We start from the raw sequence: 71,037 nt of genomic DNA on the forward strand, positions 1-71,037 counted from the left end.
TGAAACCAATTGAGTAACCTCTCACATTATACGATATTTTATCAATGAAACTTTTTGAATTTCAAAAAAACGTTGTGTTACCTGCAACAATTATCGCAAGCCTCTAAGCGTAAATGTATTCAAATATAGTGACGTTTCTAGCACGCCTCATTCTAATTCTGACGAAACCCCATCTGGCGGCAAACGTGCTAATCGGTCACTTGCCATTTCTCCGAGGGTGGCCGCTTACTAGGGATTGACTGACAAATATTAAAATGGACTATGCCTTGCCAAAATACAAAATAGGGAAGTACTAAATGGATGACATAGTCCGTAAGTGGAATGTGCCCTTAAGGTAGCAGCTAGCCGAGGGTATTAAGAATTCTACATCATAATACGAAAAAAATTACAAACATTTATCAGGGGTTTCACTTTTCGTTTATTAATAATGCGTACAAGCGATAACAGCTAGAGGTTGGCAAGTCTCCTGTTTCACTTGTTTGACTAACCTACTTTTACAGCTTAGTTTTAAAGCAAATCAGTACAGTTTATAAAATCACTCGTCAGTTTATTATAATTGCTTTAGCCCGTTAATGACCCCTTCAAAAGGCAAGACATCCTGTCACTTGGTGCACACAGCGCAAGTCAACTCTCGACCGCCGACATATGGACCACACGGAAGTGAACCACAACGCCCTTGCACAGGGTAGAGCAAGGCACCATCCTTATTAGCCCCACTTCCAGGTACATACTCCGGGTCTTCGTCAACACAGATGAAGTCTTGGGAGCTCCTATGGGCATAATATTCAGTCATCAGGTATCCATGATACTCCTCGGTCCAGCCAGATGGACAATCATTCCGTGCAGGCATCATCAGCATTGAACCACGTGACTTGGCGAAGCATACGACACAAAGTGCGTCATGGTCATGAAGACTCTTCTTGAGAGGGTTTCCATTGTACCAAGTCACTTGATACTCTGCTCCGTACACATATCCCGAGTGCTGGTAGCCGTTGCTATACTTGTCATACTTTGGATTGTGTGGAAGGCAAAGGTAGTTAACTCCACCACCATAGTGTTGATGGTCCTCGCCACCAATTATTCCTGAAAATCAATAGAAATAATTAGAAAATCATTGTAGGTTGACCTTACAAAAAAGATAAGATAGTCAGTTTCTAAAGAAACTTTGGTGCTGCATTTTTGGGAGAGTGGAAACATATGTTTGTTTTTGCCAATGGAGTTGATAAAGTAATTTCGCCACCATAAAGAGATTCGAGTGCTTCCGTTTCGAGCGTTAGTCCTTCCTCAATGACACGGGATAGCGCTTAAAACGTCAGTACTAAAATTTCTTTAACGGTGGCCAACTTACCTTATCAATTCTGTTTATAAAAACCAATCATTTGATTTGACAAAAAAGCCCGAAAAGCATTACTCCAGTGTGTTTATGTTTATTTCATTAGTTACAGCTATGAACGAACTTTGCGGTATTGTAAGAGCTACATTAAATCAGTAAATTCATTGTCAAAAGTGCCTTTAAAATGCTTCAAAATGCCACTGAGGTTACAAAGTTCAATGAATGTTAGTAAAAGCTTACTAAAAGATTAAAATCTTAGGGATGGATAACATAGACGCCCGCGTGTTTTTCCACGTACAGAATAACTAACGGCTCTGAGATTTGGACTTGGGTGACATGAAATACACGATCCTCACCTTGTGTCCGGCTATAGGATTTAAAAATCCTGTACACAGCTATAGGATTTGAAAATCCTGTACACCGACAACTACCTCTGCAATCACGTTTCCATTGATTTCCTCTATTAAGCTCTGCGGCTGGTTGAAATAAACTCGTGCCACTTTTTTTCAGCCAATCACAAGTAAACCTAAAACAAATTTCACCTCTCTCACGCATTTATTTTTGCGCTCGGTGTATTTCTTTCGAGTTCTGACCAGTTTACTTACATTTTTGTGTTTGATTAGGATGATGAGAGTGATAATTTCAGTTTTTACTTTTACGACACTCAATTTAAAGCCTCTCTGTTGCTCTGAAGTCCTTGATAGAAAGAATGATTCTACTTCTCCCGTCCTCTCCGCTATATTTATTACATGGTTGTTTTATTCATTAGACAGCTTCTAAACAACATATACATGTTGAAAACCTTATACCTTTGTAGACGATATCAGCTCCACTAGGACACGTGGTTCTTCCCCAGCGCACATACTTGACCCCAGATTTCCCTGCTTGGCCTTTTTCGCCTTGAGCTCCCTTTTCTCCATTCCTTCCGACAGCTCCTTGGTCTCCTTCAGGGACAGAAGGAAAAGTAAAATACACTTGGTTAGTGCAAATCCATTCTGAGTGACAGAAAACCTCTTAGATTTCCCTAGTCCTCAGATTAAGGAGTCTTGTTAACATTGAAATCTATCATTGCTATTGTTGATTCAAGGCTAACCTTTTTGTTAAGCTGATAACAGCCTTTTCATTAGTTATGGCCAAGTAATGGCCTTTGCTATACCTTTTAGTCCTGTTTTCCCTGGGGGTCCGGGTGGTCCCATCCGTCCCAGACCATGATATCGACCATCTCTCACTAAAATATAAGGAACAACAAATGACCACATTGACCCCACAGACACCTTTTTTAAGTCTTAAACTGGCTGCTCTCAATTACATCATCTTTAATCTCCCCTCATTTCTAAACATATTTTCAAGTAATTTTCATTGGGATCATGGGGCAACCTCAATTGTCCACAAACAAAATGCTTCAGAACAAAAATGTTGAGAGCTGATACATTTCAAACGGTTACCTCTCATGTAAACAGTTCCAATATATTTTCAGTATTTTCTTAAGCTGATGCAGGCACGTCACGAAGGAGTGACTAGGTAGACGTTTCGACGTTGGTGTTGTTTTGGCGCTAAGTTAAAACAAAAGCTATTTTTTGAGATACGTATTTTATTCCTTTTAAGTATACCAACCAAGAAGGTAGGCCAAAAGCGACGAGTCACTTGATCGAGATGGAACGTGCACCATGGCATCAAGTCTGCAGAAAGATCGTAAGTGGACTACTGTATTAGCCAATTAAAAACTTTTCACACTCAGATAAACAGACCAGCATTCAAAATCCCAATACTAAGCAGCTCATTTCTCTGATGCACGCTGCCAATCAGAATGTGTACAACTCCGTGAATATAGAACCGCTATTGTCCAGTGTGGCTGGACAATAGCCATTAACTAACAATTTACGAGGACACCGTCTTTTTTATGCTGCCAAGAATGTTTATAGCTTTAGGATGATATGCTAAATGTGACCATTCATGATCAAATGAAAGATAAGAACAAAATGTTTGCACTAGGATGCAACACGTCAGTTAAAATCCAACGAAAGATCAAACAAAAACTAGATATAATTAAAAGCTCACACAGGAGAAAATTATGATGTCCTTTCAGAGCTGTAAAGAATGAATATACCTTTTCATGAACTTTGTCTCCATTTCTTGAAATCGTTTTTCCATTGAGCTTGTAGTTTTGTTGCGTCTGTGACAAAAAGATACAACAGTTAAGGAATAGTCGAGCCTGCGAATACAGCCACCATTTGCAGAACTGGGGGTTATGTTTTACTTCTGATTCGTCACCTTGAGTCTTAACACAATATGGCAAGATATATATGGCTTAAGTCATTAAGTTTACGTAACAATTAGAGCTATCATGTAGGTATGATAAAGTATGTGTGAGCCCACATAACATGACTTAGCAAAGTTTAAAGTGACGCTTTTCATGTGTCAGAACAGACCGGCCAGACTGGTTATTCCGCACACTAAAGGCACCATTCTAAAGAACTGGATCCGGTGCTAGTCGTTCGAGCTCGTTTTCTTTATCACAAAAATAAGGAGACCTTAACAGGAACAAAGAAAGTGAGAAAGAAAAAGAAGAAGAAGAAGACAAAAAGTAGGAGAACTTAAGCAAGAGAAGACGAATGAGAAAGAAACGAAAGAAAGTAAGTAAAAAGGAAACGACCAAAAGGAGAAAAACTGAAGTAGAAGAGGAAGAGTGAGAAAGAAAAAGAAGAAGAAGAAGACAAAAAGTAGGAGAACTTAAGCAAGAGAAGACGAATGAGAAAGAAACGAAAGAAAGTAAGTAAAAAGGAAAAGACCAAAAGGTGAAAAACTGAAGTAGAAGAAAAAGAGTGAGAAAGAAAAAGAAGAAAAAAATTTCAAAATCAAGTCAAAATTTCGGAAGGTGGAACCTTAGGGCGCTTGCCATAAGTCCGAACAGGCCAGTCGGACCTGTCATTTTGAAAATGAAATAGGCTGCTTTCGAGAGTTTTCGCTCAACACCCATTATTGCTATGCATACTATACAGAAATAAACTGATCTGGCTGGACAGTGCTGATTAAAAGTGGAATTCTCTTTGCAAATGGACTGGTCTGGCCGGCCAGTTCTGACTAATGGTAAGCGCCCTTAGTTAAAGAAAAAAAGCGAAAAAAACGAAAGAAATCAAGAAAACAACAAGAAAAAGACAAGAAGAAGGAGAACTTAAGAAAACAAAGAAGAGAGAGAAGGAAAGGAAGAACAGGATGCTGGTCATAAAATAAACAAAAAGAAGGAGATCCCAAGAAGGAAAGGAGAAGGAAGAAAACAATTAACAAAGAAGAACTTAAGAAGAGGAAGATGACTGGGAAAGAAAAGAAGAAGAAGAAGAAGAAGAAGAAGAAGAAGAAGAAGAAGAAGAAGAAGAAGAAGAAGAAGAAGAAGAAGAAGAAGAAGAAGAAGAAGAAGAAGAAGAATAGGAAGAAGAAGAAGAAGAAAAAGAAGAAGAAGAAGAAGAAGAAGAAGAAGAAGAAGAAGAAGAAGAAGAAGAAGAAGAAGAAGAAGAAGAAAATAGTTAAAAAGAAGGCAAAAAGAAGTGGAAGAAGAAGGGTGAGAAATAAGGAAAAAATGAAGATGAATTTTAAGTATAACAAGACGAGTATACAATGGGAAAAAGAAGAAGAAGAAGAAGTTAAAGAAAAGGACAAAACTACCAAGAAAAAGACCAAGAGTTTAGACGAACAGGAAAAAGATAAAAGAACGGGAACTTAAGAGGCTATATAAAAGAAAAAGTACAAGTGAGAACAAATAAGGCAGAGGAGGAAAGAGAACAAGAAAAAGAGAAAATGAAGGACAACTTAAATAAAAGAAGACTTAGTGAGAAAGAAAGAAAAGAAAATAACGAAAAAGAAATTGAAGAAGAAGCCAAAACGGAGGACCTAAGAAGAAGGAAAAGATTGAGAAAGGAAAAAAAAAGAAGAAGAAAAAGGCAAAAAGAAAGGGAAGCTGAGTAGACAGAAAAAAATCGAGAAAGAAAAAAAGAAAAAGAAGAAAAAGGCAAAAAGGAGGAGAAGGTGAGAAGAAGGAAAGGATTGAGAAAGAAAAAAAGAAGAAGAAGAAAGCAAAAAAGGAAAAAAAGAAAGGAAGCTGAGTAGAAGGAAAAGATTGTGAAAGAAAAAAAAGAAGGAAAAAAAAGGCATTAACACGGGGAAGCTGACTAGGACGAAATGATTAAAAAAAAAAAAAACAAGAGAAAGGCAAAGAAGGAGGAAGCTGAGTAGAAATAAAAGAGTGAGACAGAAAAAAGTAGAAGAAAAAGGAAAAGGTAAAAAGGACGTCATGCTGAGAAGAAGGAAAAGATTGAGAAAAAATAAGAAACGGCTAAAAAGGAGGAGAAGCCGAGAAGAAGAAAAAGAGTAAGACAGAAAAACGAAGACGAAGAAAAAGACAAAAAGAAAAGGTTAACCTGAGAAGAAGGAAAAGATTGAGAAAGAAAAAAAGAAAAAAAAAAGGGCAAAAAGGAAGGGAAGCTGAGAATAACAAAAATATTGAAAAACAAAAAAAGGAAAATAATAAGAGGAAAAATGGAGGGGAAGCTGAGTAGAAATAAAAGAATGAGACAGAAAAAAAAGAAGACGAAAAAGAAAAAGGGAGAAAAGGACGTTAAGCTGAGAAGAAGGAAAAGATTGAAAAAGAAAAAAAATAAGAAAAAATAAGAAAAAAGGAAAAAAAGGAGTGGAAGCTAAGAAGATGGAAAAGGTTGAGACAGAAAAAAAGAAGAAGGAGAAAAAGGCAAAATGGAGAGAAAACTGAGAAGATAGAGAAGGTTGAAACAGAAAAAAAGAAGAAGAAGAAAAAGGTAAAAAGGAGGGGAAGCTGAAAAAAAGGAAAAGAGTGAGACAGAAAGAATGAAGTTGAACAGGGGAAGCTGAGTAACACGTAAAGATTGAGAGAGAAAAAAGAAGAAGAAGAAAAAGGCAAGTGCAAAATAGAGGGGAAGCTGAGAAGATGGAAAAGGTTGAGAAAGAAAAAAAGGAATTTGAAGGGGGGAAGGTGAGTAGAACAAAACGATTAAGAAAGATACAAAGAAAAAGAAGAAAAAGGCAAAAAAAATTGCAGCTGTGAAAAAGGAAAAGATTGAAAAAGAAAAAAAGGAAAATAAGAAAAAGGAAAAAAGGTTGAGAAGCAGATTAGAAGTAAAAGAGTAAGGCAAAAAAAAGAAGGGCAAGAAGGAAAAAATGAGGGAAAGCTGAGAGAAAGGGAAGGATTAAGAAAGAAAAAAAAAGAAGAAAAAAAAAAGAAAAAGGAGGCTAAGCAGAGAAGGAGGAAAATATTAAGAGAGAAAACAAGGAAAAGAAGAAAAAGGCAAAAAGGTGGAGAAACTGTGTAGAAAGAAAAGATTGAGAAAGAAATAATAATAAGAAGAAAAAGGTAAAAAGGAGGGAGGCTGAGAAGAAGAAAACCATTGACAAATCGAAAAACAAGAAGGAAAAAAAAGGCAGAAAGGAGGAGAGACTGAGAAAAAGGAAAAGTTCCAGAAAGAAAAAAAGAAAAACAAAAAAAAGAAAAAGGCAAAAAGGAAGGGAAGCTGAGAAGAAAGAAAAGATTGAGACAGAAAAAGTGAAAAATAAGAAAAAGGCAAAAAGTAGGGGAAGCAGACTGGAAGTAAAAGTATAAGACAGAAAAAAAAAGGAAGAAGAAAAAAGCAAAAAAGGAGGATAAGCTGAGTAGAAGGAAAAGATTATAAAAGAAGAAAAAAGCAAAAAGGAAGGGATGCTTAGTAGGAGGAAAAGAGTGAGACAGAAAAAAAGAAGAAGAATAAAAAGGCAAAAAAAGTTGGGGAAGCTGAGGATAAGGAAAAGAGAGAGGGAGAAAAAAAGAAGACGAAGAAAATGGTAAAAAGGAAGGGAAGCTAAGGAGACGGAAAAGATTGTGAAAAAAAAAAAGAAGAGGAAGAAAAAGGAAAAAAAGGAGGGGAAGCTATGAAGAAGGAAATGATTAAAAAGGAAAAAAAGGAGAAGAAGAAGAAAAAGGCAAAAAGGAGGATAAGCTGAGAAAGGGGGAAAAGACTGAGAAAGAAAAAAAGAAAAGGAAAAAAAAAAAAACAAAAAGGAGGGAACGCTGCGTAGAAGGAAAAAAATAAGACAAAAAAATAGAAGTTGAAAAGGGAAAGCTGAATACCACGAAAAGATTGAGAAAGAAAAAAGAAGAAGAGGGAAAAGGGAAAAACGAGAGGAAGCTGAGTAAAAGGAAAAGATTTAGAAGAAAAGAGAACAAGAAAAAGGCAAAAAGGAGGGGAACTGAGTAGAAGGGATAGAGTGAGACAGAATAAAAGAAGAGGAATAAGAAAAAAAAGCAAAATAGAGGGAAAGCTGAGGAGAAGGAAAAGTTTGAGAAAGAAAAAGAGGAGAAGAAGAAAAAGGCAAAAAGGAGGGGAAGCTGTTAAGAAGGAAAAGAGTGCGACAGAAAACAAGAAGAAGAAAAAGAGGAAGAAAGGAGGAGTAGCTGTCTAGAAGGCCAAGATAGAGAAAGAGGAAAAGAAGAAGAAGAAAAAGGCATAAAATAGGGGAAGCTGAGAAAAAGAAAAAGGGTGAGATAGAAAATAGGAAGAAGAAAAAAGAAGGGATAGCTGAGTAGAAGGGAAAAAGTGATAAAAAAAGAAGAAGAAGAAGAAGAAGAAGAAGAAGAAGAAAAAGAAGAAGAAGAAGAAGAAGAAGAAGAAGAAGAAGAAGAAGAAGAAAAAGGCAAAAATGAGAAAAAGTTTAGTAGAAGGAAAAGAGTGAGGAAGAAAAAAGAAGAAGAAAAAGAAAACTGCAAAAAGGAGGGGAAGCTGAGTAGAAGACAAAGAGCTAGAGAGAAAGAAGAAAAAGAAGAAGAAGAAGAAGAAGAAGAAGAAGAAGAAGAAGAAGAAGAAGAAGAAGAAGAAGAAGAAGAAGAAGAAGAAGAAGAAGACATATGGGAAGGGAAAGCTGAGAAGAAGGAAAAGATTGAGAAAGAAATAAAGAAGAAGAATGAAAAGGCAAAAAATAGGGGAAGCTAGAAAGAAGGAAAAGAGTGAGAAAGAAAAAAACAAAGAAGAAAGAAGAAAAAAACGAGGAAAAGCTGAGTAGAAGGAAAAGAGTGAGACAGAAAAAACCAAGTAGAAGGAGAAAAAGGCAAAAAGAAGGGAAACTGAGTGGAAGGAAAAGAGTGAGAAAGAAAAATAAAAACATGCATGACAAAAGGAATGGAAACCTAAGTAGAAGAAGAAAAAAAAAAAGAAAAAAAACAAAGAAGAATGCAAAAATGAGGAGAAGATAAGATGGTTTCCAAGGCTACGATGCCTAAGGTCCTTCTGCTTCTTCGCGCTACTAAGGAAACCTTGAAAGGATGATTGACTAAGTTGACATAGTAACATTCCCTCCTTCAAAAAGTCTAATTTGCTTATGACGTAGGTTTTTGATTTATTTTTGCGCATATTTTACGATTATTTGTAGCCAAACGTGTCTTGTAATGACCTGTTCAAATACCTGTATTTTTGAATATTTTAGGAAAAGAAAAAAGAAGGACAAATCGGGAAAACGCATTTCAGTCCGTTTCCAGAATTCAAATATTAAAAGCTAAAATATTTTTCATCTCTGGTGATATGATTTATGGAATTCACACTTTTGTAAGTTCAAAATGTTTCCTCATCAAAACGAGTCTTTCATCGTGGGAATAAAATGGTCACCAATTTCTTTTATACTCCAAATTGAATAGAAAAATATCGCTCACACGGTTAATAACAGGAAACTCTGATCTAAATTTTCTGTACATAATTAACTTCGCAACTATTAGTGATTCTCTTACACAGTGAAACGGTTTAATTATCCTGAACAACGGCAGACTGAGTTCATCGCAAATTCTTCTCTTCATTTGAAACTTTCTTTTTTTTTTTTAAACAAATATCAATATATTCTGCATTCTTATATCACTTTCAATTAATTTGAAATTGCAAGAGTATGGAACCAACTGAGAACATACCTTTCTTCCATGGCTTGCAGTCGTTTTTCCAACTCCGCAATATTTTTAACAGCTCTCCGTTCGCGATGCAGCAAGGACTCCTTTCCGGTTGCTTCAGCACCATCAGTAGAGACTCGCTCGGAGTTTTGGACTTCTCCTCGACGTAATCCTTCGGGAGTTTCATCCATGGCGGAGATGTAAGCGAGATTTGCACAACACATCAGTAACACGGCCACAAAACGCACGCCGTTGCGCGGAGTTACTGCTGGGGAAGATTTCATGGGCTTTCCGCACATCGTAGCGTTTCAAATTCAAAGACAAGAGAATAACAACCGTCGTTCTGTATACCGAGGTAGCGTTGTGATGTTAAGTCGATTTCGAGGGGCATAAGGCTGAGAGATGGGCGAGAATTTTTTCGTGTATAAGTGACGTAAGCATCCACTGGAACAAGAGACTGGTATGATAACTGTCAAAAATAACAAACGGAAGTAGCATTAAGCTATGGGTGAATTTTTTGCCCAGTTTGTTCGTTTAATATATATAAATAATATATAGTAGACTGTGTCCAACTCAGGTGACGTATTTGGGAAGATTCAAGTTGAATGCCTGCAATCAAATTGAATCAATTCATCGCAAGGCCAAGTTTTTTGACCACCATATCATTACAGATAGCGCGCAACTCTCTAGAATCGTTAGAATTCTGTTGGACCTGTATTGACAGTTCTATTTTTCCAAGGTTAGTGTCCATTGTGTTTTTGTTTGTTCTTTTTGTTCTCCGACCAATAAGGTGAGGCGTTGCAAATGGTGTAGTATCACTTAACTCTATTGTTTCTGTTGTTTGTTCACTAAAGTGTTTTCATCCAATCATGTAAGCCGTTCTAAGTGGCTGCCTGGTGGCCAATAGGTCGAGTGGCATTCTCTTCATTTACGTAACACCAAAATAATATTTCTTCTTTCTTTCACAGTGCTATTCTTGTTAATTTTCATTCCGGTTATTTCAGTTGAGTAACTTGAACTCGGCAACTGTTATAAAGGTTGCGTTCGTTTGATCGTATTCGAGAATAACAATAAGCAGAATAGCTGTTATATTTATCTTTTTAAGTAAATTTGGGAAGACGTTCTTGCAAACTTTCGCTGACACATTATAATTTAGGAGCCAATTTGGACCAATTTGTAAATCCAGTTACTCCAAAAGCCTCCCACGAGGGATTTCTTGTCATCATTGTACGCATTCTTCGAACGCACCCAAAATTCAATAATCTCGGTAAACACAACAGTGGCAGTTTTACTATTCTTAGCTGTTGATACACGTATTCAATCATCGCAGCATTAACCGCTTCGTTGTTCAATTATCAGACCCCAAGCAAACTCCGTTCTGTAGTCATTAGTGAGCTTAACTGTCGAGATCCACTGAAAGACGGATGGTCAACTGACTATTCTTAAAATTTTACTTATACATGCAGGTGTATAGTTATTACCACAATCGTCCACCAACCACTTCCGGCTTCGATACTATTAACGCGGCATAATTATTTAAGATGATGTTATGAATATGGTTCAATTTAATTGAACCACACGAGACTCACCAATAAATCGTATTTGCTGACATAATAACGGCCTGACCCTTATCATTATTTTGAGGACATTTTTCAAAATAACTGGACCTTAATGGTATCTAGACTCAATGACATTCATAAATAATCGTAGTCTTACTTATTGTAGTCGGTGAAGAATAATCCGTTGGCTATTTTTCGACAAAAGGTAACTTTCCTCTTCTGTAATGTTGACTTCTTTCTTTTCACCAGATATTCAGCGCGTTTGGTTTATTAGTTTATTCTGAATACTGAAATTTCACTAAAATTTCAATCTGAATTTATCTATCATATCACAAAGAATATACTTTGTGCGGTTGTGTTTACCTTTGACTGCGCATGTTAGGAAGCTTGTTTTTACTATTGGTTCGCTATATGTAAACAGACTACCGTAACTGAGAAAGTAAATGTTTGCTCATATACTGTATTTCTACTGAGGTAACTTGTTAATTTTGCCAAAATATTAAGGCGACAAGTGACTGGTGAGTTGCGCATGAGCAGTAAGAGTTCCATCTTAACTGACGTGTCCGGTTTTTAGCTTTTGCTTCTCTAAATTGTATAATAGGCTGTTGAAAATCAGGAAGCATTTTCCTTGTGTTCCTCTTTTGCGTCCCCCTTTTTTTTTTACCTAATACAATTCTACGGTCCTGACCGAAGGCAAAATTGTCATGAATTTTCTTGTTAATGAAATTCGGTGTTAGCAAAATATCAGCGATTGTACAGCAGACGTAACAGGGATCAGTTCAAAACGGCTATCTTTTCAGAATGCGTCAGATGCCATAGGAATTCCAATTAAATTGTGATAAAAAAAACTAGTATTTTAGTAACGGCATATACCCTAAAGCCTCGCAACGGCGAAGTGTTAAAGAAAACGAGTTGTTCTTTACTCTACAGCAAAGGTATTTGAATAATAATGAATGAAATAACATTTCCTACGATTCTAAGGTTTTAGCTAAAGAACCCGAACATATGAAATAGCCTTGGCTTTAACTTAGGCAAATTTATCAAACGATCGGAGAATGAGGAGGCAACGTTGTAAATTTTGTAATTTTGCTTAATGTTCCCGTTCATTGCCTGTGAACAGATAAACACGGCCATATCAAAAAAGTCGGTTGGATTTGTTGAGTCAACTCTGTAATGATTTTCAAAAAGAGTGGCTAATGTAACGAGGGAAACGAAGGAAAATTTACAGGCGAAGTTAAATGAGAGGTTTAATTCCGTCATAAATTAAGTTTGTATCATGCAGAATTACCAAAGAATTACCAAACGAAGATTAACTGACTTCGCCTAAGTAAGTTGGGATAAAGCACCATTCAGTTGAAAACAGTCGCGCACTCTCACCAATGTGACCAGTGTGTTCGGCTGATTCAGCTTCATAAGTGGAGTTAAGGTGATTTTTGTCGTTTTGAAAAGACGGCTTTGAGTGAAGTCATAGCGGGTTATGAAAGACTGTAATGTCAACGGCAGGGGCCCATGCAACTGATGATTGCAGTGGGGTGAGGAGGGGATGGTGATAATATGCGTGTATCACGGTTCTACAACAGAGGCTGATAAGATGGCTACCCAGCGTTTAAAAACAAACAGTAAAGGCTACCTACAACTGATTTAGTCTGATCCAGGTGTTCATATTTAATGTGGAGCAACAAAAATCGTCATGCGTACGAAAAATACCCTTGGCGAGAAAAAACGAGAAGGAGTCAGTCTCCTCGCCGTGATCTTTTTCTTTTTTTTCGCATCTCAGTTTACTTCGCGCTGCTCCCGACTAATTGAACTGACGCCTGGGACAGGCTAAAAACTGACTGAAAAATTGTAATCGGAAGATTTTTTATCTCTTCCTTTTTTGAAGCAACCGTCTAAAGGAAATTCATTTTGCCGGAAGGATTTATCCGAATGTACATTGCGAGGAGATACTAAATGTTCAAATGTCCGATGTTTCAAAGCTGGCATGGTTGTATTCTACTATTATCTCTTCTGCTAAACACACCACACTAAAAGTACTACTGTCACGACAATTTTTAGTTACTTTTCATTTCAGATATTCAAATTCTATTTTGCGAATCATATATGCAATGTTTCGGCCAAACAATTGTAAATTAGAACAAACGTGTCAAATATATTTACACACTCAATTCTCTTCATAAGCTTTCCTTGAGCTTAGGTACGAATTTTTTTGAAGTTTGAGAGAGAAAGGTTTCCCAAAGATACAATTTTCTCCCGAAAATCGAGCCACACAGTATGGCCATGAAAGAAATGTCTATTCATGCAGTTAAACGTAAATTACTGTAAATTGTACTTCCGCGGCACTAATTTTACTATTATTTGTGCCTTTGAACAGAAACAGAAACATTAACAGAAATATCACTCGCAAGAATTTCATTATTTTCAGTCCCTGCCCTTGAGAAATGTCGCCCTCCTCAGCGGATGCTAAAAAGTCTCCACGGTAATGGTTGTCATGCAAGAAAGGAAGATTCAGTTGTAAAATTTGCATAATACAAAGCCGTTTTAGCAATTTTGTTCTTATAATTTTGAACCATTTTAAAAGGTAAGAAGAGGAGCAAATCAGAGGTCCAAATTTCGATATAAAAGCTGAAACATAGCGTGCCAGTACCTTAGGAATTGATCAGGCACGGATTCAAAGCGCTCTTGACTAATCACATCCTCCTAGAATCAATGTTCGGTGTCTTAGTTTCAAAGGAATGTTCCAGCATTTGAAAGACAAGTATACGCATATACACAAAATCACAAAAAAGGAAAAAATGAAGAAACACAGCCGACAGCAAACTCTTACTGGACATTGCGAAAATGAATCAAGAAAATATCAATGAATGTTATCAATGAGTGACACGCCATACCGAGTAATCATGAGCCCTTAGCTAGTTTAAATATATCTGGTATTTTTACATTTCTATCACAGCTATTCGTCGTGATTCGGTATTATCGATGGCCGATGTTTGCCACTTTTTAACAAAAGATATGCCGGGTTCAAACTTTAGTGTACTGTACGAACATTTTTTGTGTCATATCATAGGCAACGTTATACTGAAATAATAAAAATAAATAAAGTAATCAAAACAAAATTACTTACCTTCAAGATCGTCCGCTTTCATCTTGCTTAGAAAATTTATAGCTGTTTCAAACCGGTGTTAAGTTGCTGCTTGCTCCGAACACAACTGAATATGGCCGAATCCCGGTAAGCGGTGCTGGGAAATTGTCACCGGGTCTCCTTGGAAAGACAATTTGTTCGCGCCTAAGATTTCTGTGTTTCATGTTTACTGAGAGAAATAAACCCGATCGCGAGGAGAAATCCCACGATAAAGAACTATTAAAAGCAATTAACGCTTCTAAAGCGCCACACACGATCAGAAAATTGTTTCTTTGATGGTACCCCTCCTCGGATTTCATTCATTCAGTTGATATTGAAAAACCATAAACCACGAGTGCATTAATTTTGTTGCGGTGTAAGAGTATTTATGCTAAATTTCCAACTTAGCTGTCAAATACGTGAATCCTTTTGTCGTTTGTCAGTTTACATTTTTCAGTCAGTGCAAACAGTCTTTCCCCATAGCTGTTGACATTTCTCTAGGCCATCGTCGATTGTGCTAGAATAATGTTTGGCATAATTTGGAAAAGCGAGCGTAATTTTCGCACTTTTTTTAAAAGTAGCACTGCTAGCATATGATCGGCATATTTTTATTTATTTATTTATTTATTTTTATTTTTTTAAGGGAACATTACCGGAGTCATGACAAACTTGTCTCTAAGATTGATTATTTTCAAATTCTGTCCATGGTTCAGTCTATTTTCATTCGTCTGGGGGAGGGCGAAGAAGGTTACCGCATTTGGAGGATTGCATGTGACGTCATGGCGGCCATGTTGGTGGATAGGAACAAAACGATTTTTGTCCTTTGAGAGTTAACTTCGATTTTTATTCAAACTATGTGGGCAAATCCACCTATACTACGTCATTCGTCGTCGAGAGGACTGTGCACACCGGAAGTAAAGATTACGTCGGCCATAGTAAGCCAGAACATGCTTAAATTGCTAGAGATCGGAACATGTTATATGTGATACTAACATCGTACACTCTGACAGAGGATAACCGATGATAGGTGCATTACCCAAATGAGCTGTTGGGTGCCCCTGAAAAGCATCAGGGATTCTAGAATAGCTAATAGAAGGAAAAGAAGACGAGTTAGAAAGAAAGAAAATAAAGTAAATAAGAACAAAAAGAAAAGAGACTGAGAACGAAAAGGAAGAAGAAGAGAAATAAAAGAAAAACACCTAAAGGGAAGAAGAAGAGTGAGAAAGAAAAGAAAAAAGAAAACGTAGACAAAAGGAAGGTAAACCTTAGTTAAAGAAGAAAAGCAAGAAGAACGAAAGAAATAAAGTGGGCAACAAGAGGAAGACAACAAGAAGGAGGACTTAAGTAAGAAAAGGCGAGTGAGAAGGAAAGGAAGAAGAACAAGAAGGAAAAGAAGATGATGAAAAAGAAGAAGAAAAGCGAGAAGGAGAAAGGAAGAAGAAGAGGAAGAAAACTAAAAAGAAGAAGTTAATCGGTGGAAGAAGACTGAAAAGAAAAAGATGGAAGAAGAAGAAGAAGACATAGATTAAAAATAAGGCAAAACTAAGTAGAGGAAGAAGAGTGAGAGAGAAAAGGAAAAAAAAAAACTAAGTATAACAAGACGAGTACACAAGGAAGAAAAAGCAGTTAAAGAAGACAAAACTAAGAAGAACTTAAGTAAAGAATGCAGAAAAAGGCGAAGAGTGGAGACGAAAAGGAAGAAGATAAAAAAGACAATAGAGAGGGGAAATTAAGTGGCTGTAAAGAAGAAGAAGGACGCGTAAGAATAACTGAGGCAGAGGAGAAAAAAAGAAGAAAAAGACAAAAAGAAGGAGAACCTAATTAGAAAAAGGATTAGTGAGAGGAACAAGAATTGAAAAAAAAAAGGAGAAGAAATCAAAGAAGAGAACAAAAAGGACAATCTAAAAAGAGTGAGAAAGAAAAATGAAGAAAAAAGAAACAAAAAGGAGGGGAAGCTGAGTACAAGGAAAAGATTGAGAAAGAGAAAAAAAAAAGAAGAAAAAGGCAAAAAGGAGGAGAAGCTTAGAAGAAAGAAAAGAGTGAGACAGAAAAAAAAAGAAGAAGAAAAAAGCTAAAAGAAGAGGAAGCTGAGTAGAATGAAAAGAGGAAGAAAGGTTAAAGAAGAAGAAAAAAAGAGGACAAGGAGGGAAAGCGTATTAGAAGATGAATATTGAGCAAGTAAAACTAATAATAAGAAAAACATAAAAAAAGGTAAGGTGAGAAAAGGAAAAGATTGAGACAGAAAAAAAAGAAGGAGAAAAAGGCAAAAAGGAGGGGAAGATGCGGTAGAAGGAAAAGAGTGAGAAAGAAAAAAAGAAGAAGAAGAAAAATAAAAAGAAGGGGAAGCTTAGTTGAAGGAAAAGATTGAGAAAGAAAAAAGGAAAAGAAGAAAAAGTCAAAAAGGAGCTGAAGCTGAGTAGAAGGAAAACAGGGAGAAAGGAAAAAAGAAGAAGAAGACAAAGACAAAAAGGAGGGGAAGACTTAAAAGATACAAAGGTAGGGAAACTGAGTAGAAAGAAAAGAGTGGAGAAGAAAAAGGAGAAGATGGAAAAGACAAAAGAGGAAGGGAAGCTAATTAGAAGGAAAAGATTAGGGAAGAAAGAAAAGAAGAAGAATAACGAGGCAAAAAGGAGGGGAAGATGTGTAGAAGGAAAAGAGGAAGAAAGTAAAAAAGAAGAAGAAGAAAAAGAGAAAAAGGAGCTTTGTAGAAGGAAAAGAGTGAGAAAGAAAAAAAAAAAAAAAGAAGAAGACAAATACAAAAGGTAAAATTTACATAAATATATGCTCCTGCTTGTCAAGTCTTTTGTTGTAAATTTTACCTTTTGCACGACTTCACGTTATGATAAAATTTCAAAGCACGTGAATAGCAGAAATAGACCGGAACAAACAAAATCGTCAGTTCTTTTTGGAGAAAGCGAATAAACGACTGAAACTTGACCAAGATTCAGCCTTCTTATCTCACACCAATTTCGGTTTCTGGGGCTAAAATTTACATGGATATCGAAAATGATTCTTACTTAAACCTCCTGTAATTTAATAGAAAAATCTGTAGGGGCATTTTATAGATATCTCGATTTATGTAAAGTAGGAACTTTTTCATTTATCTGCGCATTATTTCCACCGTTTTTAAACATAAATATCTTAAAATTGGAGACACCCATGAAGCTCAATATGAGGAAAGACCCTTTAACAGAAAAGACAAAGTGTCAAGTTTTATTTTGCAAGAGATATCGGCAAAAAATGGGGGAATAAACAAAATCACCCCGTAAAAATTAATTCATTATTTACTTGAAAACGCTCTTACAGATTTCTTTTTCTAATTTCGCCTACAAGTTGTCTAGATTTAGTAGTTTAAATCCCTAAAGTCTCGTCATAAAGTGTTTTACTAGATTTCGAGATAATCGACAATGTTTCAAATAAGAGGCTATGCACTTCCGTTGCTATGGTAATAGCTGTTGCCTGGCAACAGATGAGAAAATTAACTTTGATCATATGTTGAAATGATGATGTAGTATGAAGGAGATCGAAGTTTATCTTTTAAGCGAGATTGTAATTTCAAAGCTTCCACCGTAAGTCTAGAAAAACTGCCGCGAGCCTTCTTAACAGTATTAAATTTAGGAAAGGGAGAGCCAGCTTTGCGTAAATTGTCATTCTTACATTGTTTCATGCACAAATATTTCACAAAGTACACACGTACACTGTACTAGAGCTAATGAGTTTCTTACCCATACACTACAGTACTATGAGTGAATCTTGTAAATGCCTGGTTACTAAACTTGCTAGCATTGTTTGGGAAGCAGAAGTGTTTTTGGATGTCACTGGCCACAGTTTGAAGAAAGTGGCAGCTTTTGATTTCTTTTGTAAAATTACATGAGTTATGAAACAAACTGGGAGCATGATTTTCAATCGATAAGTACAACTGTTTATATTAGATATAACCATCTCCTAGCCATTCTACCCAGTGGTTTATGTTCTGCATCAGTGAAGTGTATTCCTTTATCCAGGTTTATGGGCCTTATGAGACCCGCATGATGTTACAGTGGTCAAAAGCCGCGAGTATAGCTTTTTTTAAAGTCAAATTCGTCCTCAGGGTGTCTCCTCTTTACGTCCCAGGGAAGTTTTCTTGCTCCCTGGGACGTGAAGAGGAGAGACCATGGAAACGAGATTGTTTTTACGTTTGCTTGTTTGTTTCATAGTAACTGATAAAAGGCAATGGTTATGAAGCCTGACAAACTTCTTTGTTATATGTTTTTGTTAGCATTGTTGGCCTTGAACGTGCACAAACCACAGTAGACTTTGAAATGTGTTAGAGCAACTGACCAATTGAAACGTTCCTGATAAGCTTTCAACTGTAGTGTGAACGTTTAAACAAGGATTTTGCACAGCCCTTCCAACATCAATTACAGCACCATTGTTGCCATGACAAGGTTTTATTACTATGTTTGTGTGTGTTTTGTTGATTACCCAAAATTAGCTTCAACATGTTTGTCACAACCCAAGGACAAAGTTTCAGTTAAAAACCATTGCCGGGAAACGATTATTCTCAAGACTTTCTTAATTGTCTTTTTTCTGTATTGATGTCACGTGCAAATCAACTTTGCGGGAAGATTCGGTTCATTGGTCACCAAATGAACATTTCAAAGATACGTTGCACTCGTTACAATATTTTCTTTTCAGTCGCTGGGGACTCAGACTTTAACTTTGTCCCATGCTCGATGATAAAATAAGATATTCATCTTTTCTTTGTCGTTTACCGGGCTTAAAGTTTACTGTATTTTCCTTTCTTTGCCACTTTTGTTGGTAAAAATGAGCGAAAATCTTGAAATTTGACATTTTGATGGCATCGCGCTATCAACTACAATAATTTATTCATCTTTCTCTCGGGAACTCTCTGAAGATCGCTTATCTGTCAAAGAGCCTTCTTGACTGAAAGATCATCATCACCATCGTCATCATCATTCCTTGTTTTTTTTTTATCCCGAAAAATATGACTAAAACTAATCTGGAACTTGTTTTTATTCGTTAATTTATTTGTTTTTCGTCGAAGGGTTACTTTGATGCAGGGTGCTGGGTGTGACAAAACAGAACCAGGCAAAGTGCCGAGGACAAAAGTGAACCTAAGAGGAGTAGACTGGTGGACGAAAGCTACTCGGACTCAAGCGACTCAGAGGATAACACGACATCTGTGGGGGACCCCCAAGGAAATGAGTTTGTACATGTGCCTGATGTCGATTTCTTAATGTTTCCTATAACACAGATGAGGTAGCTAAATGTGAGATACGCCAGGTTGACTTGCTCGAAGCTACGTCACAAAGATGCAATCGGAACTGTTAAGAAAACAGTTTAAAATCAAAGAGCGGACCTGAAGTGAGAGATACATGGGTCAGGGAGCTGCAAAACAAGGAAGAAGCGTCATTCCGGGTCATTTATACAATTTTTTAAACATTATTGTTGTTTGACTAGTTTGGCGCACGTTTATTAGTGTAATTCACTAACATTGTGTTACTGTTGGGAAGAAAAATAGCGATAACATTTAACTTGAACCACACGAGGTAAATCGATGGTGGAATTCTTGCATTTTAGGCTCAAAATACAGGCGCAAAGGCCCAAGCAAAGTGAAATTGTTTTTAATCCCCGGCCCGTTTAATAAGGAAAAAGCATGCAAGATAATATGAATTAAAGGGCATTTTGACTGTCTGTCGGGATATCAAATCATGTACCATCGTTAACAAAATCTGTTTTAAGTTAATTCTTCGGAAAATCTTTGATTTTAATGCTTTAACTTGCCACCGGGGCAAAAGCCATAAATGCAACTTAAGCTCACTGTTACTGAAACTTCAAACACCAAGAGACGAGACAGTTTCAGCTCAGTAATTACAAATGCAAAACCCATAATGTTTTGATAAGTTAAGTGATGGATGTAATGAGCCGTGAAATTATAAATGAAGGCGTCTTCTAAATAAAATATCAGAATTTTACTTTTTCTTTTCTTTTCATTTCACATAGAATTACGCTTGGCCTGCGTATTTACAGTACAACAAACTCAACCGAAGCCACCCAACATTGATCAGCCAATCACAGGTCACTTTTACAACAAAGGAGTCTGGCTTTGGTAGCTTGTAAACCAATCAAATTTCAAAGTGTCGGTTTTTTTCGGTGGCCCCGGTTGAGTTCGTTGCACTGTAATGATTTTTCCGTTTGCGAGTGGTCAGTTTAGAATTTTTGTGATTGTATTTCGTCAGAAGACGGTGTAAGAAATGGAAATTTACTCAGTCAATCGAGATTCTTTTCAGACGAGAGAACGCGAAATTTTGCGTTTGGTAACGTTTATTTTTATCCCGATCAAGCTAATTATTCAAACGTTTTAAACCAATAACAAACCTGTAAAGTGTTGACGTCTGTGAATACAGCTACAAAGTTTTGTTTTCCTTTCATCGGCGAAAACAGTTGTTTCTCCGACAGAGAGCTTTTAAAAAAATCTAAAAATGGACCCGCTTAAACTTGACGCACAAGGCAATAAGAAGTGTCTTCCGACTGTGCGTTCAACAAGCCGGTTTCCTTGTGTTTTGGTCAAGCGTTTGCAGTGAGCGCCGCCGTTTAGTTTGTGAGTGATTTCCAGACGAATCAACGCATTTCTGCGCTCGAAGATGCGATTGCAGGCGTGCGCCAAGAACCCAGCACACCCACCGCTCCAGCAGTTGGGCTGGGAACCAGAGAGAAAAGATCAACATCGACTAATGCTAGTCCAAGTCCAAGCGGATCGTTTATAAGGAGAAATTTGGAGCTGGGAAATTTTAAGCGTACAAAGTTTCCTCAACGCACAACACTCGAAATCAAATATGAATGTGGTGTTCAGGATAATCGAGTAAATATGATTCTTAGCCAATTTCGAACCACTAAAACCTTAGCTCGACAATATAGTTAAAAAGTAAATAAAGAAAAGGACTCAATTTCAGTGATTGCAAGTTACATTTATTGTTACTGCATTTTTCTACATCATTCCGCAAAGATGCAGTCGAGTTTCCTGACTGCTTTACGTGCTCACTAACCCAGTAAAAGTAGATGCACATCATCTAGTTTCTTTTTTGTTCTACTGAAAATCACGTTAGTTTGGTCAATCACTATTAATTTTTTTCTGCTTATTGAAATTCGCCGATAGACACTGTAAAAGGCGAGCTTTCTTGTTACTTGGTGCACACAGCGCATGTAAACTCACGTCCGGCGACATATGGACCACACGGGAGGGAGCCACATTGCCCTTGCACAGGATACAGCAAGGCACCATTCTTGTTGGCTCCGGTACCGGCAACGTACTCTGGATCACCGTCAACACAGATGAAGTCACGTGACTTCCTGTGGACAGCACGTTCAGTCATCAGGTACCCATGATACTCCTCGATCCAGCCAGATGGACAGTCATTCCGTGCAGGCATCATCAGCATTGAACCACGTGACTTGGCGAAGCACACAACGCAAGGTGCCTCATGATCATGGAGACTTCTCTTGAAAGGATCACCATTGTACTGACTGACTTCATACTCTGTACCGTACACATATCCCGAGTACTGCACGCCGTTTTTGTACTTGTCATACTTTGGATTGTTTGGAAGGCAGAGGTAATTTACTCCACCACCGTAGTGGTCATGATTCTCACCACCCATTATACCTAATAACAGCAAGTAGAAAATTAGCATGAGCTGTAAAGACTCCTGTTCTTGGGCCATCGTAGCCTGATCAGAAGTAAAATGCAAACAGCGGTATTAAACATGATAAACTTGCGCATTTTATATAACTTGAGGTTTCGTACACTAGTCAACATACATTTTCAAAAGTGACCGTTAAAATGTTTAAAACTATGTAATAGTAAAAGGGGGGTCTGGAACCAAGATTAAGAAAAACAATGAATCTATAAACAGCTAAAGCTAATTAATAAAAAAAAATCAGCTTCTCACTGGTGACGAAAAATTACTGCAAAAAGTGCTGCGTAACGAGATTATGGCCTGGTACATTTTCCAGTTCGTAGTTAACCATTTTTCTGATACTTTTTTCTCTGATATTTTGTATACATTAAAATGCTTTTGAATGAAATTAAAAAGACCGTTTTGTAATCCTTGTACCTTTGTAAACAATATCAGCTCCACTAGGACATGTGGTTCTTCCCCAGCGCACATACTTGACCCCAGACTGCCCTGCTTGCCCTTTTTCTCCTTGAGATCCCTTTTCTCCAGTCCTACCGACAGCTCCTTGGTCTCCTTTATGAACAGAAGGAAAAGTAAAAGACACTTGGATAGTTCAAATCCATCCTGAGTGACAGCAAACTTCATAGAGTTCTCTAGTCCTCAGGTTAAGTAGACTTGTTAACATTGAAATCTATCATTCCTGTTGCTGATTCAAGGCTAACTTTTTTGTTAAGCTGATTACAGCCTTTTCATTAATTATTACAAGCAACAGCCTTTGTTATACCTTTTGGTCCTGTTTTTCCTGGGGGTCCTGGTGGTCCCATCCGTCCCATACCATGATATCGACCATCCCTCACTGAAATAAAAAGAACAACAAGTGGCCACATTGACCACACAGACACCTTTTTAAATCTTAAACTACATCATCTCTAATCTCCACTCAGTTCTAAACATATTTTCATTAATTGTCATTGGGATCATGAGCCAACCTCATTTTTTCCACAAAAATGCATACAGCTGATACACTTCAAACGGTTACCTCTCGTGTAAGCAGTTCCAAATAATTATATTTTAAATATTTTCTCAAGCTGATGCAGGCGGGTAACGTCACTTAGAGGTGACTAAGTAAAGTTTTCGAGATTGGTGTTGTTTTGGCGCTTAGTTAAAACAAAAACTATATTGAGATATGTACTTTATTACTTTTAAGTATACCAACCAAGAAGGTAGGCCAAAAGCGACGAGTCACTTGATCGAGGTGGAACGTGCACCATGGAATCGAGTCTGCGGAAAAATCGTAAGTGGACAAATGTATTAGCCAATTAGAAACCTTTCACACTCAGATAAACAGAACAGCATTCAAAAGCCCAATACTAAGCAGCTCATTTCTCTGTTGCACGCTGCCAGTCAGAATGTGTACAACCCCGTGAATATAGAGCCGCTATTGTCCAGTGTGGCTGGACAATAGCCATTAACTAACAATTTATGAGGGCACCGTCTTTTTTATGCTGCGAAGCATGTTTATAGCTTCAGGATGATATGCTAAATGTGACCATTCATGATCAAATGGAAGATAAGAATAAAATGTTTACACTAGGATGCTGCACTATAAAATTTTGCTTTTGAGGATGCCATGACAACACGTCAGTTAAAACCGAACGAAAGATCTAACAAAAAAAAAGATATAATTAAAAGCTCACACAGCAGAAAATTATGATGTCCTTTCAGAGCTATAAAGATTGAATATACCTTTTCATGAACTTTGTCTCCATTTCTTGAAACCGTTTTTCCATTGAGCTTGTAGTTTTGTTGTGTCTGTGACAAAAAGATACAACAGTTAAGGTATGGTCTAGCCTGCGAATACAGCCACCATTTGCAGAACTGGGGGTTATGTTTTACTTCTGATTCGTCACCCAGTCTTAACACAATATGGCAAGATATATACGGCTTTAGTCATTAAGTTTACGTAACAATTAGAGTGTAGGTATGAAAAAGTATGTGTGAACTAACATAACATGACTTAGTAAAGTTTAATGTGGCGCTTTCCATGTATCAAAACAGGCTGGCCAGACTGGTTATTCCTCAGACTAAAGGCACCATTTTAAAGACCTGGGTCCGGTGCTAGTCTTTCGAGCTCGTTTTCTGTATCACAAAAATTAGAAGAACTTAAGAAGAACAAAGAAAGTGAGAAAGAAAAGAACAAAAACAAGACAAAAAGTGGGAGAACTTAAGTAGGAGAAGACTAGTGAGAAAGAAAAGAAAGGAAGTAAGTAGGAAAGAAAAGACCAAAAGGAGAAAAACTTAAATAGAAGAAGAAGAGTGAGAGAAGAAGAAAAAAAAAAAGAAGTCAAAAAGAATGTGGAACCACAGTTCAAAAAGAAAAGTGAGAAAAAAAACGAAAGAAATCAAGAAAACAACAATAAGAAGACAAGAAGAAGGAGAACTTAAGCAAAAGAAGAAGAGAGAGAAGGAAAGGAAGAAGATGATGGTGGTGATGAAGTACAGAAAAAGAATGAGAACCCAAGAAGGAGAGGACGAGAAGAAGAAGGAGACGAACAAGAAGAAGACGACAAACAATGGAAACCTTAAATAGAAAAAAATGAGAAGGAGAAAGGTAGAAGAAGAGGAAGAAAACAACAAAGAAAAACTTAAGAAGAGGACGATGACTGAGAAAGTCAAGAAAGAATAATAATAATAATAATAATAATAATAATAAGAAGAAGAAGAAGAAGAAGAAGAAGAAGAAGAAGAAGAAGAAGAAACTAGATAAAAAGGAGGCAAAAAGAAGTAGAAGAAAAAGAGTCAGAAAAAAGGAAAAACTTGAGATAAATTTTAAGTATAACACGACGTGTATACAAGGGAAAAAAGAAGAAGAAGTTAAAGAAGAAGACAAAACTACCAAGAAAACAAAGCAGAGTTTAGACGAACAAGAAAAAGATAAAGAAGATAAAAGAAAGGGAACTTAAGAGGATATATAGAAGAAGAAGGACGAGAAAGAACAAATGAGGCAAACGAGGAAAAAGAACAAGAAAAAGAGAAAATGAAGGAGAACGTAAACAAAAGAAAACTTAGTGAGAAAGAAAGAGAAAGAAAAAAATCGAAGAAGAAATTGAAGAAGAAGCCAAAAAAGGAGAACCTTAGAAGAAGGAAAAGATTCAGAAAGAAAAAAAGAAGGCGAAAAAGGCAAAAAAGGAGGGGAAGCTGAGTAGACAGGAAAATATTGAGAAAGAAAAGAAAAGAAGAAGAAGAAGAAGAAGAAGAAGAAGAAGAAGAAGAAGAAGAAGAAGAAGAGAAAAAAGAAGAAGAAGAAGAAGAAGAAGAAGAAGAAGAAGAAGAAGAAGAAGAAGAAGAAGAAAAAGAAAAAGAAGAAGAAGAAGGCAAAAAGGAGAGGAAGCTGAGCAGAAAGAAACGATTGAGAAATAAAAAAAAAAAAGAAGGAGAAAAGGAGAAAAGAGCGGAAACTGAGAAGAACGAAAAGAGCGGGAAGAAGGTTAAACTGTAAGGAAGGAAAAGATTTGGAAAGAAAAAGAAAAAAAAGGGAGGTTAAGCTGAGAATTAGGAAAGATTAAGAAAGAAAAAAATTAAAATGCAAAAACAAAGGGAAGCTGAGTAGAAGGAAAAGAGTGAGACAAAAAAAAAAGGAGCAAAAGGGCAAAAAGGAGAGGAAGCTGAGTAAAAGGAAAAGAGTTAGAAAAAAAGCAGAGGAAAGAAAAGCTAGAATGGAGGGGAAGCTGAGGAGAACGTTAAGAGTGAGACAGAAAAAAGATGAAGAAGACGAAGAAAAAGGCAAAAAGGAAGGAAAGCTGAGGAGAAGGAAAAGATTGAGGAGGAAAAAAATAATAAGAAGAAAAAGGTAAAAAGGTGAGGAAGCGGAGATGAAAAAAATTGAAAAGAAAAAAGAAGAAGAAAAAGGTAGAAAGGAGGGCAAGTTGAGTAGGGGTTAAAGAGCGTGAAAGAATAAAAGAAGAAGAAGAAGAAAAATACAGAAAGAAGTTTAAGCTGAAGAAGGAAAAGATTGAGAAAGAAAAAAATGAAAAAGAAGAATAAGGAAAAAAGGAAGGTAAAATGAGTATAACGAACAGATTAAGAACGAAAAATATTAGAAGAAAAAAAGGGAAAAAGAAGGGGATTATGAGAAAAAGGAAAAGATTGAGAAACAAAAAAGAAGAAGAATAAAGGCAGAAAGAAGGGGAAGCTTAGAAGAAGGAAAAGGGGTAGAAAGAAAAAAAAAAAGAAAAGGAAAAAGACAAAAAGGGGGAAAGCTGAATAGATCGAAAAGATTGAGAAAGAAAAAAATAAGAAAAAGGAGGGCAAGCTAAGAAGAAGGAAAAGGTTGAGAAAGGAAAAAGGAAGAAGAGGGGAAGGTGAATAAAAGGAAAAGATTGAAAAAGAAGAAATAGGCAAGAAGGAGGGCAAGCTGAGAAGAAGGAAAAGAGTGAGAGAGACAAACGAAAACAAGAGAGAAAGCTGAATAAAAGTAAAAGATTAAGAAAGAAAAAAAGAAGAAGAAAAATGCAAAAATGAGGGTAGGCGGAGAACAAGGAAAAGAGTCAGAAATAATAATAAAGAAGAAGAAGACAAAAAAAAAAAGGAGGGGAAGACGAGTAGAAGAAAAAAGAGTGAAAAAGAAGAATGGTGAAGAACAAAAAGGCAAAAATGAGTGGAAGCTGAGTAAAAGGAAAAGAGAGAAAAAGAAAAAAAGGAGGAAGAAAAAAGGCAAAAGGAGTGGATTCTGAGAAGATGGAAAAGTTTAAGAAAGAAAAAAGAAGAAGATAAAAAAAAAACCAAAAAAAAGGAGAGAAAGCTGACTAAAAGGTAAGGATAGAGAAAGAAAAAAAGGAGAAGAAGAAAGAGGCAAAAGAGGGGGGGGAGCGGAGTAGAAGGCAAAGAGAGAGATAGAAAAAGAAGAAGAAGAAGAAGACAAAAAAGAGGGGAAGCTGAGAAGAAGGAAAAGCTTCAGAAAGAAAAAAAAAAGAAAAGGCAAAAAGGAGCTAGGGTAGTTAAGAAGTAGGATAAGAGTGAGAAAGAAAATGAAAAAAACAAAAAAAAAAACAAAAAACGAGGGGGAGCAAAGTAGAAGGCAAAGAACGAGAAAGAAAAAGAAGAAGAAGAAGAAGAAGAAGAAGATAACAAAAAGGAGGGGAAGCTGAGAAGAAGGAAAAGCTTCAGAAAGAAAAAAAGAAGAAGAAGAAAAAGCAAAAAGGAGGGAAAGCTAAGAAGTAAAATAAGAGTGAAAAAAAAGGAAAATAGGAGGGGTAGCTGAGTGGAAGGCAAAGATAGGAAAAGAAGAAGAAGAAGACAAAAAGGAGGGGAACCTGAGAAGAAGGAAAAGATTGACAAAGAAAAAAAGAAATTAAAAAAAAGAAGAAGAGGAAGCTGAATAGAGGACAAAGATAGAGAACGAAGAAGAAGAAAGAGGCAAATAGGAGGTGAAGCTTAGTAGAAGACAAAGAGCGAGATAGAAAAGATGAACAAGAAGACAAAAAGGAGGGGAAAGATTAAAAACGAAAAAAGAAGAAGAAAAAGGCAAAAAAGAGGGGAAGCTGAGAAGGAAGAAAAGATTGATAAATAGAAAATAAGAAGAAAAAAAGGAAGGGAAGCTGAGAAGAAGGAAAATGTTGAGAAACAAAAAAAGGAAGGAAGGAAAAAGGCAAAAAGGAGGGAAAGCCGAGTAGAAGGGAAAGAGCGAGATCGGAATAAAGAAGAAAAAGTAGAAAAAGACAACAATGGAGGGAAAGCTGAGAAGAAGATAAGAATTGTGAAAGAAATAAAGAAGAAGAAGAAAAAGGCAAAAAGAAGGGAAAGGTTAGAAAAAGAAAAAGATTGAGAAAGAAAAATAAAAATAAAAAAGGAGGGGTAGCTGAGTAGAAGGAAAAGAGTGAGAAAGAAAAAAAGAAAGAGAAGAAAAAAAAGGGAAAAAGGAGGGGAGGCTGATTGGAAGGAAAAGAGTGAGAAAGAAAAATAAAAAGATGAAAAAAGGAATGGAAACCTAAGTAGAAGAAAGAGAATAAGAGAGAAAAGAAAAAAAAAAGAAGGAAAATATCATGAACAAGGAGGAAAATGAAGAAGCACTTAATAAGAACAAGAAAAGTGAAAAAAAGGAAAAAAAGAAGAATGCAAAAAGGTGCAGAAGATAGCACGGTTACAATGCCTAAGATCCTTCTGTTACTTCGCCCTACTAAGGAAACCTTGAAAGGATGATTGACTAAGTTGACATGGTAACATTCCCTCTAAAAAACTCTAATTTGCTTATGACGTTGGTTTTTGGTTTATTTTTGCGCATATTTTACGATAATTTGTAGCAAAATGTGTCTTGTAATGATCTGTTCGAATACCTGTATTTTTGCTTATTTTAGCCAAAGAAAAAAAAAAAAGAAAAAATCGAGAAAACGGATTTCAGTCCGTTTCCAGAATTCAAATATTGAAAGCTAAAATGTTCTTCATCTCTGGTGATCTGATTTATGGAATTCACACACTCATAACTTCAAAATGTTTCCTCGTCAAAACGAGTCTTTCATCTTGGGAATAAAATGGTGACCAATTTCTTTTATACTCCAAATTAAACAGACAAATATCGCTCACACTGCGGTTAATAACAGGAAACTCTGATCTAAATTTTCTGTACATTACCTCCGCAACTATTTTTGATTCTCTTACATAGTGAAAAGATTTAATTATGCTGAAGAACGGCAGATTGGGTTCATTGCAAATTCTTCAGTTCATTTCAAACTTCTGTTTTAAAAAAAATCAATATATTCTGCATTCTTATATCAGTTTCAATTAATTTGAAATTGCAAGACTATGGAACCAACTGAGAGCATACCTTTCTTCCATGGCTTGTAGTCGTTTTTCCAACTCCGCGATATTTTTAACAGCTCTTCGTTCGCGATGCAGCAAGGACTCCTTTCCGGTTGCTTCAGCGCCATCAGTAGAGACTCGCTCAGAGTTTTGGGTTTCTCGTCGACGTAATCCTTCTGGAGTTTCATCCATGGCGGATATGTGAACGAGAGTTGCACAACACATCCGTAACACGGCCACAAAACGCACGCCGCCGCGCGGAGTTACTGCTGGGGCAGTTTTGATGGGCTTCCCGTACATCGTCGCGTTTTAAATTCAAAGACAAGAGAATAACAACCTTCGTTCTGTATACCGAAGTAGAGTTGTGATGTAAAGTCGATATCGAGGGGCATAAGGCTGAGAGATGGACGAGAATTTTTTCGTGTATAAGTGACGTAAGCATCCAACGGAACAAGAGACTGGTATGATAACTGTCAAAAATAACAAACGGAAGTAGTAGTAAGCAATGGTTGAATTTTTTGCCCAGTTTGTTCTTTAAATATATAAAAATAATATCGAATAGACTGTGTCCAACTCAAATGACGTATTAGAAAAGATTCAAGTTGAATGCCCGCAATCAAATTGAATCAATCAATGCGAGGCCAAGTTTCAGTCCACCATATTTTTTCAGTTAGATAGCGCGCAGCTCTTTAGAATCAGTAGAATTTTGTTAGACCTCTATTGTCAGCTCTGTTGTTCCGAGGTTAGGGACCATTGTGTCTTTGTTTGTTCTTTTTGTTCTCCGACCAATAATGTGAGACGTAGCAAACAATGCAGTATCACGTAGCTCTATTGTTTCTGTTTTTTGTCCATTGCTCCACCAATGTTTTTTCAGCCAATCATGTGAGCCGTTCTAAGTAGCTGCCTGGCGGCCAATAAGTCGAGTGGCGATTCTTCATTTACGTTACACCAAAATAATGTTTCTTCTTTCTGTCACAGTGCTCTTCTAGTTAATTTTTATTCCGGTTATTTCAATGGTGTAATCTCGTAACCAGGTTATTTTAGTTAAGTAACTTGAACTCGGCAACTGTTATAAAATTCAGTAATTGTTAATCTCAGTAAACACAGCAATGGCAGTTTTACTATTCTTAGTCGGTGACAAACGCGTTCAATCATCACAGCATTAACCACGTCGTTGTTGAATTATCAGACCACTAGCAAACTCCGTTCTATAGTTATTAGTAAGCTTAACTGTCGAGAGCTTCTGAAAGACGGATGGCAAAGTGATTATTGTTAAAACTTTGTTTACTTCATATAGTTATTACCACAATCGTCCACAAACCACTTCGATACTAATACCAGCTGAAGGCATAATTATTAATAATGTTACAGAACTGTTTCAAATAAATTAAACCACACGACACTCACCAATAAACTGTTTTTGCTGACATAATAACCTGATTATTTTGAGGAAATTTTTCAAGATAATTGGATCTTTATCGTATCTAAATTCATTGACTCTCATAAATAATCGCAGTGTTAATCTTTATTACAGAAGGTAAAGAATAATCCGTTGGCTATTTTGGAGAAAAAAGGTTACTTTTCTCTTCCGTAATCTTGATTTCACCAAATATCCAGCGCGTTTGTTTGTTTGTTGTTTTTTTTTTCTGAATATTAAAATTTCACTAAAATTTCAATCTGAATTATTATATTATATCACAAAGAATCACCTTTTTGCCGCTGTGTTTACTTTTGACTGCGCATGACAGGAAGCTTGCTTTTTCTATAAGTGCTCTAAATGTAAACAGTCTAACTGAGAAAGTAAATGTTTATTCATTTACTGTATTTTTATTGAAGAGACTTGTAAATTTTGCCAAAATAGTAAGACAACAAATGACTGGTCGTTTGCGCATGAGCAGTAAGAACTCCATCTTAACTGACGTGTCCGTTTTGTGGCTTTGGCGTCTCTTCGATCGTTCAGCTCCAACTTTTAAAAAGACAACACGAATTATTGTACAACAGGCTGTGAGGCTGTTGACCTTAGGAATCCGAATTAAATAGTAAAAAAAACCAAGTGTTTCTTTAACGGCATATAGCCTAAAGCCTTGCAACAGCAAAGTGTGAAAGAAAGCGAGCTAGCCTTCACTCGATACCAATAGCTGCGTCTGAAGTGTATTTTAATAATAATAAATGAAATAAAATTTTTTTCTAGGATTTTAACCAAAGAATCCGAACATATGAAACAGCCTTGGCATAGGCAAATTTATGAAACGACCGAAGAATGAGGAGTTGCATTTAGCTAAAGGCAATCAAGGGTTACTAATTTTGCTCAATGAACTCGTTCATTGCTTCTGAACAAATAAACACGGCCATATCAAAAAAGTCGGCTGGATTTGTTGAGTCAACTCTGTAATGAATTTCAAAAAGAGTGGCTACAGTAACGAAACGGTTGCAGCTAAAATTCTACACTGAATTAAACACAGCTATGAAAATAGTCGGTACTCAGTTTATTAAAAATAATTGAGTGAAATGAAATGCGTATATCACAATTGAGTAAGATAAGGAAGTAGTTATATATTGAAAAAAGCAGAAACAACATAAAGATTTATTTCTCCGATTCAGGGAACAGAGTTTTCGCGAAATAATTAGTTATCTGCATTAGTCAAGAAAAATAATGAGGTACACTGATGGCACGGAACGAGGAAAAGTTTACAGGCGGAGTTTAACAAGAGGTTGAATTCAGTCTTAAACGGAAGTTTCAGTATCATGCACAATATCCGGAGAATTACCACATGAAGATTAACTGACTCCGGCTAAGGTAGTTGGGCTAACGTAAGTCAGTTGAGAACGGTAGCCCACTCTCACCAATGTGACCAGACTGAGTGAACTCGATTGATTCAATTCAGCTTCATACGCGGAGGTAGGGTGATTTTTCTTGTTTTGAAAACACGGTCTGAGTGCAGTTAAAGAAGGTTATTAGAGACTGCAATCTCAACTGGTGATCGCAGTGGGATGGGGAGAGAATTGTGATAATATGCGTGTTTATCACAGTTCAACCACAGAGGCTAATAAGATGGCTACCCGGCGTCCTAATGAAGACTAACTGCAACTGATTAGCGCGAATTCAAAGTAAAATACTGCGAGCTGCTGGAAAAAACGATAGTTAAAGGTGCCAGTCTCGTCACTTTATTAATTATTCACTTGCATCGCTATTTATTTCGCGCTGCTGTGAACTATATTTCAACGCCTTGATCTGGCTGAAAACTGACTGAAAAATTGTAATCGGAAATTTGCTACCTCTTCCTATTTTGAAACCGTCTAAACGAAATCTATCATGCCCGACCGATTAATTCGAATGTACATACTAACGAGGAGATACTGAATGTCCGAATGCCAAAACGTTTCAAAGCTAGCTGTATTCTACTATTATCTCTTCTGATAAACAGACAAAACTAAAACTACTATTAAAACTGAAAACTACTACTGGTCACGACCATTTTTAGTTGCTTTTTTTTTATCTCAGATATTCAAATTCTATTTTGCGGATCATATAAATGCAATTTTTCGGCCAAACAATTATAAATTAGAACAAACGTGTCAAAATATATTTACACTTTTATTCTCAATTCTCTCCATAAGCTTTCCTTGAACTAGGCAGGATTTTTTTAAGTTCGAGAGAGAAAGGTTTCCAAAACAGATACAATTTTCTCACGAAAATCAAGCCACACAGTATGACTATGAAAAATATGCTACTAAATTAACCGTAAATTGGTGTGACATGCATGATTGTAGTTCCGCGGCAATAATTTTATCAGTATATTACGTTATTTGTGGCGTTAAAACTGCAAAGAAATCCTTTTAGTAGTTTGTTGACGGTAATATCACGCGCAAGTATTTCATTATTTCAGCCCCTGCCCTGGGAAACTGTGGCCCTTCTCAGCATCGCAGATGCTAAAAAATATTCATGGTAATAGGCCATTTTACAGTTGTGTGCTTAGTGACCTGGCGTTGCATTGGAAGCGAGGCTGGGGGTGACCTTATTTTGATACAAACCTCACTGCTTTTCATATGTAGATCATGCTGTTCTTATGCTAACTAGTTTTCATTTACATATGAAAAGCAGTGAGGTCTGTATCAAAACAAGGTCACCCTCAGCCTCCCTTCCAATCCAAGGCCAGGTCACTAAACACACAACTGTAAAATGGCCTATTGTTGTCACGGAAGAAAGATTTAGTTGTAAAATTTGCATGATAAAAACCCGTTTTAGCAATTTTATTCTTATAATCATGAAACATTTTATAAGGTAAGAAAAGGAGCAAATCAGATGTCCAAATTTCGATATAAAAATTGAAAAATAGCACGGGCTATCAGGCACGGATTCAAAGCGTTCTAATTACATGCTGCTAGAATCAATGTTCGGTGTGTTAGTTTCAAAGGAATGTTCCAACATTTGAAAGGCAAATATACACATATACAAAATCACAAAAAAAATTCAAGCAACACAGCCGACAGCAAACTCTTACTGAGTCTTTCAAATTAAAATGAATCATGAAAATATAAGCGAAATATGTTATCAATCAGTGACATGCCATGCTGAACCCGTAGCTAGTTTAATTACTACTGGCATTTTTACATTTCTATCACGGCTATAATTTAATTCGTCCTAATTCGGCATTATTGATGGCCAATGTTTGCCAGGTTATAACGATATATCAGCCGGGTTCAAGCTTTAGTGTTCTGTACGAACATTTTGAGTGCCATGTCATAAGCAACGTTATACTGAAATATAATAAACATAAATAAAGTAATCACAACAAAATTGCTTACCTTCAAGATCGTCCGCTTTTATCTTGCTTGGAAAATTTATAGCTGTTTCAAACCGATGTTAAATTGCTGCTTGCTCTAAACACAACTGAATATGGCCGAATCCCTTGAAGCGGTACTGGGAAATTGTCACCGAAATAGTCTCCTTGGAGAGATAATTTGTTCGCGCCTAAGATTTCTGTGGTTCATGTTTACTGAGAGAATTAAACCCGATCGCGAGGAGAAATCCCACAATACAGGACTGTTAAAAGCAATTAACGCTTCTAAAGAACCACATACGATCAGAAAATTGTTTTCTTGATGGTACCCCTCCCTGGATTCCATTGATTCAGTTGTTGTCGAAAAACCATAAACCACGAGTGTATTAATTATGTTGCGGTGTAAAATAATTATGCTAAAATTCCAACCTAGCTGCCAAATACGTAAATCCTTTTGTCGTTTGTCATTTTCCTTTATTCAGTCAGTGCAAACAGTCTTTCCCCATAGCTGTTGACCTTTCTCTAGGCCATCGTCGATTGTGCAAGAATAAAACTTGGCCGCATAACTTAGAAAAACGAGCGTAATTTTCGCACTTTTTTTTTTAATTAACACTGCTAGCGCTAGCATAATCGGCATATTTTTATTTATTTATTTTTTTTTCGAAGGGAACATTACCAGAGGCATGACATACTTGGTCTCTAAGATTGATTATTATTATCTGTTCATGGTTCAGTCTATTTTCATTCGTCTGGGGGAGGGCGAGGAAGGTTACCGCATTTGGAGGATTGCATGTGATGTCATGGCGGCCATGTTGGTGGATAGGAACAATACGATTTTTCTCCTCTGGGAGTTAACTTCCATTTTTATTCAAACTATGTGGGCAAATCCACCTATACTGCGTCATTCGTCGTCGAGAGGACTGCGCGCAATGGAAGTAAGGATTGCGTCGGTCCCAGTAGGCTAGAACTCGCTCAAATTGCTAGAAATCAGAACGTGTGAAATGTGATGCTAACATCGTACATTATGACTTAAAAGTCATCGCTTCTAGAATGAGGTGCTGTAGTTAGTTGTGTTTTATCAGAGCAAGTATGCAACTCAAGATTAAGAAAATATCATGCATGTTTCATTAACAATAAAGATGAAATTTTTGACTTGTGTTTTTTTAAAAGTATACTTCAAGCAAAGTAGCATAATTTCCAAAAACGAGCATAATTTTGAGCCTAATTTCGAAAAAAAAAAAAAAAAAAAAATCGAGCACTGCTAGTGGCATAATATGCCACTTTTACTAAGCAGGGCCTATTGAATGGCCACCCCAACTATGGATAAGTTATTACTTCCCTCGCACAACGAACCCAATAAAATGTGTTATTTTAAATCGCCTGACAATTTCGATTCGCTTCAAGAACTAGAACAAAAGATTGAGATCCATTGTCTTTTTCCTTTTCTGGAGTGTTTTCCCAAGTTTGGATATACTTTGTAGAAAGTTACCTATGTTTTCATCGCGTTTTACTAAGAAAAAAAACACAAAATATTGCTAAATCTTGCTGATTTCAAAAATGTCATTTTTGCTAATAATCGGAACCTAAGCAGCTGCAAAAAGATAGCCAGAACCCCTGCGATGCTCTATCAACCCAAGAGGGTAACGACTGGAGTTTGCCGGAATTGATCAAGCTACTTTCCTGGGTTAGCTCCCCAGAGGATAACCGATATTATTATTAAAAACTGAATCATTGTATAATGCAATTCGAGGGATTTGATTGGCTTAGTGGCCATGGTATATCAGCCATTATACCATGGCCGAGAGATGGTGACCATTAAATTTTCAGCTGGTTATTCTTGCAAAGCGAAATCAGTAAGATCTAGCAATATTTCTTGATTGTTTTTTAATAAAACAATTATTCCACTTGCGCTTGTTGGATATGAGATGATTATAGCCAACTCGGCGCTACGCGCCTCGTTGGCTATCTATCATCTCATATCCAACGCGCGCTCGTGGAATAATTGTTAATAAGCTCATTACCCAAATGAGCTCAGTGTTGGGTGCCCCTGAAAAGCATCAGGGACTCCAGAGTAGCTAATGAATAAGTTAAGAAAGCAGCCGCTCATCAATGATTGTACGTTATATTTATTGTCACTACTTTTATAGACATCAATATGGAGCCGTAGTTTTGCTTGGTCACTCACCCACTCTAGCACTCTAGCGGTGCAAAACATCTAGTAGTTTCTTCTTTAGTGTACGGTTATTCCTCAGACTAAAGGCACCATTTTAAAGAACTGGATCCGGTGCTAGCCCTTGGAGCTCCTTTTCTTTATCACAAAAATAAGGAGAACGTATGAAGAACAAAGAAAGTGAGAAGGAAAAGGAAGAAAAAGGCAAAATATAGGAAAACTTAAGTAAAAGAAGACGAGTTAGAAAGAAAGAAAATAAAGTAAATAAGAAGAAAAAGACACAAGTGTGAGAAAGAAAAGAGTGAGAAAGAAAAGAAAAAAGAAACCGTAGACAAAATTAAGGTGAACCTTAGTTCAAGAAGAAAAGCAAGAAGGACGAAAGCAATAAAGTGAACAACAAGAAGAAGACAACGAGAAGGAGACCTTAAGTAGAAAAAGGTGAGTGAGAAGGAAAGGAAGAAGAAGAAGAAGAAGAAGAAGAAGAAGAAGAAGAAGAAGAAGAAGAAGAAGAAGAAGAAGAAGAAGATGATGAAAAAAAAAAGAAGAAAAGCGAGAAGGAGAAAGGAAAAAGAAGAGGAAGACAACAAAAAAGAAGAACTTAAGCAGGGGAAGAAAACGGAAATGAAAAAGATGGAAGAAGAAGACAGATAGATTAAAAATAAGGCAAAACTAGGTAGAGGAAGAAGAGTGAGAGAGAAAAGGAAAAAACGAAGAAGAATTCTAAGTATAACAATACGAGTACATAAGAAAAAAAGAAGCAGTTAAAGAAGACAAAACTAGGAAGAACTTTAGTAAAAAATGCACAAAAAGACGAAGAGTGGAGACGAAACGGAAGAAGATAAAGAAGACAAAAGAAAAGGAAATTAAGTGGCTGTAAAGAAGAAGAAGGACGAGTAAGAATAACTGAGGAAAAAGAGAAAAAAGAACAAGAAAAAGGCAAAACGAAGGAAAACTTAAGTAGTTAAACGAATGAGTGAGAGGGAAAGAAATTGAAAAAGAAAGAAGAAGAAATCGAAGAAGAGAACAAAAAGGAGAATCTAGAAAGAGTGAGAAAGAAAAAAGAAGAAAAAAAGACAAAAACCAGGGAAAGCAGAGTACAGGAAAAAGATTGAGAGATAGAAAAAAAAAGACGAAAAAGACAAAAAGGAGAAGAAGCTGAGTAGAAGGAAAAGAGGGAGACAGAAAAAAAGAAGAAAAAAACGAGGCAAAATCGAGGGGAAGCTGAGTAGACGAAAAAGAGGAAGAAAGGAAAAAAAAGAAGAAGAAAGAAAGACGAAGAGGAGGGGAAGCTTATTAGAAGATGAATATTGAGCAAGTAAAAACAATAAGAAGAAAAACACAAAAAAGAGGTAAGGGGAGAAAAAGGAAAAGATTAAAAAAGAAAAAAGAAGAAGGAGAAAAAAGTAAAAAGGAGGGGAGGCTGAGAAGAAGAAAAAGAGTGAGAAAGAAAAAAGAAGGAGAAAAAGAAAAAGAAAAAGGAGGGATTAGCTAAATAGGTGGAAACGAGTGACAAAGGAAAAAGGAAAAAAAGAAAAAGTCAAAAAGGAGCTGAAGCTAAGAACAAGGAAAGAGGGAGAAAGGAAAAAAGAAGAAGAAGAAAAAAAAAGACAAAAAGGAGGCGAAGCTTAGTTAAAGGAAAGGAGTGATGAAGAAAAAAGAAGACTTAAAAAATACAAAGGTAAGGAAGCTGAGTAGAAGGAAAAGAGTGAAAAAGAAAAAGGAGAAGATGAAAAAGACAAAAGAGGAAGGGAAGCTAATAAGAAGAAAAAATTAGGAAAGAAAAAAAGAAGAAGAACGAGGCAAAAAGGAGGGGAAGATGTGTAGAAGGAAAAGAGAGAAAAAAAAAAAAAGAAGAAGAAGAAGAAGAAGAAGAAGAAGAAGAAGAAGAAGAAGAAGAAGAAGAAGAAGAAGAAGAAAAATGCAAAAAGTGGAATTTACATAAATATATCCTCCTGCTTCTCAAGTATTCCGTTGTAAATTTTACCTTTTCCACGACTTCACGTTAGGATAAATATTCAAAGCACGTGAATAGCAGTGAAATAGACCGGGACAAACAATGATAAAATTCGTGTTCGTAGAAAGCGAAAAATGACTGGAACTTGACCAAGATTCAGCCTTCCTAACTAACACCAATTTCGGTTCCTGTTGCTAACATTTACGTGGATATCAAAAAGAATTCTTACTTTAACCGCTTGTAATTTAATTGAAAAATCTGTTAGGGCATTTTTAAGATATCTCGATTTATGTAAAGTAGGAACTTTTTCATTCATCTGCGCTATATTTCCACTGTTTTTAAACATAAATATCCTAAAATTGGAGACACCCATGAAGCGCAATATACATTTAGAATGATTGCTATGAGTTAAGACGCCTTAACAGAAAAGACACAGTGTCAAGTTTTATTTTGCGAAAAATGGGGGTTTAAAAAAAATCACCCCGTAAAAATTGATTCATTATTTACTTGAAAACGCTCTTACAGATTTTTTCTAATTTCTAATTTTTCTAATTTAAGTTGTCTAGATTTAGTAGTTTAAGCCATGAAGTATCTGACTAGATTTCGAGATAATCAACAATTTTTAAAATGAGAGTCTTTGCGCTTCCGTTGCTATGATAATAGGTGTTTCCTGGAAACCGATGAGCCGCAAAATTAACTTTCAACATATGTTGAAATGATGATGCAGTATGAAGGAGATCAAAGTTTATCTTGTAAGAGAGATTGTAATTTCAAAACTTCCACCCTAAGTCCAGAAAACTGCTGCGAGCCTCCTTAACAGTATTAAATTTAGGAAAGGGAGGGTCGGCTTTGCGTAAATTGTCATTCTTAGCGATTGTTTCACAAATATTTCACAAAGTACACACGTAGACTGTACTGGAGGTAATGAGTTCTAAACCCCATACACTACTATGAGTGTATTTTGTAAATGCCTGTTTTCGAAACTTGCTAGCGTTGTTTGGGAGGCAGATGTGTTTTTGGCTGTCACTGGCAACAGATTGAAAAAAAATGATAGCTTTTGATTTTTTTTGTAAAATTACATGAGAAATGAAATGGGAGCATGATTTTCAGTCGATAAGTACAATTGTTTACATTAGATATAACCATCTCCTAGCCATCTATTCAGCGGTTTATGTTCTACATCAGTGAAGCGTATTTCTTTTCCAGATTTATGGACCGTATGAGACCAACATGACTGTTACAGTGGTCAAAAGCTGTGAGTACAGCTCTTTCAGTCAAAGTCGTCCTCAGGGTCTCATGTTCACGTCCCTGGGGGCGAAAAGACTTCCCTGGGACGTGAAGAGGAGAGATCCTGCGAAGGAGATTGTTTTTATGTTTGCTTGTTTGTTTCATAGTTAATAAAAGGCGATAGTTATGAAGGGTACAAACTTCTTTGTTATGTGTGTTTGTTAGCGCTTTTGGCCTTGACCGTGCACAAACTACAATAGATTCTGAAATGTGTTAGAGCAACTGACCAATAGAAACGTTCCTGTTAAGCTTTTAACTGTAGTGTGAACGCTTAGACTAGGATTTTGCACTGCCCTTCCAACATAAATTACAGCACCATTGTTGCCATGACGAGGTTTCATTACCGGTCCCGCAATTAACTATCAGTTTGTGTATGTGTTTCGTTGATCACCCAAAATTAGCTTCAACGTGTTTGTTACAACCCAAAGAACAATAATAATTTCCTTTCCCCTTTTTTCCGCCTCTTTCCGCTCGTTCGCTCTAGTTTTTAGTCGCGCTCGGCTATTTCGCGCGACCTCTCGACTATCCAGAAAGGGACTGCTTGCAGTCTAGTGTATAACTAATGGAAAGAAAAAAGCGATAACATTTAACTGGAACCACACGAGATAAATCGACGGTGGGGTTCTTGCATTTTAGGCGCAAAGGCTCGGGCAAAGTATGCAAGATAATATAAAAGGGCATTTTGACTGTCTGTCGGCATGTCAAATCATGTACCATCGTTAACAAAATCTGTTTTAATTTAATTCTTCGGAAAGTCTGATTTTAATGCTTTAACTTGCCACTGGGGCAAAAGCCATAAGTGCAATTTAAGCTCACCGTTAAAACTTCAAACACCAAGAGACGAGACAGTTTCAGCTCTGTAATTACGAATGCAAAACACATAATGTTTTGATAAGTTAAGTGATGGATCTAATGAGCCGTGAAATTATAAATGAAGGCGTCTTCTAAATAAAATATCAGGATTTTACTTTTTGTTTTCTTTTCATTTCACATAGACTTACAATTGGCCTGAATATTTAATGATTTTTCCGTTTGCGAGTGGTCAGTTTAGAATTGTTGTGATTGTGTTTTGTCAGAAGACGGTGTAAGAAATGGAAATTTACTCAGTCAATCGAGATTCTTTTCAGACAAGAGAACGCAAAAATTTGCGTTTGGTAACTTTTATTTTTATCCCGATCAAGGTAATTAATTATTCAAACGTTTTTAACCAATTATAAACTTGTAATGTGTTGACGTCTGTTAATACAGCTATAAAGGTTTGTTTTGTTTTCATTGGCGGAAAGAGTTGTTTCTCCGAAGGAGAGCTTTTAAGAAAAATCTAAAAATGGACCCGCTTAAACTTGACGCACAAGGCAATAAGAAGTGTCTTCCGACTGTGCACTCAACAAGCTGGTTACCTTGTGTTTTGGGTTAGCGTTTGCGGTCAGCGCCGTCGTTTTGTTCGTGAGTGATCATGATTTCCAGACGAATCAACGCATTTCTGCGCTCGACGATGGGATAGCAGGCCTGCGCCAAGAATCCAACACACCCAACGGTCCAGCAGTTGGGCTGGGAACCAAAGAGAAAAGATCAACATCGACTAATGCTATTCCGAGTCCAAGTGGCTCGTTTATAAGGAGAAATTTGGAGCTGGGAAATTATAAGCGTACAAAGTTTCCTCAACGCACAACACTCGAAATCAAGGATGAATGCGGTGTTCATGATAATACCGTAAATATGATTCTTAGCCAATTTCGAACAACTAAACCCTTTGTCCGACAATAGTTAAAGGATAAATGAGGAAAAGAACTCAATTTCAGTGATTGCACGTTGCGTTTATTGTTACTGTTTATTGTTACTTGTTTATTGTTATTACGACTAATGCTATTCCGAGTCCAAGTGGCTCGTTTATAAGGAGAAATTTGGAGCTGGGAAATTTTCAGCGTACAAAGTTTCCTCAACGCACAACACTCGAAATCAAAGATGAATGCGGTGTTCATGATAATACCGTAAATATGATTCTTAGCCAATTTCGAACAACTAAACCCTTAGTCCGACAATAGTTAAAGGATAAATGAGGAAAAGAACTCAATTTCAGTGATTGCACGTTGCGTTTATTGTTACTGCATTTTTTCTACATCATGATGCAAAGATGCTGTCGAGTTCTCTGACTGCTTTACTTGCTCACTAACCCAGTAAAAGTAGATGCTCATCATCTAGTTTCTTTTATTTATTCTACTGTAAATCACGTTAGTTTAGTCAATCACTTTCATTTTTTCCTTGTTGTAGCTCAGTGGCAGCCACTGTAAAAGGCGAGCTTTCTTGCTACTTGGTGCACACAGCGCATGTAAACTCACGTTCGGCGACATAGGGACCACACGGGAGTGAGCCACATTGCCCTTCCACAGGGTACAGCAAGGCACCATCCTTGTTGGCTCGCTACCGGCAACGTACTCTGGATCACCGTCAACACAGATGAAGTCACGTGACTTCCTGTGGACAGCACGTTCAGTCATCAGGTACCCATGATACTCCTCGATCCAGCCAGATGGACAGTCATTCCGCGCGGGCATCATCAGCATTGAACCACGTGACTTGGTGAAGCACACAACGCAAGGTGCATCATGGTCATGGAGACTTTTCTTGAAAGGATCCCCATTGTACTGATTGACTTGGTACTCTGTACCGTACACATACGCCGAGCCCTGCACGCCGTTTTTATACTTGTCATACTTTGGATTGTTTGGAAGACAAAGGTAGTTTACTCCACCACCGTAGTGGTTATAAAACTCTCCACCCATTATACCTGATAACAGCAAGCAGAAAATTAGCATGAGACAATCCTGCCCAAATTACTCAGTATTCTAACTAGATTATCTAGATTATTTTGCTCCTTTTTTTCGCCAGAAATTAAATTTGCATTTTTGTAAATAAACTCAAACGTTTACGACCTTAATTATATTACTTTCACATTGAGTGAGTGTAATCCCTGCTACCGTTATTTGATATTGTGCCTAGCAAATGGGAAATTCACGACCAGCATGGATGCGGCGAATTCCAGGAGCACTTAACAGCTTGGGAATTCGCTAATTAGTTTATGTGACGCGGGATAAGTATAAAGATTTTGCTGGTTCTACTTATCTTGGGCAAAAATTAACAATGTATAATACCCCTTTACTGACTTGCTCCTTCTCTGACTCCGAATTCCATGTATGTGATTGTCCTCTTATTCAATTCTCACATTGGTTCATTATGATATACTTTTTTCCCACATTTATTGTATATAGATTGATATATGGATTTTACTATTGTAAATAGACACGAAATTTACTTTGACATTCTCAACTTAATTTTTCCATTCTCACGTACATTGCAGAATGTTTGCACTCCTTGAAACCTGGGCATTATATTTAGAATGTATAATCCATAATATTTTCATTTGCACCTTTTAAAACTAATTAGGGTTATCGAATGGCCTTGCGAGCACTGGCGAGCGTGCGAGCACTGTAGTTTTCTTCGCGAGCAGAAGCAGTGATCAAATTTGTCTTGCGAGTAGTGTGCACTTTAGAAAATACACCTGGGAAGCAGCAAGCACTTCGTAAATTTTCCGTTTCCAGCAAACTAGTTACCACTAATTTCATTGATACGTGACCCTCGAATAAAAACTCATGCGAGCATTTGGCGATTCGCTTTCGTCAATCATGCGCTCCTTATATGGTGTTATAGGAATGCCGCTCTTGTTTTCAAAAATATGGCGGCCACTGTGTAGCCTGGTCGGTCGACATGGTTGCTTCTTATTCTTCAAGTTTACGTTGGCGGGTGGTGTATTTGCTCGTGCAGGGGTTGAGCGCGAGCTATATAGCAAGACTTTTGAACATGGGTTTGACATTTGTTAAGAAAATTCGGAAAATAGACAGAAATACCTCCGCGGTTGATTACACAGCCCGGAAGGGAAAAGCAAGACAAATGGACGGTAAGTGAAAAAAGAATCGCATAAATCGGCATAAATAAGCGAGCATGCAGTAGATGACATTGATCGCCTTTTACCATTTACAGCACATGACGTACGTATTGTTTATAAGGAGAGGAATTGAACAATATCCAGGAATTTACGAAGATCATTGTTGACCGACCAGGCTAAACAGTGGCCGCTATATTTTTGAAAAAAAGAGCGTCATTCCTATAACACCATATAAGGAGCGCATGATTGACGGAAGCGAATCTCCGAATACTCGCGGGAGTTTTAATTCGAAGGTCGCGTATCAATGAAATCGGGGGTAAGGCGTTGTTTTTATTAGGATGCGAATGCGCCTATACTAATAGTATACGCGAATGGTCCCCCAGAATACGCAACACTGTAAGTTTTACGTCTTATCGTGATCCTGCAGGATATGGCATGTACGATTACCTTAACTTAATATGTTATTGTCATGTGCTTTCAAATGAACTTGACAGCCAGTTTAATTGAAATTCAGCACCATGCAGAGAAACACATATTTCTGTACCAAAAAACCCTACACAACACGATTTACGGAATTTCGAGCAATCCAGTAAACTTTAACGAGAATCCGAGCATGCGAGCAGTTGCGAAAATTTTGCGAGCACGAGCAAACGAGCACTCGTTTCATTTTTGCGAGCAAATCAAGCAAAGGCCAAATTCTGGAGGACCATTCGATACTCCTCTAATTCACGCCTTTATTGGTTTTGATTTGCGAAACTGTGTGATTGGTTAAAAACGAAATAGCGCCCATTTTGGCGCCAGTCACGTGTACATGCTTTGAGTTTTGATCCGTTTCTGGTTGGTTTATTGCTTATAAAGTTAAGTTTTGATTTTACAACACTCAAATGAAATCTGCTCTAAATTAAATAAAATGTTGTAATATTTTTCTCAATTGAAGTCCTTAAAAAAAGATTTTACAGTGGCCTGGTACATTTTCCCGTTTGTAGTAAACGTTTTCCCTGATACATTTACAATAAATTATTATTAATAAATTATAAATAATCATTACTAAGGCTTATTTTTTATACATTAAAATGCTTTTCAATGAAATTAAAGAAATCGTTTTGTAATCCTTGTACCTTTGTAGACAATATCAGCTCCACTAGGACATGTGGTTCTCCCCCAGCGCACATACTTGACCCCAGACTTCCCTGCTTGCCCTTTTTCGCCTTAAGATCCCTTTTCTCCAGTCCTCCCGACAGCTCCTTGGTCTCCTTTAGAAAGAGAAGGAAGCGTAAAAGACACTTGTTAACGTTTAGTTCAAATCCATGCTAAATGACAGCAATCCCCTAGTTTTCCCTAGTCCGTAGGTTAAGTAGGGTTGTAAAAACCTGATTTTAATTTACAATTCGAATTGTTGTTTCAAAGTTAACCCTTTGGTTAAGGGGATTACAGGATTTTCATTAATTATAACAAGCAACAGCTTTTGTTATACCTTTTGGTCCTGTTTTCCCTGGGGGTCCAGGCCGTCCCATCCGTCCCATACCATGATATCGACCATCCCTCACTGAAATAAAAGGAACAACAAGTGATCATGACCACATTGACAGACCTCTTTAAGTCTTCAACTGGCTGCTCTCAATTACATCATCTTTAATCTCCACTCAGTTCTAAACATATTTTCAAGTAATTTTACTTTGGGTCATGAGCCAGCCTCATTTTTCCACAAAAAAGCTTCTGTACACTGCTAATACACTGTAAAAGGTTACCTCTCATGGAAGCAGCTCCAACATATTTCCAATCAGTATTTTCTCAAGCCGATGCAGGCGACTCACGTCACAAAGAAGAGACCAAGTAAACATTTCGTCTTTGCTGTTATTTTCGCACTAAGTTAAAACAAAAACAATTTTTGAAGATATATAATACATATTTTTATTAATTTTCAGTATACCAACCAAGAAGGTAGGCCAAAAGCGACGAGTCACTGGATCGAAGAGGAACGTGCACCATGGCATCGAGTCTGCAGAAAGATCGTAAGTGGACAAATGTATTAGCCAATTAGAAACCTTTCACACTCAGATAAACACACCAGCATTGAAAGCTCAATAGTGAGCAGCACATTTCTCTGTTGTACGCAGCCCATCAGAATGTGTACAACGCCGTAAATAAAACCCTGAATTTTGACAGGACAACAACTTAACTATTAAGTAACAAATTATGACGATACTGTCTTTATAATGCTGCGAAGCATGGTTATAGCTTTAGGATGGTATGCTAAATGTGACCATTCATGATCAAATGAAAGATAAGAACAAAATGTTTGCACTAGGATGCTGCATTATAAATGTTTTCTTTTGAGGTTACCGTGACAACACGTTGGTTAAAATTAAACGAAAGATCAAACAAATATAGATATAATTAAAAGCTCACACAGTAGAAAATTATGAGTCCTTTCAGAGCCATAAAGAATGCAAGTACCTTTTCATGAACTTTGTCTCCATTTCTTGAAATCGTTTTTCCATTAAGCTTGTAGATTTGTTGTGTCTGTGACAAAAAGATACAACAGTTAAGGAACGGTCAAGCCTGAGAAGACAGCCACCATTTGCAGGACTAGGGATAATCTTTTTTACTTCTGATTCGTCATCCAGAGTTTTAACACAAAACGGAAAGATATATACGGCCTTAATGATTAAGTTTACGTTATAATTAGAGCTATTGTACAGCTAGGTATGATAAAGTATGTGTGACCCCATATAACATGACTTAATAAAGTTTAAAGTGGCGCTTTCCATGTGTCAGAACGGACCGGCCAGACTGGTTATTCCGGCTCACACTAAAGGCACCATTTTAAAGAACTGGATCCGATGCTGGTCGTTCGAGCTCGTTTTCTTTATCACAAAAATAAGAACTTAACAGGAACAAAGAAAGTGAGAAAAAAGAAGAAGAAAAAGGAGAAGAAGAAGAATGAGAAGAAGAAGAAGAAGAAGAAGAAGAAGAAGAAGAAGAAGAAGAAAATAGATAAAAAGAAGGCAAAAAAAGTAGAAGAAGAAGAGTGAGAAGTAAGAACAAATGAGGCAAACGAGGAAAAAGAACAAGAAAAATAAAAAATAAAAGAGAACTTAAATAAAAGAAGACTTAGTGAGAAATAAAAAAGGAAAAAATCGAAGAAGAAATTGAAGAAGAAGACAAAACGGAGAACCTAAGAAGAAGGAAAAGATTGAGAAAGAAAAAAGAAGAAAAAGAAGAAGAAGAAGAAGAAGAAGAAGAAGAAGAAGAAGAAGAAAAAAGAAGAAGAAGAAGAAGAAGAAGAAGAAGAAGAAGAAGAAGAAGAAGAAGAAGAAGAAGAAGAAGAAGAAGAAGAAGAAGATTGAAACAGAAAAAGAGAAGGAGAAAAAGGTAAAAACGAGTGGAGGCAGAGGAGAAGGAAAAGATTGGGAAAGAAAAAATAAGAAGAGGAAGAAAAAGGTAAAAAGGAGGGGAAGCTGAGAAAAAGGAAAAGAAATGGAAAAGAAAAAAAAGGAGAAGAAATAACGGCAAAAAGGAGGGGAAGGTAAGAAGAAGGAAAAGATTGAGAAAGAAACAGCAAAAATGAAAAAAAAGGCAAAATGGAGGTGAAACTGAGTAGAACTAAGAGAGAGAGAGAGACACAAAAAAAGAAAAACAAGAAAAAGGCCAAACGGAGGTTAAGCTGAGAAGAAGGAAAAGATTGTGAAAGAAAAAAGAGAAAGAAGTAAGGGAAGCTGAATAGAAGGAAAAGAGTGACACAGAAAAAAGCAGAAAAAGAGCGGAAGCTGAGAAGAAGCAAAAAATTAAGAAAAAAAAAAAAAGGATTAAAAAAAAAGGAGGGATAGCTGAGTAGAAGGCAAAGATAGAGAAAGAAGAGAAAAAAGAGAAGGAAACGGAGAAAAGGAGGGAAAGCTGAGTAGAAGGAAATGATTGAGAAAGAAAAAAAGAAAAACAAAAAGACAAAAAGGACTGAAAGCTCAGTAGAAGGCAAGGAGAGAAAAAGAAGAAAAGAAGAAGAAGTAAAAGGCAAAAAGGAGGGGAAACTTAGTGGAAGGAAAAAAATGACACAGAAGAAAACCACAAGAGAGGGAAACTGAGAAGAAGAAAAAGATTGAGAAAGAAAAAAACAAGAAGAAGATGAAAATAGAAAAAAAGGAGGGGAAGCTAAGTAGAAGGGAAATCTGAGAAGAAGGGAAAGATTGAGAAAGAAATATAGAAGAAGAAGAAAAACTCAAAAAATAGGGGAAGCTAAGAAAAAGGAAAATAGTGAGAAAGAAAAGAGATAAAGAAAATAAATGAAAATAGGAGGGGAAGCTGAGAAGAAGAAAAAAAATTGAGAAAGAAAAAAGAAGAAGGAAAAAAGGATAAAGGGATGGAAAGCTAAGAAGAAGGAAAAGAATGAGAAAGAAAAGAGAAGAAGAAAAAAGAAAAAGGGAAGGGGAGCTGGGAAGAACGAAAAGAGGAGGAGGAGGAGAAGAAGAAGAAGAAGAAGAAGAAGAAGAAGAAGAAGAAGAAGAAGAAGAAGAAGAAGAAGAAGAAGAAGAAGAAGAAGATAAAGAAGAAGAAGAAGAAGAAGAAAAGGAAGAAGAAGAAGACATAAGGGAGGGAAATCTGAGAAGAAGGAAAAGATTGAGAAAGAAATAAAGAACAAAAAGAAGAAAAAGTCAAAAAAAATATAAGCTAAAAAGAGGGGAAAAAGTGAGAAAAAAAAAAAAGAAGAAGAAAAAGGGAAAAAAAAGGGGGGGGTGGTACCTGAGTAGCAGAGTGAGAAAGAAATAAGGAAAAAGAAGAAGAAGAAGAAGAAGAAGAAGAAGAAGAAGAAGAAGAAGAAGAAGAAGAAGAAGAAGAAGAAGAAGAAGAAAAAGAACAAAAAGACAAAAATGCGGGAAAGCTGCACGAGTGGAAGGAAAAGGGTCAGAAAAAAAAAACATGACAAAAGGAATGGAAACGTAAAAGGAAACAAAAAAGAAAGAAAATATCATAAACAAGGGGCAAAATGAAGAAGCACTTAATAAGAACAAGCAAAGTAAGAAGAAAAAAAGGAAAAAAAGAAGAAGAATGCAAAAAGAAGGAGAAAATAAGACGGTTTCCAAGGGTACAATGCCTAATTAATAAGGTCTTTCTGTTACTTCCCGCTACTAAGGAAACCTTGAAAGAATGATTGACTAAGTTGACATCGTAACCTTCCCTCCTTCAAAAAGTCTAATTTGCTTATAACGTAGGGTTTTGGTTTATTTTTGCGCATATTTTACGATTATTGTAGCAAAACGTGTCTCCTAATGACCTGTTCAAATACCTGTATTTTTGCATATTTAAGCCAAAGAGAAAAGAAAGCGGATTTCAGTCCGTTTTCAGAATTCAAATATTGAAAGCTAAAACGTTCTTCATCTCTGGTGATATGATTTATGGAATTCACACATTTATAAGTTCAAAATGTTGCCTCATCAAAACGAGTCTTTCATCTTGGGAATAAAATAGTGGCCAATTTCTTTTATGCTCTAAAATAAATAGACAAATATCGCTCACACTGCAGTTAATAACAGGAAACTCTGATCTCAATTTTCTGTACATAACTCCGCAACTATTATTGATTCTCTTACACAGTGAAAAGGTTTAATTATGCTGAAGAACGGCAGACTGAGTTCATCGCAAATTCTTCACTTCATGTCAAACTTCTTTTCTTTTTTTAAAAAAAAGATATCAATATATTCTGCATTCTTATATCAGTTTGAATTAATTTGAAGTTGCAAGACTATGGAACCAACTGAGAGCATACCTTTCTTCCATGGCTTGCAGTCGTTTTTCCAACTCCGCAATAGTTTTAACAGCTCTTCGTTCGCGATGCAGCAAGGACTCCTTTCCGGCTGCTTCAGCGCCATCAGCAGAGACACGCTCGGAGTTTTGGACTTCTCCTCGACGTAATCCTTCCGGCGTTTCATTCAGGGCGGAGATGTGAACGAGAGTGGCACAACACATCAGTAACACGGCCACAAAACGCACGCCGCCGCGCGGAGTTACTGCTGGGGAAGACTTCAAGGGCTTTCCGTACATCGTAGCGTATCAAATTCAAAGACGAGAATAAAAACCTTCGTTCTGTGTACCGAAGTAGGGTTGTGATGTTAAGTCGATATCGAGGGCCATAAGGCTGAGAGATGGGCGAGAATTTTTTCGTGTATAAGTGACGTAAGCATCCATCGGAGCAAGAGACTGGCATGATAACTGTCAAAAATAACAAACGGAAGTAGTATTAAGCTATGGTTGAATTTTTCGCCTATTTTGTTCTTTAAATATATAAAATAATATCGAATAGACTGTGTACAACTCAATTGACATATTAGAAAAGACTTAAGTTGAATGCCTTCAATCAAATTGAATCAATCGATGCAAGACCAAGTTTTTGTCCACCATATTATTTCAAATAGCGCGCAGCTCTTTTGAATCGTTACAATTTTGTTGGACCTGTATTGATAGCTCTATTGTCCCAAGGTTAGGGTCCATTGCGTTTTTGTTTGTTCTTTAATTGTTCTCCGATTAATAATGTGAGGCGTTGCAAACGGTGAAGTATCATTTAGCTCTATTGTTTCTGTTGTTTGTCCATTGCTCCACTAAGGTTTTTTTTCAGCCGATCACGTGAGCCGTTCTAAGTAGCTGCCTGGCGGCCAATAAGTCGAGTGGCATTCTCTTTATTTACGTTACACCAAATTAATGTTCCTTCTTTCTTTCACAGGGCTCTTCTTGTTAATTTCTATTCCGGGTATTTCAATTTGTGTAATCTCGTAACCAGGTTATTTTAGTTGAGTAACTTGAACTCGGCAGCTGTTATAAAATTCAGTAATTGTTAATCTCGGTAAACACAGCAATGGCAGTTTTACTATTCTTAGCCGGTGACAAACGCGTTCAATCATCGCAGCATTAACCGCTTCGTTGTTGAATTATCAGACCACTAGCAAACTCCGTTCTATAGTTATTAGTGAGCTTAACTGTCGAGAGCTACTGAAAGACGGATGGCAAACTGATTATTGTTAAAACTTTGTTTACTTATATATAGTTATTACCACAATCGTCCACAAACCACTTCGATACCATTACCAGCTAAAGGCATAATTATTAATAATGTTACAGAACTGTTTCAAATAAATTGAACCACACGACACTCACCAATGAGCTGTTTTTGCTGACATAATAACCTGATTATTTTGAGGAAATTTTTCAAGATAATTGGATCTTTATCGTATCTAAATCCATTGACTTTCGTAAATAATCGGAGTGTTAATCCTTATTACAGAAGGTAAAGAATAATCCGTTGGCTATTTTGGAGAAAAAAGGTTACTTTTTTTGTCTTCCGTAATCTTGATTTCTTTTTTTTTTTTCACCAAATATCCGGCGCGTTTGTTTGTTTGTTGTTTTTTTTTTTTCTGCACATTGAAATTTCACTAAAATTTCAATCTGAATTATTATATTATATCACAAAGAATCACCTTTTTGCCGCTGTGTTTACTTTTGACTGCGCATGACAGGAAGCTTGCTTTTACTATAAGTGCTCTAAATGTAAACAGTCTAACTGAGAAAGTAGATGTTTATTCATTTACTGTATTTCTACTGAGATAACTTGTTAATTTTGCCAAAATGGTAAGACAACAAATGACTGGTCGTTTGCGCATGAGCAGTAAGAACTCCATCTTTACTGACGTGTCCGTTTTGTGGCTTTGGCGTCTCTTCGATCGTTCAGCTCCAACTTTTAAAAAGACAAAACGAATTATTGTATAACAGGCTGTTAGGCTGTTGACCTTAGGAATCCGAAATAAATTGTGAAAAAAACCAAGTGTTTTCTTTAACGGCATATAGCCTAAAGGCTGGCAACAGCGAAGTGTGAAAGAAAGCGAGCTAGCCTTCACTCGATAACAATAGCTGCGTCTGAAGTGTATTTGAATAATAATGAATGAAATAAAATTTTTTTCTGGGGTTTTAACCCAAGAATCCGAACATACAAAACAGCCTTGGCTTAGGCAAATTTATTAAGCGACCGCAGAATGAGGAGACGCTCACTAAGTTTCATTTAGCTAAAGGCATACAAGGTTTACTAATTTTGCTTAATGTTCTCGTTCATTGCCTCTGAACAAATAAACACGGCCATATCAAAAAAGTCGGCTGGATTTGTTGAGTCAACTCTGAAATGAATTTCAAAACGATTGGCTACAGTAACGAAACGGTTGCAGCTAAAATTATACACTGAATTAAACACAGCTATGAAAATAGTCGGTACTCAGTTTATTAAAAAAAATTGAGTGAAATTAAATGCACATATCACAATTGAGTAAGATAAGGAAGTAGTTATATATTGAAAAAAGCGGAAACGACATAACGATTTATTTCTCCGATTCAGGGAATAGAGTTTTCGCGAAATACTTAGTTATCTGCATTAGTCGAGAAAAATAATGAGGTACACTGATGGCACGGAACGAGGGAAGGTTTACAGGCGGAGTTAAACGAGAGGTTGAATTCAGTCTTAAATTAAGTTTGTATCATGCAAAATATCCGGTGAAATACCACATGAAGATTAACTGACTCCGGCCAAGGTAGTTGGGCTAACGTAAGTCAGTTGAGAACGGTAGCGCACTCTCACCAATGTGACCAGACTGAGTGAACTCGATCGATTCAGCTTCATAAGCGGAGTAAGGGTGATTTTTCTTGTTTATTAGAGACTGCAATCTCAATTGGTGATCGCAGTGGGATGGGGAGGGAATTCTGATAATATGCGTGTATATCTCAGTTCAACAACAGAGGCTGATAAGATGGCTACCCGGCGTCCTAATGAAGGCTAACTGCAAATGATAAGCGCGAAAGTAAAATACTGCGAGCTGAAAAAACGAGAAATAAAGGTGCCAGTCTCGTCACTTTATTATTCACTCGCATCGCTATTTATTTCGCGCCACTGTGAACTATATTTAAACGCCTGGATCTGGCTGAAAACCGAATGAAAATTGTAATCGGAAATTTGTTACCTCTTCCTGTTTTGAAGAAACCGTCTAAACGAAATTTATCATGCCGGACCGATTTATTCGAATGCACATACTAACGAGGAGATACTGTCAATGTTCAAAACGTTTCAAAGCTAGCTGTATTTTACTATTATCTTTTCTGCTAAACACACAACACTAAAATAACTACTAAAACTAAAAACTTCTACTGGTCACGAGCATTTTTAGTTGTTTTTATCTCAGACATTTAAATTCTATTTTGCGGATCATAAAAATTCAATTTTTCGGCCAAACAATTATAAATTAGAACAAACGTGTCAAAATATATATTTACACATTAATTTTCAATTCTCTCCATAAGCTTTCCTTGAGCTAGGCAGGATTTTTTGAAGTTTGAGAGAGAGAAAGGTTTTCAAAACAGGAACAATTTTCTTCCGAAAATCTAGCCACACAGTATGGCCATGAAAAAAATGCTATTCAATTAACCGTAAATTGGTGTAACGTGAACGGTTCCGCGGCAATAATTTTATCAGTTTATTACGTTATTAGTGGCGTTGAAACTGCAAAGAAACCCTTTTACTAGTTTGTTGACGTAATATGTCAAAAACGAGGGCGAGTGCTTTATCACGGGTTCCAAATACTGAGAAACAGATGAAAGCACGAGGCCGCAGGCCGAGTGCTTTCATCTGTTTCGAGGTATTTGGAACCCGTGATAAAGCACGAAGCCCGAGTTTTTGACATGTCTTCTCAAATGAAACAATAAGAAATTAATCTCATTAAAATGCAAATGTTTGATCTCAGATGAAAAACATGTTTCATCTCAGATGAAAACCTGGTGGTGTTTCATCTGGTGTTTCATTGGGGTATCAAGATTCATCCACCTGACCGAAATGGAGGTCATTTATTGGCTTTTGACTGCATGAATTATTAATGAGTTTGAGAAGGTAATATGACACGCGAGAATTTCATTATTTTCAGCCTCAGTACCCTTGGAAACTGTGGCCCTTCTCAGCTGCATCGCAAATGCCTAAAAATATTCATGGTAATTGTTGTCACGGAGGGAAGATTCAGTTGTAAAATTTGCATGATAGAAACCCGTTCTAACAATTTTATTTTTACAATTATGAACCATTTTAAAAGGTAAAAACAGGTGCAAATCTGATGTCCAAATTGCGATTTAAAAAAAAAAATGAAAAATAGCGTGCAAGTACGTTGGGAATTGCGAATTAAATGAATCATGAAAATATAGACGAAATCTGTTATCAATCACGCACTATTGAGTAATCATGAGTCCTAATCTAGCTTAAATACTATTGAGATTTTTCCATTTTTGTCACGGCTATAGTTTAATTCGTCCTGATTCGGCATTATTGATGCCCGATGTTTGCCGGTTTTAAACGAGAGATATGCCGGGTTCAGGCTTTAGTGTACTGTAAGAACATTTTGTGTGCCATTTCATAGGCAACGTTATACTGAAATAATCCTGATACTAAATAAAAAGCAATAAAGTAATTATAACAAAATAACTTACCTTCTTTTTTCGTCTTGCTTGGAAAATTTATATATAGCTGTTTCCAACCGCTGTTACTGCTTCCTCAAAATACAACTGAATATGCCGAATCCTGAGAAGCGGCTGAGTTGGTGCTTAAGGAAATTGTCACCGAAATTGTTTCCTTGGAAAGACTTTTTGTTCGCGCGCAAAACGTCTGTTGTCCATGTTTACTGAGAAAAATAAAACCGATATCGAGGAGAAATACCAGGATGCAAAACTGTTAAAAGCAGTATTGATGCTTCTAAAGCGCCACATACGATCAGAAAATTGTTTTCTTGAATGTACCCCTCCCCGGATTTCATTTATTCAGCCTAATGATATCGTAATAATACAAACCACGAGTGCATTAATTTTGTTGCGGTGCAAAACAATTATGCTAAATTCCTAACCTAGCTGTCAAATATGTAAATGTTTGGTCGTCTGCAGTTTACCTTTTCAGTGAGTGCTAGCAAATCTTTCTACATAGCCATTGATCTTTCCCTCTAGTGGAGCCTTTTGCATGGCCACCCAAATTATCACCGTTAAGTTATTGCTTCCCTCGCACAACAAACCCAATACAAATGTATCGTTTCTAATCGCCTCACAAATTTAATTCGTTTCAATTAAAACAAAAGGTTCAGATTCATTGTCTTTTCCTTTTTGTCGGGTACTGGTGTTTTCCCAAATTTGGCAACTAAATCACTAGCGCAACGATCTTGATAGTGGAGTACACCGTACCACGGCCTTCTGACTCCCCTTCTCCCCTTTCCCTTCTACGCGGTTTTTCCTTCCTTACATGCGCCCCCTCCTATCCATATATATCACGCGTACTCTCTTCCTTTCACAATCTTTCTCCTTATCTCTCCTATACTGTGAATCAGAGCGAAATGTCTGAGTCTTTTGGTATTTGTCCCGTTTTGACAGCAAAAACAACATTCTATATATCCCGGGAAAAGAAAAGGAAAATATCAAACGACTCAGTTTTATTTCTAATCGGTGCACTAAAGTAAGCTAAAAATTAAAATAATATAAAATTACTGTACAATTGAATTGCTGGTTTGATCAAAAGCAATACAAGAACCAGTCAGACTTTGATACGTACGGCTGTCCCTCTAATAAGAGCCCGCCTTCAGTCAGAAAGAATGTTTGAAGAAACAGAACACAGCAATGAATCATTGGTCTATTGTTAACAAAAAGAAAGTCTTCATCTGCTCAGCAGAAATTTAAACTAGTGCCATGCACCAGTACTTACTGGAGAAAATGGCAAAATATTGCTGCTAACGGTAAGAGCTCCATATAATATACGCATGTAATTGGGATTGAGGACTATTATGTTGACGTCCATTCTTTAATATTAAAATTTCATGCCAATAATTATTGTACCCTTTTCGCTAAGTGTTTCGTTGTAAAATTGCATGTCTTATTCTTATATTGTAGAGACTGATTGTAGCAATATTGTAGTCTTTTAGCTTTAATACTTAATTTTATTTTATTACTAATTATTGTACCTTATAGCTAAGTGTTTTGTTTACCACTGCATGTCTCAGTCTTACATTGAAGTGCCGATATTGTAGCAATATTGTAGACTTAATTTTTGTCTCACTGATACCCGCCAAGATCAGCTTATGCTATACGCGGGTTGTGTAAATTGTCCTTGTATATTTGTTGGAAATAATAATAAACTGTAAACTGTGAAACTATATTTATCTTGTATGTCGACGCCTTAAATCTTGATGGTTGTATAATTTTAAAGGGCCGGGTTTATTGTAGATTTTGAAGAACTTCTTTCAGGTGTTCAAATTTATCAGATTTGAAACAAACGCCGTCTCTTTCGACTGACGACTTGCCGAAATTTGTTAATGTATCTTAAATCACGGCGCGCATTATTTTGAGCATTTACTCCCTACTGAGCCAAGGAAGGTTTTAAGATTATGTTGATTTCTTACGGGCTTTTCAACTGCAGCATTTTTGCTTTCCAAGAAATGTTTCTGACAAAGACGACAATAAAGCATAAACGTTTGTACTATCGGTCCAAACTACGGTCAGTGCAAAATCTTCAGGATGAATGTGACAACATCCATAAAAAGCACGGTCAGGGAGATCTGGTGGCATTTCAACGACCCGGTTTCTGTATGAATCCCAGCAGAAACCCAACACTGATGGCCCAGTTTTGTTATAAATTATCAGATAATAGCCCTTTTCACGGTTAACTCTGCTCATTTGAATTACAATGAAATCTAGCATGCATGTGAGGCAATTTCGGGCTCTTTTGCAGTTTTAGCCCGAAATTGCCTCGCATCCAGGTTGGATAACACTGTAATGCAAATGAGACAAATTAACCGTGAAAAGGGCTGTTACCGTCCTTGTGTACTAAAAATGTCGATGGATCTGTCTAGTCATGTATGGGATAGTTTGGAATGGATATCCAACTTGAAGAAAGTTTGGTAACTTTTCGCATTTTCGTTTTCAAAACTAGAGCAGATCACAAATTGTTACTCTTGATAATTCAAATGATTTCTTTCTCTTTATCTTCTAGAATTATTTTCTAACTGTAACCAATCAGATCAGTTATTCGGATAGTCCATTCCGAAACAAACACAATCACGATGCGCCTCTGTGTGTTACGCCTAGTCACGTGCATCACAGTTCTGAACTGAACTGAACACCTTTATTTAAACAGGGCAGTCCCTTTAGGACATATATACAACAGACCTGCTATCAATGGGAGCCCTGAGTAATAAAGCAACGTAACAAATGAAATATAAAAACCTAATTCACAAGTTTAAGAACAATAGCCCACATACAAATCTTTAACATCTGAAAAGATTAAAATTACGTACAATCCGTAGCCAGCTGCGTTTACAATTTGCATGAATTCATCACTCGATTGTAAAATAGCCTGTTTATGAATCTAAAGAGACGGTTATCTCTTTTATGCTGCTCGGTGAATAGCTTTTGATGAAGATCATTTTCCAAACACATAACGAAAAGAATGCGAACTTTGATGGTTACAAGTATTAAGACAAATTAATGCCTTCAGTACAAGCGTTTGAGTGTTCAAAGTCTTCTTTGGTTTGACTGTTAAAAGTATTGACGTCCTCTTTACAAGTTGGAATTAGTCAGGGCATTCCTCGGACAAGATAGGGCACCTGCAACTGATAAACAAAATCGAATTTTAGGATCAGTGTTATACGCTCCATTTTTGAACATAATTCTACACTTTTGTGCATAACTAACAAAAGGGGAAGTCATAAGGATTTAAGCGATCAGATGTTTTCTAAAGGAACAGTTGGCATTTGACAATCAGCAAGTGGAGCAGGAAAATATCTTAGAATAGACGCCTGAAGGAGAAAAATCGAAGCAAATCGTTCTCCGAGTTATGGACCGGAAACAAACGACTTTTTGCCGGGAAATGGTAAGAAAATTCGGTCCAACCACTAAACACTTGTATTCGGGCAAACTTATCCACTACGCTTACTATGCTCATTCCACAAATCCAGCAGGCAAATTATAAAGGAGAAAAAGGAAAATAACATTCAACAATTTAAAAAAGACGAGGGTGTAGGGAAAAATTTTCTGCATTCTGTGCATGCTCGAATAAAAACTCTTAATATAAAGAAAAAGTAAATGTTTGAGCCACATACAATATTTTTGGTAGTTTAGTTAAAATTGGACGTTATAAAAAAAAGAAAGAAAAATGCGTTTAGGAGCAGTTACGCCCGACGCCAAATTTTATGCAACCCACCCTTGATGTCTCATAACACCGAACACCCTAACGGCTAAATAGAGTGCACGTGATACTTCTATAAGGTGGGCTGAGACGAGCATATTTCTGTACGTCAGTAACATATAGGTAACACAAAACGGACTGGGAATATAAAGAATCGAAGGGAGCTAGGCCTTAACCTTAGTTATCTCTTTACTCTTTAGTGGTATCAGGACGGGGTTGTAGTGGAGCTGGGTAACTGGCTGCAACAAACGTCCCTAAAAGAGACTCTTTTGGTCTCAGTGTCGTGACAAGAAAAGTTTGGAAGAGTTTGCATTTTGGGTGACTATCCGGCTACACGCTCCTTGCACTATTTACAGTACTGGGCCCAGTTGCTCGAAGCATGGTTAGCGCTAACCATTGGTTAAGAGGTATTAAAACCTATAGGTTGTCATGGCATTTAACCCGGGTTAGCGTTAACCATGCTTCGAGCAACTGGGCCCTGGAGTAATAAATTCCGAATCTCCAGCCTATCAAGCTTTCAAAGCCCTCTCTGTTTCCCAATCTCTAGGGAAGAGATTTGTGTGTCAGTGGGTACGACACGTGATAATCTAAAGCACGTGTGATAAGTTTGAAAGGTTACAATTGAAATATAGTTAAAATTGATGTTAAGAGAGAGTCCACGTGAGGACCAGGCAGGCGAGTCTACAGTGCACCTCCCCAATTTCCCTGATATTTGTCGCAGTTATGTACTTTCACTAGTACATTAACCATATGCAACAGTTTTGCTCAATTGTCTATTGTTGTGCAGAAATGTCAATCAAAATGTCAGAAGGTGGGAAGTGCTCAAATTTGACGTAAAATATACGCTGTGTTTGATCACCTGGTACAACCGTAATATGCCAGGGGATAAAATGACATTTCAATGAACGATACCTCTGTCCTTAAAGAAAAGAAAAATGTTGAGTAAACTACTGCTATTTATTTCTTTTGGCTTTGTGCTTGATTTAAGTTTACCATATTCAGCCTTATTCAATTCATTTGTAAAAAGAAGGACCTCAAAAGTCCTTGTTTGTAGAGATGCGGCATCTCTTCGATTGAATTAAAATCAATTTATAGATTGCTTAACAAATAGCGTTTCTACAGCAAAAATAAAAAGTCTGTAAAGTTCACCTCGGATAACAGAATTTGTAATGAATAAATGTTTTTTTATCTCTTGTCAATATGCAAATGAGGTCAACATGAAAACCGTGATCACTTGAAGTTAAATGACTAAAACAGAATGCTGCTTTACAAAAGAAGCAAAAATCACTTTGAAACACATTTTAAAACCACAAATTGCTTAGCAGCTGGGAAACTAGCATAGAAAATTTGAACAAAGACAAGATAGGGTCATCCATACCAGCGATGACCATCATTCTGACTGGCCTTAATCGCCGTAAGGTGACATGCATGTATTCCTTGAATCGAGCGTCACTCAGTCAAAGCGTCATTGCCCTGAAGATTGGTCGGTATATATCTCTTGGTGTGTGAACTTTACTTCTGCGTACTTCGAACGCTATAGCAATGTTGCCAAACAGATGTTATCGTGTTGACGGCTTCACATCATAGAATAATTACCGCTCGAATGCTTGGTTTAGAATCATCAGTCAGGTCGCGCGTCAAGTTTGTTCAGTTTGGCTCACACAATCTTCCACCGAAAGGAAATCCCAATGAAGCAGTCACTTTTCTTTCCCCGATGGAAACCAGTGAAAATATCTTAATTAATTGTTGTTTTTGCACGAAGTACAGCTGGGATAGACGATTGCGTGACGCTGTGACGTTTGACATCTGCAGGTGTAAGTTCATTCCATGTCTCAAACTTCAATCCCAGTGAGTCAAAATGGCTTCCTTTGAATGCTCGTTTAGAACCTATTCCAAGAAAGAATGCGGTTTATCTGGCCGTTAAAAAGATCAGAAAGCCCTTGCACCGTTAAAGACCTGTGCAAAAGACATCTCTGGTCATCTAAACGGTTGTTATAAGACCACATCGGAAGGTGTCGATGTGGAATGGAAACTTTGCCTACTAAGAGTTGGATTATTTGTCGAAGAGGGAGATTCTTTTACTATTTGCCCCCGACACAGAGATGAATTCGGGCTTGGGTGGCGACCAAGCAAAACGTGCAAATATCCAATACACGACAGCAAGCAGAAGCCAACAAGAGGAGTGACAAGACGTATGTCGCAGGAAATCTACAGCAAGTATAATATCTTGTGTGAGACCGGCCAAGGTTAGGAAAAAGATGTTACTTTGGGTTGTCATTGTTGTTGTTGTTGTTGTTGTTGTTGTTGTTGTAATAATCATCATCATCATTATATAGTTCAGTTCATGATACAGTATTTCTTCTACAAGGGCCGGGTCCAAACCATGAACCTAGTGCACTAGAGGGTTGCTTTGTCCTGGTTGTCACTTGATAGATAAGACCTTCCGTAAAATATAGGCCATTCCCAACAATGTTGTCTTTTAAATTTCTGGGAGGTTGATGTTTCCTGGAATTTTACTGTTGAACTTCTCTGAACCTTTCTTAAATAGTCTTAACGCACCTAAGGGACCGATCGTTTATTACGTCCTGGGGGGGGGGGGGGGGGGGGGGGGGCGGTGTTTTTTGAGGGGGGGGGTAATTTTTTTAAATGAGCTCTTTTGGGGGGGGGTAATTTTTTACCTTGTACGAAAAGTGAGGGGGGTAAAATTTTAAGACATACAAAAGGTACCAACTAAATGTATTTAGCAATCATTCTCATCAATCATAGAGTTGGTAAAATCGACTAGAAACTTCTCCATATCGCTACTATTCTTCAGAGCGACAAAGATCTTGCACGTAATAGGTTGAGTAATGACATGGAATGCAAACCGTGTATTTCATCAAGCAGTTTATCTCTGAAGGCTTGTTTATCTGGGCAAAAAAATTGACTAAAAGACGAATAGAGATGGTAGGCTTCTTCAAAATCTATATATCCACATCCATACATCGAATGCTCCTGTACTGCTCTCAAACCCCGAGCTGCTTTGACCTTCTGTGTACCTTCTTTTGACGAGTGAAGAATAGACTCCAGCAATAACAAAACATCGTCATTATCAAGACATTCAAGAGATATTCTAAGGTACATTTCCTTACTTGAATTTCGCCTAACTTCTGATTGTTTCTCTTGCCAGTTCAGATTCAGAGAGCTAGCGACTCGCATGTAACCAAGCGTTGTGCCCAGGAACTTCTCAACAATTCAACCACAAGGCCAACTATTGGGGGGGGGGGGGGGGGGTAAAATTTTCAAACTGTCATTGTAGTGGGGGGTAGAACTTTTGTTTAACAAAATTTTGGGGGGGGTAAAATTTTCAAACACTCGATTTTTTAGAAAAACAACGCCCCCCCCCCCCCCTAGGACGTAATAAACGATCGGTCCCTAAGACCACCGGGATTATTTCTGTCTTCATCTGCCACATTCTTGTAATTTCTATTTCTAGATCTTTATACTTGGGTATTTTTTCGGAAACCTTGGTGAAAGTATTTTTATCAGATGGGATAGCCACATCAATGAGAATGCATGAATTATTTATTATTATTATTATTATTATTATTATTATTATTATTGTTGTTGTTGTTGTTTTTGTTACTGCTATACACTAGTATTATCATTCTTGTAACATCCTCGACTATTTTGTATTGCTATTTTAGGTGTCTGTATGAAATGTCTGGGAATTCATACAAAGGCCTTTACACGCTCTAAGTTGCAGGTACTGCTGTTGCGTTCTTTCCTAAAATAAACATGACGTAACTGTTAGAAAAAAGGGAACACAGTGGAACCTCGATTTAACCAAGTGCCAAGGGACCAGAGATTTTGGTTTGCTGTATCTAGGGTTCGTTGTGTATCGACTTTCTTTTCCATACATTTCAAAAAGCCGGGTTAGAGAATATCGTTCGTTATGCCGAGGAGTTCGTTAAATCGAGTTTCCACTGTAGTATGATTTGTACAAAAAAGTTGGTTGAGTAGAGTGTAGAAAAAAGCGTGTGATATCGAAGTTCTATACCCACACGCCTTATAGTTCCTTGCAAACAAAATCTGTTTCGGAGCAGAAATACCTATTCCTTCCTTCCTTCCTTCCTTTCGCGGACAGAAAAACATAGAGCTCTAGTACCTCAGAAGATCGAGTGATATATTAGGAGAAGGAAATGAGAGGTCCAGTCTCATTATATTATAAGACTTGACGAAGTAGTTCTTCATCGTCACCGAATATTCCTTCCCTTTTTTATATTCCCGAGAGGGCAAACTAAATGTGAGCAATCTGCGTACTTACTGTTTTTATTTGATTTGCGCAGGAGGTAACTGAGGCCACAAAAGATTTTGAAGCCCGAGAGGAAAGTGCCAGTGAAAGCGAACTTTGAGCAACCTGTCCAAGACAAAGACGAACGCAGGTATGAAAATACAATAACTCGCTGCCTAATAAAGGAATTTTAGCATAACTGCAATCATAGCAGATTTCTCAAGTATTTGACATTTCCTATACCCTTACAATGACCTTCACCTAACGAAAGATTGCAGGTTATTTTAAAATGACCCACGCTAGGTCTCTACAAATTTATTTACTCAAGCAGGATATTTTTTTTTTTGTTTCTAAAGGTTTCACCGGGTGAATACTTTAAACTCGAGGGTCAGTATGAGGACGTCATGACGCCAATGCCTGCCTTACTACAGTCGTTATGCTTGGATGAAGACTATTTACCAACACCTCAGCCTAATAGTGGACTACAAGCTCTAAATAGACATATTGCTAGTTTGAGTGATGGAAGAATCAGTCCAGTGCGCTTTCAGCTAAATCAACCGATTAAAGATGTCGCCAAAAGTACACGTTCTTACATCAAGCGAAAGGCGAAGGACGTAGTGGAAAACACTCTTGAGTGTATCGCACCGGGACAATCTGCTGAGTTACTTGCTCTGATCACAACCACTACTACAACTAAAGAATCGGAGCCTGAAGGCAAGATTATGGCAACCCTGATTTCATTGTACGAAGGAGCCACCTCATGGTACACGAAAATGACAATTTTATCTATCTTCGTACTACACTACACTAAAACACAGTTACAGGAGATGGTGCCAGGGCTCACGAAATGGAGGATTGATCAGGCCAGAAAACATGCTGTGGTTGTAGGTGAGGGAGTGTGTGAAGAGAGAGAACCCGTTATACGTTATCGCCTAGACGGAGAAAAAGTTGACCATTTCTTAGATTTTATTAGTAGCCCACATTACCTTCAGGACGTAGCTTATGGTACCAGAAAGCTCAAGACGTCAACTGGTGAATGCATCGAAATACCTGATCTTGTGCGAACTGTTATAAGTTCTAGAATGGTGAAATTGTATAATTCGTACTGCCGTGAAGTCAGTTTTGATCCTCTTGGAAGATCAACGCTTTTTTCTATTCTTTAGGTAAAAAAATATTTGTTGACTTACCTTGTTTAGGTATTTGGTCCATTGTCCTGTCATAATTTAGCTTAGGGTTTTGCAAGATAAAAGTTACAAACGATATAACTTTGTACTGTAAGTTCAATCATTGCTATTAGCGCCTTTGAAAATCTAGTATAACGAAAGAAATGGCCTTCTTTGATATATTTTTCCGTAAAAAAAGAGAAGAAAAATGAAAAAAAAAAAAAACAAAAACAAAATCAAAATGGTGGTGCGCGGGCGTATAAGAGTCATAAAAACTATGACCACTATAGTCATTGCGACAACGCGAATCTGTTTGGGGGTACCTATCACAATTCTTGACGTGCGCGTTGCATTTTTGCATCCTCTTACTTGTTACAGATATGTGCAGCCTCCCAGAAAAAGAGTCTTGCTGGCCTTGACAATGTTGCAAACGAAGGGGCCTCAGCTTTTGATACCTTGGAACAAACTGTACAAACAATGGCTTCCCTTGGTAGGTAAAATAGGTGGAGGTGATGTATGTCCAGTTGTTACTGAGCATGTAGCGTTACTCTGCGAGCGAGCTCTACAATTTGAATTGGCCACATTGCCAGTGTCAAGCACTGCGATCGAGGGAAGTGAATAAAAATGAAACAGAACAGAGCCTCTTGGCTTTTTTTCCTCTAGACTTTATTTACCCAGCGTACAAACTGTTTCGTCGCCCCCCCCCCCCCCCCCCCTAACAATTATCCATCCTTTAAGACGTTAACCCATGGAAATAAAGGCAATTCGTTTGCTTTCTCATAGGCTCCTCTCTGGACTGGATTGACAACGTAAAACAAAGGATTCGAGCAGCTAAAAGATATTTAAAAGCAGATTACAAACTGCAGGTGTTGGAGGAAAGTCCCTGTGCTGATCACTGTATACGTTTTGCTTTATCATCTGAGGAGGCTGAGTTCAAGTCATCCTGTGACCATAACCACACCATTCAGTGCGATCGATGCTTGGATTGTAAGAAAGTTGCTTGTGATATCATTACTGGACTAGAATCTAATGATGTTTCTTACAGGTAACCATCATCAAATAAGTTGAAACAGGTGCATAATGTATTACTTTCCAAAAAATCTTGTTACAGGTGAAGCGCGCGCGGGCGGGGGTATCCACTTTTTTTTTTTTTTTTTTTTTTTTTTTTGCACCGAAAGGTATTCAGCGAACCAGTCAACCACCCAATGCTATGAAAATGAAATAGACAATACTAAGTACACGATGAAAATTATCGAAGAAGCCTGTGACCTGCTCACCGCATGAGTCACCCATAGCTCAGTGGTTAGAACATCCTGACTAGTAACTGGAAGGTCGTGGGTTCGATTCCTGTTGGGGGCTCGAAAAAATTTTCCGAGAGTTTCCATCGTGTACTTAGTATTATCTATTTAATTTTCATAGAAAAGATATTTAACAATTATTCCACGTATGCGCTTGGATATGAGATGGTAGATAGGCAATGAGGCGCATGGCGCCTGTGGTTGGTAAAATTCACTGAACACGCTCTCGTCAGGTTTAGTTAACGCAAATACGCTTTAGTATCTTTGCGTCTTTTAATTATACTCTTTTTTTAAAACCATATGTGTATTCTTAGTTACCAGGAACAAAAAGAGGAGATCAAGTATGACGTAGAAAAAGCGGTCGAAAGAATATCGCAGTGGAAGGCTCATATTGTGAGAGCGATCAATCAAGAAAGGGCGAAACTCAGCACCCTTAACAATCTTACGGCCGAACAGGTCTTAGTGGTTATGGACTGGGCTATGAAGTGGTTACCAAGAAGCTACCGTGAGACTCAAATAGAGTGGTTTGGTAAAAAGGGTATTAGCTGGCATGTGTCAGCCTGCATTACCAAAGCAGAAAAAGAAGAAGCGCGGTTCGAGGTAACACGTGTGGCTAAAGTGTGTTTCCGACATCGTCCAAATTGAAAAGTTTCTCCAAAAAAACAAAAAACAAAAAAAAAATAACAAAGAAAAAAAAAACAGCCTTATAAGTGGAGGGGGGAAACTATGGTATTCAGTATAGGTTATACTTCAACACCAATTAATCACCATCAGTTAATTCTTTGGAAAGAACATGAAGGAGCTTTTTAAGTCCTAGTTTATCTGATATTTCTACTGTATAATTTGATTTTGCAACACTATCTGGGATTGCATAAGAACTGTTAAGTTCAAGTTGTTGTTACTGTCCCTTAAAATAAGAATAATGCGCAACTGCATATAATTTAGTACAAATTAGTCAACTTTTATCTAAGATAAACAAATAAATATTGACATGTTATTAACAAACGCATATTTCGTTTCTACAGGTGCAGACGTTTATTCATATTTTTGAGAAGTGCAATCAAGACTGGTTTGCGGTAGCTTCAATACTGGAATGCCTTGTGCAGCAGCTTGTGCAATTCTCCCCACATCTTAAAGAGATTTTTTTGAGAAGCGACAACGCTGGCTGTTATCATAATGCGTCTTTGTTGATCAGTGCCCCCACTATTGCCGCAAGAGGAGGATTAACCTTGAGAAACTACAGCTTTAGTGAGGCGAGCAGTGGGAAAGATGTCTGCGACAAAAAGATTGCACCTCTTAAAGCACATATTGCAAGATACCTTAACGAGGGTAATGTAATTTCTTGCTGCAATCATACAGTACTCGGCGAAAATGAATTCCCAGCTGCACTCCGGTCAAGCTCTCAATTTACTACGTCTAACATTGTGCAACCGACAAAATCAGGAACAACGTTAAAATGTTAAGCTAGGAATGAAGTACACGAGGGCCTAATTATTCTTAGCGTTTGTATTTCCGTGTTATGAGTACGTACATGCTGATTGTTTTCAAAGCGTGTTCGCGTTGTCCAACCTATTATCATACCGCAATCCCCACTACTAAGTACACAGTGTGCATAACGCGTGTTCGAGGGCAGGAGAACTCAAACTGATTCCAGGTGGTAGTCTATTGGATATTCTTTTTCTTGTTTATACTGTTTTAGACTACTATAAATCAATTAAGGAGCACCGGAGCTTTTATGACCTGTAAGGGATATTTGTTTTCCCATATCGGTCATGGGAGACCACAGGCGGACCACCCTCTGTTTGTGTGGTGTAATGACTGTTTGCAACTTAATTAATATTCACGCGACACGATCGGTTGAAATTGAGATATTGCTAAAGTCGCCTTTTACCTTAGTTTCAAGGAAATGTTGATTGAGTGACGCGTGGTGTTTTTTGCCATTCCGAGCCGTAGAAACCCTTCCCTGGCGCGTTTACTGTTCAGCAGTGTTGTCGGCCGAAGGCCGGTACTAGAGAAAGGGAGGCAAGGCAGGCAAGAAGCCGCCGGCGACCGCTATGGGTCGTTACTTCAAACCAGAATTGTCGCAAAATTTGAAAAATTTTTGCAGTTTTTTCAAAAGCATCCAAATAACTACATATTTCGCCATGTCGTGGCCGAGTTTGGGCTTCATTCGTTAAATTCCCTCCGAGAAAAGCGGAGCTCAAGTCCTCCAGGTAGGTTTCAAACTATGATCTGTAGCAAAGTCAGGGATCAAAGGAATTCTAAGCATGCAGACCATTTTAAATCAGCCAATCAACGCTTCGCGACCGTTCGCAACGGTTGCGAAGCGTTGATTGGCTGATTTAAAATGGACAAAATTTCAACCGATCGTGTCGCGTGAATATAAAGTCTCAAGTTGCAAACAGTCATTACACCACACAAACAGAGGGTGGTCAGCCTGTGGGGAGACACAGTACACTCTAATAATTGGGACGAATATGAACTGCATCTCTCTAGTTTTTTCTTTCACAAATTGTAAGAAATTTCACTTCGTTTTCGTTCTTCTTGTTACTTATTATAGGTCATGACGTAATAACCGCACAGCAATTAAAGGAAGCCATCGATTCATATGGGGGTGTTAGGGGCTGCCGGGTAGCTGTCATTGAAGTGAACACGATGAAGCAAACGTCTATCGCACACAAGTTTAGTGGCATTAGCCAGCTAAACAATTTTCAGTATACCGAGGATGGTGAAATAATTGTTTGGAAAGCGTTTCAAGTCGGAGAAGGTAGAAAATTTTTAAAGCAGGAACTCATGAAGATGGGTCAGCCACAGGGAGAGACAGGTGTGAACGTGATACTTCCGACTTGTGAACCAGATGAAACTATTGGGATGCTGAAGAAAACGTCCAAGCAGCCATCTGATGACACGCGTGTAGCTAGCGGACCTGATCCTAGACCCGCGGATGAGGAGGACGATGACTTGTTTAACTGTCCTGAAGAGGGATGTATCAAAACTTTCAGGACCAACCAAAACCTTCAACGACACCTTGACTTCGGACGCCATCAATTCAAACTTCATGAAGAGTCGCAGTACGACCAAATTAGACGCAAATGGGCCCAGCATTGCATATCTTTGAAGTCCCAGATGCCTTCCTACCTTTTCACAGAAAGCTCGTCTACTGAAGATATGGAAAACGAAGTAGTCATCGGATGGGCTCTAGCAAAAACAAGACGGAGCAACAGGTTTTCTGAAAGAGTGAAGAGTAGTTAGATATTTGAGGGTATCAGCTCACTTTTCAAAAAATGATAAAAAATCCCATACAAATCCTTATAAATCCAATATTTTTCTAACTCCTGCAACGGAGACGCCATAAACCACACATTATCTCACCCCAATAACTACATAAAATACTATTTCAGTCTTTGAATTCAACACCTAACTCCTGCAACGGAGACGTCAAAAACCTAAAAACCTAAATCCTCGGTTTTTCAAAAACCTAAATTTTTATCCTCGTTTTTCAAAAACCTAAATCCTCACTTTCATAAATGACACCAAACTGATCCCCAACTCACAAACAATCATCGATTAAATCCAACCAACTCATCAATCGCTGATTTGAATGATGAATACAATATTTTTGAACACCAATTTGGATAAAAAAATAATCATTATGGTTGTTGTGTGACTGGATGCCGTTACTGTCACGCGTGACGTTGTGTGACTTGTCACGAAAATGGACAAAACCCTGAACGTGGGGTGCTCGGTTGGCTGTTTACTTGCCTGGCCCCAGCCAGGTCTTTTTCCCGCCGCTGACAAGGCGGCTGTCCCTTCCCAGTTTACCTCTGGGATAGAGGTTGAGTCCTGGGACGAACTCTGAGCACCCCGCTGTAAACCAGTAGGGCCTGAGCGGGCTCACCCTGGTGGTACCGTCTACTGGAAGACATCCCACACTACTCAGTTATTCACCATCTGCACAAGCCGTTAAACAGGTTTCAGTCAGGGGCCAACTGACACCACCCTAAAGCTTCACCAGAGTTTGTGAACTAATATAATAATGGCCCGATTACCTATATATTACACTCAGTTCTGAAATTTTTACACTTGTGGTGCTATTTTTCTGTATATTGCGTAATATTGCTTGATTTGGATTAACACGCATGCGCTTTCATGCATGTTCACGATGACACAACCCAAAGCGGACTGGACACTAGTTTGTTAATACACGTGTCGGCCATTTTGTCGCCATTTTGTGAAGAGCTTGTGTTTTCATGTTTATGGTTCCTGTTTTGGGATTTTTGGACATTTATTTCTCCACTTTCATCGTTCTGATGTTTGTAGACGCTTTTTGAGGTAAGAATATCATTTATCTTGCACACAACAATAGATTTTTTTATTGGATCGACTCGCTATAGAATATTCGTGAAACCGTGACTGTATGATAGAATGAGCTTATTTATTTTTACACATCGACTAAATCCTTGATTGGGATCCAAGAATTAAAGGCATCATTGTATCCTTTCCACTTTACCAAAGCTTGTTTCTTCTTGTAATCTCTCCTGATGACTTTATCGATTCTGAATATCTCCTGTTTGGCTTTCAATAATTCTGGTTCATAAAAGCTCCCTTTACTCTCTTCATTATTGAGATCTTTCAGTTTATAAGTGATTGGATTCGTGTATTGTATTTTATCGATAATGAAGACCTCTTTTGACCAGTTTTCTGTATAACCTCGATCAAACAGCTTTCTTTTATACTTTGATATTCTAACCTTTTCACCAACTTGGAATTTTGCTTGGGATGACGATTGTGTTAAATTGCCAAATAGATTGAAGTAAACAGTCCCTTCATTCTTTTTCTTAGATGCTTCTGTCGGTGTCATTTTTATTGAACTGTGTTTAGTGTTATTATACTGCTTCAATATTTCAGGCAAAATATCCAGATACATTGTATTGCCTTGAGCAGTGAATCGTTTCCACATTTTATTTTTAATCGTTCGATTCCAGCGCTCAACAACTGATGACTTCTCTTCATTTTCAGTCGAATACAGTGTAATGTTATGTTTATTGAGCAAGTCTTTGAAATGTTTGTTGTAGAACTCTGAGCCTTTATCAGTCCACAGATACTTTGGTTTTCGACCCTCTTTGAATATGCTTTGAAATGCTTTAGTTATGGACTCACCTTTTTTATCTTTTAATGGAACAATCCAACCGTATTTACTGAAAACATCTATAGTCGTGAGAAGATACCTATTACCTTTATTCCATTTACTGAATTGTTGCATTTCAACAAGGTCAGCAGCCCATATTTCATCAATATTATTTACAATAACACGCCGCCGAGTAAAGTTACGCCTTATGGGTTAATGCAGCTCATTAGCTAATTTTTCTTGCCAGTTTTCCTCTTTACCCGACGGCTTTTGACGTTTTTTGGAACCCCAAGACCCAGTTTCTGTTTTGTATTTATTGCATTTCTTGCCAACCAATGTCCCCATTGTCGTTCGGAATATGGAACAGCATCCAATGACTTTACCATCTTTTTGTCAGCTTTTAATTTACATTTTTTGTCATCTTTGCAGACTGAATAATCAACATCATGTTGCATGGCTATTGCATCTGTTTTGCCTGTTGGTTTATCGTATATTTCCAATATTTGCCCTGTTTGGGGTTATATTTGACTTGATTCTCCAAATCATTGTATGGACCAGTGTATTTATGACCAGGTAATACCCACCCAGCTTTGGGTTTTGGGAGCCTCCCAATCATTTTGTGTATATCAATTGAACCACCGCTTTTGGGTCGTCCTTTGATTCCCTTTTCATACTCATCCCAATCTGGTGGGTGCCAACCAATTGAATCATAGCTTGAACATTTCGGTGTGTTGTGATATTTGCTTCCAATCTTGACCATGCTTTCACAAGGATAATCTTTGTATTTTTCTAATGTCTTTTTCCCAGCCTTGCCAGACCAAAATTGACTCGATAATATGCCAGTATCTGTGCTAAATGCACTTTTGGCAATGTCTCCAGATTTGTATCTATCAAAGACTTCCTTTGTTGATGGAATTAATGTTCCAACAACATCCATTGACTTCGACGCAACCTTACCTGGTGTACCGAGTTGTTCCAAAATTGTATTCAAATTACCACCATCCAGTTCTTTTCGGTCAGTTTTGTACCTTCTTTTTGGCCTTACTTTGGTTGATAATTTATCAAACATCTCTGATCCAGTCTTTTGAACAAAAGGTGTTGCTTTAGAGATAGCATAATCAATAGCTTTCTTCTGCAATTTGGGGTTTCTGAGAGCTTCAGACCCATAATATCGACCAATTTCAACTGCTTTCTTTCCCATCCATGGTAATGCATGTTGAATTAACATATCAGCACCAGTTGATGCTAAAGTATCCATTATGCCCGCCCCTTCGAACGGGCTATTTAGTTTCCCTGTTTTTTAACAAATTTGGTTTTAGTTATACCACATTCAGCACATGTACAGAAGAACATGAGCCGACCATTTTTGGCTTGCTTGTAACCTGCAGGCTGAACACATTCAGTTTCTTTCTTTTGTTTAACACAATATGATTTGACCATTTTATATCACTATATTAGATTAATTATCATCAGAGTCAGACTCATAAACCGTCTCATAATCCTCTGACTCAGAATCTGTTACCAATGTACACCATAAACATAATTTTCCTGAAAATTCTGTGTATTCATCACACTCTTCACAATATCTTATATCAACCATTATACAAATTAATTAGATAATTTTTTAAAATATTGGATTATAAAATTATGATTGACACTTTGATTGTTCATGTCAAAATGTGCATTGTGGATTGTTTTCAATATACTTGTACCCTTTTGTCTCTCAAATAAATAATACAAACACCAATAGCCACATAATACTGAATCTCTTTCCTGGATTTCATCACCTGAATACATTAATCGTTTGCCACTTGTTGACATAAATTGCATAATTTCTTCTGGCATAATTAACCCAAAACTATCAAAATATTCTACATATTTGTCTCCGTTTCGATACGCAACCCAATATGTACCTGGTCCAATCTGTGAATCCAGGTTAATGATACCAACTTCATCTTTTTTCATCTTTTGTGGTAGATTATCTCTGCTGTAAATGCCTCTGAAGTGTTTTATTTTGAGTTTTTTGACCCAATCAATGAGTTCAAAGTTACTGAGCGGTTTATTTATGAATTTCACAGAATGTCTCCGATTAATGGAATCCCCTTGAATGGACTGTTTTTGCCTAACAACAGACCTTTTCCTTTTTTGGTTTTTTTTTTCCCTTTGCCATATTGATCCCATGTACCGAAAAATGGAGGCGGCCTATAATTAACTGGTAGGACCAAACCACCATCTTTTTTGGTTGTGTTTGGAACAAAAACTGGGACCGATCTTCTGGATCTACTTCTATCCACCTGTAACCCTTTACGCATCAATGCATTCAAAACCATTGGAATGCCAATTGAAGCCAATAATGTCCCCAAAAAACCTCCTGATTGTGTCTTAGTTGGTTTAATTACAATCCACCAGTA

General features: G+C 37.3%; 3 protein-coding genes and 1 pseudogene across 4 annotated transcripts; 1 reads left to right on the forward strand and 3 right to left on the reverse strand.

The window, feature by feature from the left end:
- Nucleotides 1–377: 377 nt before the first annotated feature.
- LOC146484691 (uncharacterized) lies at nucleotides 378–14,426 on the reverse strand. The gene is made up of 7 exons (XM_085104437.1): nucleotides 13,938–14,426; nucleotides 9,282–9,726; nucleotides 3,441–3,506; nucleotides 2,948–3,012; nucleotides 2,490–2,561; nucleotides 2,143–2,277; nucleotides 378–1,083 (listed from the first exon to the last, which is right to left on the reverse strand). The coding sequence occupies exons 2-7, from the start codon at nucleotides 9,554–9,556 to the stop codon at nucleotides 602–604; spliced, it is 1,095 nt and encodes a 364-aa protein (XP_084960563.1). The 5' UTR covers nucleotides 9,557–9,726; nucleotides 13,938–14,426; the 3' UTR covers nucleotides 378–601.
- Nucleotides 14,427–20,884: 6,458 nt separating this feature from the next.
- On the reverse strand, nucleotides 20,885–33,418 carry LOC146484692 (uncharacterized). Its single transcript, XM_085104433.1, has 7 exons — nucleotides 33,215–33,418; nucleotides 28,434–28,878; nucleotides 23,360–23,425; nucleotides 22,830–22,894; nucleotides 22,398–22,469; nucleotides 22,052–22,186; nucleotides 20,885–21,600 (listed from the first exon to the last, which is right to left on the reverse strand). The coding sequence occupies exons 2-7, from the start codon at nucleotides 28,706–28,708 to the stop codon at nucleotides 21,119–21,121; spliced, it is 1,095 nt and encodes a 364-aa protein (XP_084960559.1). The 5' UTR covers nucleotides 28,709–28,878; nucleotides 33,215–33,418; the 3' UTR covers nucleotides 20,885–21,118.
- A 7,259-nt stretch (nucleotides 33,419–40,677) lies between these two features.
- Nucleotides 40,678–48,736, reverse strand: LOC146484693 (uncharacterized; annotated as a pseudogene). The gene is made up of 6 exons (XR_014863557.1): nucleotides 48,302–48,736; nucleotides 44,998–45,063; nucleotides 44,475–44,539; nucleotides 44,015–44,086; nucleotides 43,659–43,784; nucleotides 40,678–41,385 (listed from the first exon to the last, which is right to left on the reverse strand). The product of XR_014863557.1 is annotated as an uncharacterized LOC146484693 (transcript).
- Nucleotides 48,737–61,784: 13,048 nt separating this feature from the next.
- On the forward strand, nucleotides 61,785–66,750 carry LOC146484694 (uncharacterized). Its single transcript, XM_085104427.1, has 6 exons — nucleotides 61,785–61,925; nucleotides 62,579–62,690; nucleotides 62,984–63,245; nucleotides 63,813–64,098; nucleotides 64,524–64,827; nucleotides 66,059–66,750. Exons 2-6 carry the CDS (start codon nucleotides 62,678–62,680, stop codon nucleotides 66,748–66,750), a joined length of 1,557 nt encoding a protein of 518 aa, XP_084960553.1. The 5' UTR covers nucleotides 61,785–61,925; nucleotides 62,579–62,677.
- The last annotated feature ends 4,287 nt before the right edge of the window (nucleotides 66,751–71,037 follow it).

This window comes from Pavona decussata, unplaced genomic scaffold, assembly GCF_977016875.1.
Source record: "Pavona decussata unplaced genomic scaffold, jaPavDecu1.1 SCAFFOLD_31, whole genome shotgun sequence".
Taxonomy (NCBI): domain Eukaryota; kingdom Metazoa; phylum Cnidaria; class Anthozoa; order Scleractinia; family Agariciidae; genus Pavona; species Pavona decussata.

What these genes read in the sequence shown, in the direction of transcription:
- LOC146484692 (XM_085104433.1), bottom strand. Translation starts at nt 28,708, where the DNA reads ATGTACGGGAAGCCCATCAAAACTGCCCCAGCAGTAACTCCGCGCGGC. An exon ending in CTACAAGCCATGGAAGAAAG is followed by an intron (nt 23,426 to 28,433) that starts GTATGCTCTCAG and finishes TTTTTGTCACAG; the next exon opens with ACACAACAAAACTACAAGCT. An exon ending in AGGAAAAACAGGACCAAAAG is followed by an intron (nt 22,187 to 22,397) that starts GTATAACAAAGG and finishes CTGTTCATAAAG; the next exon opens with GAGACCAAGGAGCTGTCGGT.
- LOC146484691 (XM_085104437.1), bottom strand. Translation starts at nt 9,556, where the DNA reads ATGTGCGGAAAGCCCATGAAATCTTCCCCAGCAGTAACTCCGCGCAAC. An exon ending in CTGCAAGCCATGGAAGAAAG is followed by an intron (nt 3,507 to 9,281) that starts GTATGTTCTCAG and finishes TTTTTGTCACAG; the next exon opens with ACGCAACAAAACTACAAGCT. An exon ending in GCTTTTGGCCTACCTTCTTG is followed by an intron (nt 2,562 to 2,947) that starts GTTGGTATACTT and finishes CTTATATTTTAG; the next exon opens with TGAGAGATGGTCGATATCAT.
- LOC146484694 (XM_085104427.1), top strand. An exon ending in TCTAATGATGTTTCTTACAG is followed by an intron (nt 63,246 to 63,812) that starts GTAACCATCATC and finishes GTGTATTCTTAG; the next exon opens with TTACCAGGAACAAAAAGAGG. An exon ending in AAGAAGAAGCGCGGTTCGAG is followed by an intron (nt 64,099 to 64,523) that starts GTAACACGTGTG and finishes TCGTTTCTACAG; the next exon opens with GTGCAGACGTTTATTCATAT.